Source organism: Adiantum capillus-veneris, chromosome 14 (assembly GCF_014529385.1).
Source record: "Adiantum capillus-veneris isolate H3 chromosome 14, ASM1452938v2, whole genome shotgun sequence".
Lineage (NCBI taxonomy): Eukaryota > Viridiplantae > Streptophyta > Polypodiopsida > Polypodiales > Pteridaceae > Adiantum > Adiantum capillus-veneris.
Window position 1 is genome coordinate 39738905 of NC_140944.1, and position 72089 is coordinate 39810993.

Genomic DNA, 72089 nt, shown 5'->3' on the forward strand with positions numbered 1-72089 from the left:
ATTTAAAATCAAAAACTAAGTATAGGCGGGGTATTGGAGTATCATTGCTAAGAATTTAGATGCATTCTGGGTCAAAAACGACTATGTCAAAAACTCACTACTGTTAATAATCGTAATTTTTGCACTTGACCTAAAGTGAGATATGAAACCATAAGCATGTGTGCTCAGCTCTTAATAAACATGTCCTAGAAGTTTTGCAATGTTTGGATGTCATTTGATGCTATAACGAATGTGATTTGTTGCCGATGAGCGACTAGCTTTTGGTGATTTCTGTCATTTGAGTGTAGCTTGAGTTAGATGTGAGTTGTTTGTTGTTTTCCAAGAGATTGACAACCTTTTGTAGCCTCTATGCACTAGTTGAGTCAGCTTCGTCCCATGGATTGACAATTATATCCATGGTTCTCACTATGTCTGCAATAAGATAGGAGTGAGGTTAGACACCCGTCCCACATGGAGAAGTCAAAAAAGTATACCTTCCTACGCCGTGCCAAAAGGTATGTGCTACTTGGTGATGCCTTATGTATGAAGGGGGCTGATATTGTGATGAGAAAAGTTCCTTGGAAAGAGGAAATTTATAAAATTTTAGAGGAGAATCATGAGGGTTCTTGGGGTGGTCACTTTGCTTCAAAGATCACTTTGCATAAAGTCTTGCACGAGGGGTATGTGTGGCCAAGCATTCAACTTGATGTTCATCATTGGTGCAAGTCACTGTAAAGAGTGTCAAAGCATGGCAAAGCGTGTTCTAAAATCAGAAATTAGAGGTACCATTGTGCTTATGATGTGTTTGAGAAGTGGGGTATTGATGCAATAGGTCCTCTACCTATGACAGCTAGAGACAAATGTTACATACTTACTGCTGTTGACTATCTATCTAGGTGGGCCGAAGCCTGGGCCGAAGCCAAAGCTATTAAGCACATCACAAGTAAAGATGTTTCCTTATTTATATATGAAGATATTTGTTGCAAATATGGCATTCCATTGGAGTTACTTTTTGACAAGGGTCCAGGTTTTAGGGGAGAGCTAGTGGATTATCTATGTGAGAAGCTTCATGTGCATCGTAAGTTTAATACTCCATATTATCCCCAATGCAATGGCATGAATGAAAGGTTCAATAGAGAACTCATAAGGATGCTTATAAAGATGACAAAAAACAATGTAAAGACTGGGATTTAGAGCTACCTTGTGCTCTATGGGCTTACAGGACTACCATCAAATCAGGTACTGGTTTCTCTCCATTCCATCTAGTTTTTGGCAAAGAGGCTTTACTTCCTATTGAGGTGGAGATACCAGCTTTGAAGATGATTCTAAAGCTTGAATAAGAGCCCAATGATGCATTCAAGGAAAGGCTTCTATATTTGCAATGTGTACAGTTTGGATAGGTTGCTGGATTTTGAGCATTATGAGCAGGTCTTGAAGAATAATCAAGCAAAAGCAAATGAAAAAGTGAAGGACAAAGACATCAAGAAGGGTCACATGGTGCTTAGCAATCTTGATATAACTTTTCAAAAGAAATTTCAAATCAAGTGGCAAGGTATTTTTTTGGTCTTAAACAGGTTTCCAAATGGCAGATATCAACTTGCTGACTTGGATGGTACCCCACATAAAGCATGTGTGAATGGCTACAGGTTGAAGAAGTATATTGCAAGGTTGATGATTGTGATCATGTGGCTAAGGATGAAGATGAAGTGAAGACTCCCTCATGTGGTTTACAGGATCTCTTTTGTGCTGCTAATCATGATTGATCTAGCACGGTGGAGTGTGGCAAACTATGTTGGGTGCATTTCTGGCACCCCGTTTTTTGTAAACTTGTACATACGAACATGACACCCGTTGTAAAAAGTGTGTGCGGATTTCTTTTTGTGGGGTTTTTAGCTTGCTTTAGCAAGAACATGTACATGCAGGGCAAGTCACTAGTATAGTGCAAGCTGTTGGGCTATTGTAAGTGCCTGTGAGTGAGTTTTTTGAAGGGATACTTGTATATAACTTAAACTCATGTACAAACTTAAAAGCATTCAGACAAACTCTAGAAAAGTACAAGTTTTAGCTCGTTGTGCCTCCTTGATTGTTTTTGTTGCAGTTTTTGCCCTCGCCTTGCCTACTCTACGTGTAGTCGTGTTGAGAAAGCTCCCTATTCATGTCAATTTTTCATATAGCGGCGTGTAGAGTCAATTTTGGTCATCTTGAAATTTCTCGCCAGTCATTCTTCAAGATTTATCTCAAGCTTTAAAGTGCCGCAATTGGAGTTGTGCTCTTCAGGTTACGACTAGTTCTCTGCAGGGTTATGGCTATGGCAGCCTAGTGGCAAATTGTGTGTAGATAGACTGGAAGGGCATGTATCTATGAATTGTGGAATTGATGTTGAGATTGTGGATTTGTGATGTTAAATTGTGAAAGGAAAGGCCCTCGTCTTCATATGCATTGGTTGGCGTGTGTTGCAAATCCGTGCTTTGACAGGGTTTTGCTCCTATGTGACATCGTCTCTTGGGTGGGCGACAGCCAAGAAATTCCCAAGGGGACTACTCTTGCTGGATTCGTGGTGTTTCAAAGCCGTTTCCCAAAATTTTTGGTGTTCTTGTAGTGCTCTTTCAAAACTCCTGGGTGACATCGCTATAGAGGTGTTCCAGTTTGCTTGTTTCCCAACAAAGTCTCAACCTATAAGCCCTTACTTGCTGCAAACACTACAAGGTGATTCAGATTGATCAAGGCTTGTAATCACACTCGATGGTGACCTAAAGATACAAAAAAAACCATCAAAAACTCAAAAGGTCCAGCCGTAAAAGACCTCTCTCAAACCCTTGTAAAAGCTTCACCAAACTCCATTATGTTGGACTCTTTGGTGTAGCCTCAATCCTAATAGCACCAATATAGGGTCACATAGTCATGTAGAAAGTTGCAGCTTCTTCTCTCAATTCCTCACACACACACATCCGTGGAAACCTCAAAAATTCCATAGACTCTCCCAAGTGCAAAATTGAAGAGCAGATACTCTCATTCACTCCTCGATACACTCAAAAACAGGACGCGAACAAGATGGGATTGCATAGGACCGTCTCTAGAAACCGTGATCCCTTCTCCATAGAGAGAGGTGAAAGTGCTAATATGAACTCCATAAAAACGCCTCAAGCCTAGACACTCACGGCACCATGAGTGATGTGAGAAAAATCCATCTTTTCACACCATCTTTGACCCAGTTTTGATCCCCTCAATGGGAGATTTTCACGAGAAAAATACCAAACGGACTCCAAAAACCACCAAATCCCCCTTTTCACACCATCTACCAAACGGACTCCAAAAACCACCAAATTCTGTAGGCTTGATCCTTGACACCCAAATTCACGGCCACATGTTCAAAATCTATTTTTGACCACTTTCAAGGTGGTTTGGGCATCGCTCCATATCCGGTGTTGTATAATGTGTACAAGTTGCATCATGTTTGAATCCCAAAATCACATTGAGAAGCTTCTAGATGCATTTGCTCACATTTATTTGTACACTTGTTCATGCATATACACACTACTCTTTACACACCAAAAGTTTTTTATCAGTGGTAGAGGAAAAACATTTTGAAAGCTTAATAGTCAAAGGGCCCCTTGTGGGAGGGGAGAGCTTTACATCTTTCGTAAGCTTTTACTCATCGAGCGGACTCGTTTTATAAACCTTTGCATGGTATGCTCTTCCCTTTGGACGCTTGTGATGCCACTTGTTTACTCTCTCTCTCTCTCTCTCTCTCTCTCTCTCTCTCTCTCTCTCTCTCTCTCTCTCTCTCTCTCTCATGGGACTGCATCTTGAGGACTACATGGGAACACACCCTCCCTCCCTCCAAGTAGTAGCAAGGTTGCTATGAGGGGGGATGGGGTTTCTTTTTGGAAAGGGCCTTATAACCCCCCATCGTGTGAATTATTCCCATTTAAGGACCACATAGAATAACCACCGTTGCCCCAATGGGCTGCCAATGACAGGTAGAGTTTCCAAACATCAAGCATGCCACTGCCCATGTGTGAGAGCACCACCACACCAGTTCCCCACAGGCAAGGAAGGGGGAGGGAGCCATAGCTCCACCTCTTTGATACCTAGAATGAGGCCACACTCAATATATTTACCCCAAGTTGGTACGTCATGAACCCGTTTGTGGGTTATAATCAATGTACATGAATTGTAACCTCAAGGATTAAAAAAAAAAAACATGAAACTCAAACTTACAAAAAATCTCATTTCAATGCCCCTTTGAACTCCTACCATTTTTCTGCTAGAGTGTTGAAGGATCCACCTATAAAGCCCTAGTGGAATTCTATGTTGCCAGCTTTGAGAACCACAAGAAACCCATCATATTTTGGTTAACCAACAACGGTGAATGATTGGCCTCAAAATGCGGAAGTACCATCTCCAACCACCTTCCTGTTTGCTGGCAACTATCAACTTGCAGATTCAATATCTTTGGTGCTCGCAACTCTCTTTGACTAACCGTCGCTTCCAACTAGCTTCAAATGCTTCATACAACCTCTCATAATGTGGTGGGCTTGAAAACACATCCGATGGTATGCTTATCAAGACGGTCAAAATGGTGCAGGAGTGGCCCTTGACAAAACATCAACGGTCCATACTTTTTCCATTGAGGATCCGATTGCCGATCCAAAAAGACCATCATGGATAGCATATCAAGCACTACATTTTGGGTATATAGAACGACATTTTGGGAGTATCTTCATATCTAGGTATACAAACATCAGACCTTATTTAATAAGCCCAAAACCCATATTTAACATACATTTTAATCAACCTAACATCATAACACATTTTGGCATAAATCATATTTAGCTTGTGAAAACTTCAAAAAAGCATACAGATATTTATCTTTCATCCAATGTTTGCAAAGTGGCACCACATCGCTGAGCCTTGCCTTTGATTTGTTAATAAGGAGACTGCAAGTTTTGTGCACATGGCTTCAACATGTAGAGTTGGATCCACAATCCCAATGCTACCCTGGTCCCTGGGTCTTGCCACCCACTCCCATTTTCCTCACTGCGCGTGCCATGGAGTCGTGTCTTTTATGCTATTTTTCCATAGGATCTGTTTGATGGGTTTTAGAAAGTCTTTCCAACATTTTTTGAGTTGGCAAAACAATGGATATGTAGGTAATCATAATGACTCTGATGTGGAAGGGGAGGAGTATAAACTCCCATCTTCTCATCTTATTGGTTAATTTAGTTTAAGACCCAGATTGCTTGCCTTAGATTTCCACCCTTGAAGGTGCGTCAAGGTGTCTTAACCTTGTAAAGAATCCACTCAGCTGGTCAAGCAAGGTGTTTTTAGTGAGAGGTCTTAGAGGTAAATTGACTATAATTGAAGGTTTTTGCACTAAATTTTTTGTAATTCTTGAAAATTTTCTTGCCTTCAAATTTAACTATATAGACATAATTCTTGAATTTTGTAGCTGGGGGTACTGGGATTCCACTAAACCTAGGTTTTCTCGAAGCACTGCAACAATAGTTGCAAGAGGGACATCCTAGCATTTTAGCTTTAAAGCCCAAATCCCTACCAGTTTCCCTCCCAAAATCTCCCAATTGGTCTTTAATCCATTTCCAATTGGTGTGTGACATATATGTGTGTGTGTGTGTGTGAGAGAGAGAGAGAGAGAGAGAGAGAGTTTCCCTCCCAAAATCTCCCAACTGGTCTTTAATCCATTTCCAATTGGTGTGTGACATATATGTGTGTGTGTGTGTGTGTGTGTGTATGAGAGAGAGAGAGAGAGAGAGAGAGAGTGCAGCTCAACGACTGGCATGTAAGTTTGTCAACCACTCAATGACTCCAAAGTCTCCAGAGTCCAGAGTCCAGGCTATAAGAGCCGACGAGAGGCCTCCAGAGTCCAGGCTTCTATAGATAGTAGCTAGAGCGCTCAAAATTACATGGTGCGGGCCGCGGAACGTTGAATCTTGCACGGCTACTCCCAAATCCCGAGGCATAATCAGCTTTGTGAATCGTGATCCATCGTCTGTCGACTCTATTGAGCTCCATGATGGATCAGCTGCGTAGGTAGACCAACATCAGCCCACGTGCTGCAGCTCACCTGTAGCAGGCGCTCATGAGTGGCTTTTCCCAATGATCTCTCTCTCTCTCTCTCTCTCTCTCTCAGACACACAGTCTCCTTGCTGGTGGTTTAATCCAGCGCTCTCTCTCTCTCTCTCTCTCTCTCTCTGGTCAGTGCGCGGCAGCTTCGGCCTTTCCATCTCTGTGTGTAACTCACACGCCCAAATGTTTTGCATGGCGGCTGCTTATATTGAGTTCTGCTTGTGCCCAATCTAACTGACGCATTGGCCTGCAAGTCCAGTATTCAAACAAGACGATAAGGTACCTTCCATGTTTCTGTTGGAGTATTGTTTTGAGAGCTAGAGAATTGCTACATGAGAAACGCAAGTCTCATGTAACCTTGTCATTATAATCTATGCAGGCAATTAAGACTGCAACTAGGCGAGCCCAACCCAGAATGGTATCTCATCTCAAGAAGAAATCGGCTATGAAGAGCCACTAGGCAGGATCAAGCTCTCCTAAGAAGAAAATAGCTCTACTGCTTATTTTACTGTTTGAGGTATGCCCTTCATATCTCAAGACTTTACATTTTCTTAGTAAGGTACTTGAATTATTCTTGAACTATGTAGTGTAGTCTAACTATTTGCATCAATCTGCCTGCAGCACGTGAAGGCATCTCAACTTCAAGTGATCTTCTTTTTCTTTCAATCTCATTGTGTCATTGTTGAATCATGCAAGCTTGATGACTCTCTTTTTGATAACATTGTTTTCAACGCCCATTTTACACCGATTGTCATGATCAACAACGTTAGTATCTACCAGTGCTCGAAAAAACCTAGGTTTAGTGTAATCCCACCTACAAATTTTGAAATTTACCTCTAAATTTTATATTTGAAGGTGAGAAAACCTACGAATTTTTCAAAAAATTAGTGTAATTTGGTGTAAAAACCTTTACATTTAGTCAATTTACCTGTATTGTTTCTCATATGTAGGTTTGCCAAGTTTTTGGAAAAATATTTTTTTTCGAGCACTGGTATCTACTGCTTGTTTTTTTCCAAAACCATATGCTTTGGCATGACTGTCATGAACATTTCAAAAACATCCTCAAAGAAACCACACTATTGTTTTGAGTAGTGTTGGTATACCCTAGAAGATCTCTTATAATGTCAAGCTCCATTTTGAAGATCTTGTAAAGAAAGAATTTATTAATGAAGCACATATAACGAGCCCGTTAGAGCCGTGAGTTAGTGACACAGAGAGACGGAAACCCAATTCAGTACTTCGCTTATTGGTACTTTACTCGACTTGTATGCCAAGTGTGGTGATGTCCTTACCACAAATAGGATTTGCAGGTCATATCCAACAAGGCAGGGAATTGAAGCCCTTTGATCACTTATGCTTGGATCTTGATCGCCTTTGGCATTGCGTAGGGAGCCCACCTTCATATCGGTAGCTAGGCATGGAAAAGAGGAGTAAGGTATCGAGTGTGTGTAGAGGGTGAGAGGGAGGAGGGGGACAAGGAGACAAGAGGAAGAAGAGGGGGAGATCAATTCATAGTTTTGTGCTCTCCAATGGGTATTGAGAAATTATGTTGTGTGATCTCAATTCCTTTATATTGTTGCTTATTATGTTATGTAGGAATTTATAATTTTTAGAGAGTTATCAATGTACCTAAGAAGAGAATTTTAGTGGCATTGATCACTTATAGATGAATTTTCAATTCAAGGGAGATTAAGCACTCTTTTTTTGGTAATCACTCACCCACTTTAACCCTTTTTCAATTAGAAGAGTTTTTGTTGTGACTTAAATTATGTTGAATCTCTCTCTCTCTCTCTCATGTGTGTAAAAATGCCCATACACATTAATTAAACACTTAAGTTTCAATTATTGCAAAGCAAGAGATCATTTAGGCCTCAAAGGTTACATAACATAAAAGCTAGCATGCTTTGTCATGACATTTTCAAGAACTTTCTTGTTAATAAAGGAGCAATTGATTTTAATGGCTTGAAACAATGTCATAAAATCTAATATCTAACCAACCCAAACGATTTTCTCATATTAAATTGATCATTTAATGTGGGAGAATAAACGGGAACAAGGGTTACAATATAGACATGTGCTTATGGATCCATCTCAATACAGGACCAACGTTGAAGGGGTCCAAATGAGAGATGTTCTATCAAAGAGCAATGCTAGCTAATGGAGCTTAAAGACCTTAGGGTTAGCTTCATTAAAGACCTGCAAAGTTTAGTGTTAAAAATCCTTCAACCTTAGGAAAGATACTAGCGTTGTGCTTAAGGTGGAAATTGGGCCCAAGCTTGAGGTGCTTGTCGTGCTTGTTGACTAAGGTGCTTGAGGTGCTTAATGGATTAGGTGCTAAGGTGCTCCATGACTAAGGTGCTTGAGACGCTTAAAGGTGTTCAAAAAGTTAAACTACATCCCTACTCATGGAGGGGCGAGCCCTAATTGTAGAGACATGAGAGAGAACACACACCCTCACACAAGGCAAGCCTTGTCTAAAGAAGCAACAAGGACACATGTCAAGTTCTTCTCCATGTTGCCCTCATAAGGTGCTTAAAGCCTATTGCTTGGCCTCTCAAGGTGTCCAATGATATTTTAGCTAATTAATTTAATTGCTTATGCATTTATCAAGTTCTCTCTCTGAAAGACAAAAGGGGGACACTTGTCCTAAGTCTAACATGGTTCCTTGATATGTAATGGAATTGGCCTATTAGCTTGAGAGAAGTGGAAATTAATTAGAGTACTTTTGAGAAACTACTTTGTGAGCATAGAGGCTGAACAGAATTGAAGATAGCAACACAATCATAGCAATTAGTTAACTTGGCATGAACAATATTTTTGCAAGAGAGAGAATTTAGAGAACATGACAACAATTGAGGACCGGATTTATGTGGAGCCGATCCCCCCTCCAATAGGCATTTGTATTATGATTTCTCCCATTAAGAGAGACTTGTTACAATACAATCTTTGTGTTCCTTGTGACCTAGGTGATGTAATGAAAATAAGCTTCATGCATCACAAGCATAGCATAAACTTTTGAAGAAAGATTTAACTATCCCAAGCCTCAGTCCCAAGACCTCAAACCTTCGAAGGTAGAGAGAGCTAGCAGGCAATGAGTGTCATGCCAAGGGTAGGACTATAGGAGGGCACGGCCCTGGCCAAGAATGGCCGATGGATACATATGCGATACAGGGGCTATATATAGCTAAGAGCGAGAGGTCCAAGGGCCTATATATAGGTATGATTGGGTGGTTATTGGCATGTCTAGCTACCTATGCCCTTTCACTGGTATGAGAGCAAGGTGGGAGGAGGAAGAAGGGAGCTATGGAAGAGGGGAGATGGAGGTCTCGCATGGAGTTTGCATGCTCTCTCATTCGGGATTATTCGCATGGCGAAGTAGGCAAGCAAGGTGATCTGCAAAAAGTCTATGGGAAAGGCTTTGGTTGCGAGGAAGGCAAGGCCCGACAAGTAGACAGTGGAATCGGCCTCTTGACTGCTGTCGGGTATTGATTGAGTGTAGCCACGAGAAAGCACCCCGAGAGAGGCCCATGCAGATTTGGCGACCTGTACCAAATCAGGCATACATGGTCTCATGGGGTTCACCCTGGGCCAAGGTAACAAAGTCAACACAGGGCCGAAGCCCGGGAGGCATGGCTTGAGGTGCTCCATATCTACTTCTCTCTCGCTGCACCAATCGGCCACCATGGCTACTGATTTTTGTTAATTCCCTCTTCACACGATGGGAATCCCAAGGCCAAGGGCCTTAGGGTTTAAAAAAATTAAGGGAGGGTCCCCACTAGGCACACCCCCTTTTCCCTTCCGGCTTAGACAAGCAACACGAAGCGCATCCATTTTTTTTTTGGGGGGGGGGGGGGGGGGGGGGGTGAAGGTGATGTACAACCATTGTTGCAGTCGCAGTGCTGCAAATATTTTTTATTTTGGTATTTCCACCGCTTCTTTCCCTTTTCTACACGAAGTTTACGAGCCACGACTCGGGGATATACACTATTGCAAATTGACACGACCATGCTCTTGCCATCAAGGCTACATTCACTTGGTAGTTGGAAAAGAACTATTCAAAGACAAGCCTATGGTGAGGCAATGACAAGGTGCTTGCTACTCGTGATGGCAGTCCCTGGGTAGGCTACCATGCAAGTGTCGTCAGCAAGGGCATCACCCTAGGACGACAGGCAAGGCTTTTTGTCAAGTACTCCAACAAGGTTGAAAGTATCAGGTTTGCACTTTCACGTTCTTGCACTTTTCATAGTTTTATGTTTGCAATTGTATTGAAGAAACAAGTAATTATGCTAATCTTGGCTATGTTTCCCTGTGAAACTACCTATGGGTCAAGTATGACCATGGTCATTATGTCCACTTTTCTTGCGCATCAGGCAAGGCCCTTGATAGCAGGAGTAGATCATCTATTGCAACAAGCAAGAGTGTCTAGAAAAGCATGTCTCGTTTTTCTTACTGCTTCCAAATCATTCGATTTCTGGGTCGGCAAGATTGGTCGGTAGGTGTACTTAATGAGGTACGTAGTTGATTTTTGTTTACCGTCATCTTTATAACTGGTTACACAATTCTGGCTGTATCTCTACTTAAGGTAATGTATGAGACTGGCATGAGGCACTTAGCATACATCTTTTGATCATTTACCACAAATTAATGTTATAACAGCAGGGCTGTCAATTGCTTATGAAGCATTTGACCTAGATGGAGCTTGTATCACCTCTATCGCATATCTCTAACATGCATCAAAGGTGATTCACTTTCTCCACTCCAAGCAGAGGCACGGCTTTCTGACAGTTCACATAAGCACTCAAATTTTGTTGCATACATTAATGGCAAGGACCAATTTTTTAGTATCTCCAGGAGACATGCATGGTCTCTTACTAGACTTGTTGAAGGAAGCAAGTTGCTCGGCATGGTCAACTCCTTGTCACGGTTTCTACACGCTGATGGAGGATGCTTACCACACAGTACTGGTTAATTTCAATTGAAATTTCTCGACACGATCGATTCTTTTTGTCATGATATCTGCCACCACATCCGTTGGCTCTCAGTACAAACATATTTATGTGTAGCAAGGCTTCAATTTATGTTCTTACTTTCAGATTTTTCCCGTTTGGGGTATGCTATGAGCACACGCCTTTGGGGAATTTCTCCATATGCCTACAGGATATTTCAGGCCAACTTTCTCTCACACAACAGAGATGGTTATGATCTACATTTGAGCGAGCTTTTCTTACGACATCTCCAGACAACTGGTTACAGCAGGATGACCAGGTTAGACCATGTTCAGTATTGTTTATTTTTCCATGTTTATACATTTACATTGGAAACTAATGCTGTTGTGCAACGCAAAATTCTTTGAAAATTTTACATGAAGCAAGGCTTCTCCCTTGTGCCAAGGTAGTGCCCAACGACTTGGCATCACGGGCAGTGGCACACAAGTTTGGGGAACAGGAAAAATAGGGAATATCACTCCCTACCAGTACATCTGTGCAAGGCACTGATGGGGGCTTTTCACAAGCCAAGCTCCCATACCCCTCTTCTCTTGTCCCCACCCCATGAAAACCCCCTCTTATGGAGGAAGTGATAAAAGGCATTGGAAAAAAGTAAGAAAAAATAAAGTATGATTATGTAAATATATAAGAAAGGTAAAATAGGCCACCTCATGCCTGCGGGGTAGCCCATCCCCACCTTGCCTCCTTTTTCTTCACTGTTGTCCCGCCGGGTGTCCCTTTTCCTTTCCTCCACTCAAAAAGTCAACCGCCTCTCTCTTCCCCTTGTCCTTTCTCCTTTCTCTCTCCCCTCAAGCTACCCCACCTCTCACCAATAATGCATTATAACTCACCAATAATGCACCCTAACTCACATGCAACTTACCCTATCTTCTAAAATAGTATACCCCACCCCCCCTTTCTCTCCCTTATCATATCCCATGACCCAAATACCCCCCTCTCTCTCTCTAAAGGGCGCCATATCTCTTGTCTTGTAGCTAAATAACCTTCCCCACACTCACACACACTCAGTTTCACTGAAAAAGGTTCCCACAGACCCATCCCCACCCAGTGGTTACCTGATTTTTCTTGTGTTCACACACATCTGCACACAGATTCACCTCTGAACACACTCCCCCCTCTCCCCTCTTGTAATTACTTTATTCTACCATTGTCACCTCTCACTTTGTTTCATCAACCCATCTCTCTCTCTTAGTCTCTCTCTCATGAGACTGCTGTTCTGGCACATATACACACAGCCAGACAAGTGGGGCCCACAGTCACATGGCCTATGTAGATAATGATTTCTTCATTTCTAAATTCTAGAATTCCTCCCCCTTACTCCCCTATATAAAGAGGGGTCACCATCACACTAAACACACATAACATCCCCAAAGAGTACACTATGCACTGTGTGTGCCTAGTGCACACACACACACCCACACCCACACCATCCCCATCACCGCAATCACCATGCTCGTCTTGAGCATGACCTCTACACCCTTGGGCTATGGAAGATGAAGGGAAACTAAATGAAGGATGATGGCCATAACCCTCGTGCGAGTCTTCGCCATCAACTCTCACCTATCCGCCATGTGCTCTACCACGCTCTCCCTTCTCATTCCCCTACCCTATGCTCCCCATTTCATCGCCTAATTCTCTAAATAAAGCTTGAGGTTTTGTGAGTATGTTTTCTTGTAATGTTTTGCCCATGTGAGGTGTGCGGAATCGCCACCTAGTCTTGTGTTCTGGAGTGAGCTTGTGTATGTGTGAAGGGTGTGCGGATTCGCCATCCTTTTGTGATGCCTAAGTACTAAGCCACTATACCCCCTCCCTCACTCTCTCTCTCTCTCTCACTTGATCTCATTCCCTTTCCTTTTCATCATTACTCCCAAACATCCATCTCTCTTGGATGAAAACTTTGTTATGGTGGTGTGTTGTTTGCATCCTAGCCGCTGAAGCTAGGTGGTGCCCCCTGTTTGCTTTACCATGACAGGCTCAAGGCGCGCTATTCGGTCCCCGGTGTTTTAGAGGCCATCGGGGTTCGGGGTTCGCTTTGCTCCCGTCAGCACTTATGGTTTTGGATCTCACGTTTGAGGCAGTCACTTTTGCCAAGGGCTTAAATTTTTGTATGCACGGCATGCTAGCTAGGTAGATTCAACTCTACCGCCTTATGCAATATGCTTCCGCTATAATACTAGACACTTTGTCACGGAGAAGATAAGTTATGGATTGTTTGACATGATTTTTGGTTGTTGTCAACGCACAACACCACTAAAAAGAACCTAAAACTTGGACTTTATTCACCGGCAAAGTGCCCTATTCAAGTCATCCATGTACAGTCACGACCCATATACTGTAGATAGTCAAGATTTGAATTGTGTTTTCTGTTGCCTCTCTCGATGAGAGCTTCATACAGAAAGATTGTTGTATGCTTATAGAACAAGCTGCAACCCAAGCATAAGATGCACACGAGCACATGGATTGGGTATGCACTACATTAGGTTAAGAAACCTTCCTCAACCCACATGCTCTCTTTCTCTCTCTTTTTTATTTCTCTCAAAGAATAATGAAAACTTTCTAAGAAGATATTGAGCATGTTTGTCTGGGAATCAGCATGAGCCAAGGTGCTCTAGCTCTCAGCTAGAAATAGGGCAAGATTCCATCTACATTAGTCTTCGTTGGTTCGTTAATTGAACACTAATGGCTATAAGGGCTATGAGCCACCCACGCTAGCTAAGAGTCATTGTCAGATCTCGGGTAAGACCCAACAACTCGCATTCCTTGGGTGATTGTTCTTAAGATCAAACAGATCTGCCCGGTGGAGTACACATCGAACACATCGATGTTAATGGACAAGCACGAGTCTTGTCATTACAAATGTTTAGGGTGTCAGTGTTGCACTACATGTTTTTTGCGCGACGCTCAAGTTGAATTTTTGATAATCTTAAACTCACATCAGCTAATCTATACCACGGAATCTAGAGATAGCATGGCTGCTCATACGAGCTAGGCATCTCACTTGTGTGGATTTATTGCTCTCTCTATAGCACTACGAGTGTCTATGGCATCACAATTTTGGGGTATGACCCAACGGGTGTTTACTAAATCACCCCATAGGCATTCACGATCACAGTTTGATCTATCCCAGTTGTACTTTCAAGGAAAGAAGTCCGCAATCTACCAGGCGGTAGTGGACAACTTCAACTTTTCAAGTTGATTCTCATCATTCTATACACACTTGACTATGTTGGTTACCATTACCTGCTAGTTGAGCAATTTCTACAAAGGGTCTTAGCAAGGGGTTTGGCTACGTAGATTCTACCCAACGAGCTTGGATTGCGAAGGCAACACCCAAGGTTTCCAGTGCAATGTTACTTGATTTTTTCACAGGTGGGAGACGTACTCTTGTGCATTTGAATACGGGTAACTGAACTTTCAGTTCAATACCCAGGGCCATGCCAAGGGCAGGTTGGAACAAGTAACTTGGGCCGTAGTGTCCAATGTACATTATGTTGTTATGCACCCACTTGTCGGATTCGATTTGGCACATGTTGTCACATGGGATACAACATGGTCTAGGGACTCAAGGAGTTCGGTTTAGCCAGTGTGGAGCAAGGCTAATGAGTGTCCCTCTCACTCCTGTCGTAGAGTGTTTGTAGTTACCTCCACACACAAGTACATCTTGTACTTGTAGGATGTTCTTTTTTCAGACATCCTTAGTTGATACATATTCCACATGTGGTGAATATGAGTCTCTGGGACTGACACTCGCACCCACTATTTCAAATATGTGTCACGACAAAGTCCTTAGGTGCTGGTCACATTTGTTTTCTAGACCATTTTCAACACAACGTATTAGGAGAAATTTCGGTGACCAAAACTTGTCGGATACTTAGAATGACTTGTTCAGGTACAAGTACTGCTAAACAACATTACATATGGTTGTTTATACATATAGAAAGGCTCTAAGTTGTTAATGAAAAAGTTTCATTGTTTGTCCCTAGAAGTGATTAATGTTTCACCTTCTATTATGGTTCAAACGTTTTCGCAAGTCTTGCAAATGATTGCAGCAAAAAGTATTTAGTTTCTTTTCGGAACTATTTAGATTCCTCTTTACTGTGTGCTACGCACATCACATTCACCATAAGTATTGGCAAGGATGATCATGGATATATAGGTTCGGATCAACACTCTAGGTGTTATGGGCCCTAGTGTTTAGCAAAGGCTGATTTGGAATGGCATGCATATTCATCAAGTTGTTGCTTATGAAGGATTTTGCACTCTATAGGTAGTATCTCTCTGAGCTTACTTTTGGATCTACCAATCACCAATAGAGGTCATGGCTCGGTTTGGGTGCTTGTGGATTTTTCACGTTAACCAAGATGGTTATTCATCAAGACATTGTGATTTGGTCCACAATGTTGTATGATATTGTGATCCCCGTTTATGGGCCATCTGGGAAGACTGTCTGTTGTCGTGCAGCTCCGCTGCCATGATGGGAAAAAGAGTAGAGAAATGTAAGCTAAGCTTCTTTGAAGCCTACTTGATTAATGGTCAGTGATGAGGGCTTGTTAACAGGCCAAGCTTAATGATTAATGTATGCCAGATGCGGCTTAGAAGGGCCAACAGATGCCTCAATGATTCCAAAATTGAGTATGCTTGAAGTGATCTCCGATGGGAGTTTATGATCTAGAACTCTAGTGCTTGAAGTGCTCTACCAGCCTGGCGGCTCGTCGATTGGAGCTACGGTGAAGAAGTTATGGCAGTTCAAAGGTTAAGTCGATTGTAGATCTGTACCGAATTGGGCAACTGCAGCTGAGTTGACAGAATTGAAATGAATGCACGGGCCTAAAGTGCTCACTTTGTGGAGAACGTCGGTCTTTTCAGATCAGTAATCGGAGTTCCGGTCGCCAAGATATTGGCCGATAAAGATTCACCGGGGGCCGGTTCCGTACCACTCCGGTCGGCTCGTACGGAGTGCCATCTGGGAATTTTTGAGCTTTATTTGGGTTATGGAATGCGGGAGCAGTAATAGCTTGATGAGTCTCATATCCGAGATGCCATTTCATGCAGTGCTTGGCCGACAGTGGTCGTGATTGGCAATGCCCGGCTAGCAAGAATAAAACTCTGACACTTTAATCGGATGTGATGGGAAGGCCTTACTACAAATGCAATCACTTATATTTCCATCTTGGGAGCATGTGGCACTATTCTCAGGACTTTGTTACGGGTAAGTAAATTCACGATGATATTGTTAGCTGAGAGTTGCAGAGAGAAAACATTGTGCTTAGCAGCACTGAGTTGGCCGGAATGTATACAAGATGTTGAGCTTGGCAGTGCTTTGGCCGGCATGTATGCAATGTGGTGCCCACTAGGGCCGTCCGCCCAATATATTCAATGGTGTCCAAAGAAAACAAAAGCTATGGCCGCCCAACATAGCCATGGCATGGCCGCCCACTCAAACTTAAAGCAAGGCCGCCCATGGGATGCCGCCCACAAGGGCTTAAAATTAATTGAGTGTGAAAGAAAAAGAAAAAGGAAGGCCATGGTGTTGAGAAAACGGGCAGCAGCGCAGGCAGGGAAGGAGGGGCTCGCAGCGGCCACGAGGGAGCTCGGTTGAGCGCGGATAAGGAGGGAAAGACGCCCAGCATGCCAAGGCGAATCTTTTTGGACCCTGTCCCACCGAATTTCGCGCTGCTCCGGAATCCGACCTCCACGTCATGGAGGCAATTCATGTGCCACGTCAGTAGCGGCGGCGCTACTGCTAAGGGAGGGCACACGGTATTAATAGAGGGAGGCTCTTTTGCATGCGAGAGGGGAAGGAAACAAGCAAGAAGAGGGAGGAAGAGGGAAGCTAAGCAAGGAGGGGATCTCCATCGAAGCAGGACTAAGCAAGAGCTTCTTGTCGATCTCCTCAATCTCCATCAAAGCAAGAGCTTCTTCTTCTTCTCTCTCTCTCTCTCTCTCTCTCTCTCTCTCTCTCTCTCTCTCTCTCTCTCTCTCTCTCTCTCTCTCTCTCTCTCTCTCTCTCTCGCATGAACGAAGGAAAGGACCATAGATATTTCTCTTTCTCTCTCTCGGCCCTTGAGAAGAAAACAAGCAACGAGCAAGGAGATAACAAGCATCAACGAAGAAAAAGGAGAGTTGTTCGAAGAAGAAGAAGAAGACGAGCTTGGGCAAGAGAATCCCTCGAGGCTTGAGCAGGTAAAGGCAAGAAGAAGGGATTACAAGCAAAGGGGAAAGAGTTAAGGTTTGGCAAGAGCAGATAAGCAGATTCGGAAGATAAGGTACTCAAGAAAAAGAGAGTCGGAGGACCAAAGGCGATTAGAGAAAATGGATTAGAGGAGACGTAAAAATTCATAAATGGCCGCACAAAGCTGGATACTTAATAACTACTGAAGCTTGATGATTGAGGCAGTGAATTGAATTGAAGCTTGCAGAATTTAATGGGACTTGGAGCAGATAAAGCGACAAGAGATAATTTCCATAACCGTCATCCGTTAAAGATTACATTAGAATTTTGTTAAGTCCGGTGTCGTTAACAGCTCGGCTAATCCTGTAAACGAGAGCTTAAACTCCTAATTAGCAGATGATCCAAGTGACGCTGCTGTTAGCAGCCCGCCTTGGCCAAAGATTAAGTTGTACTCAAGCGTTAATCAATTAACTGATGATTACAGTGATTTCCAGATTCAGTTGCATCTATTGTTCTTGTTCTCTCTCTTTCACACCTCCCACAGCCAGAGGCCCGGCGCCTGCCCGGCTCACGTAGCGAACACATATCTCCCGACACTGTAAATCGTGGGGAAAACACCTCAATATTGTAAGTTATCCAACGGGATATGCAGATTACAAAGTGTAATCTTGTGCTAAAGGATATGCAAAGTGCGTATATTAGCACCAAGCAGTCCAATTAATAAGTATTTATTGCTCTACTTGGGGTTTTCTTACCATCAGCTAAAGCATGTTTGCGACTAGGTTTAGTCTCTTCATGTATAAGTCAGCTTCTCAACCTTGAATACTAGTTATGGTGGGGTTGTTTACTGATGAAATTTGAGAACAAGTTAAGAACTTACACTTGACTGATGAGTTAGGTCATCAAGTTACTTTCACGGAAAGTGAAAAGCGGTACTCTTTCAGATACATCTTGGCTGTGATAACTCGTTTAGCATGCTGATGTGCGTTCTAAATGGAGTTACACACTAGATGGTTGCAAATGGACAACAATGTGCAAAATCAAGATGTTATTCTTGATTTCATTGAACCTCCTATTGCACCGTGTTTTGGTCAAACAAATAGCTGGATCCATGAAGGATACCACTCTGGAAAACATTAGTGTTCTTATGAAGATCCTACCACTTTTATTTTCGCGAACGAAAATGCTTCTCCAAGGGGGGAGTAATGTCATGCCAAGGGTAGGACTATAGGAGGGCACGGCCTTGGCCAAGGGATGATGGATACACATGCGGTACAGGGTCTATATATAGCTAATATCTAGAGGGCAAAGGGACTATATATAGGTATGGTTGGGTGGTTATTGGCATGTCTATCTCCCTATGCCCTTTCAATGAGGGTAGGGAAGAGGAAGAAGAAACATTTCATAGCAGAACGAATTAGCTCCTCACTTATCATAACCCTCCTTGCTAGCATAGTAATGAAGATGGAGAAGATGGCAAGCTTAAGCATTGAAGAATGGCTCTTGGTTACGTTGGATTTGTACTCCATAGCCAAAAGTGTTGGTGTAGGCTCTCAACCTCTACTTACTTGGAGAAGGAGAGGGAGCTCTTCCACTTTGCACAATGCACAATGAGAGTGTGTGTGAGTGTGTGTGGGAGAGTATACCCCACAAGCAACCCCCTAGGTTGCTTTGGTCATCCCTCTCTTGTAGCTTATGCTTGAAGCTCATTGGACCCCTCCAGGCCTAGCCAATCATAAGCAGGAGTCATACCAATCAACAAGGGTAGTCTTGGGACAAGTGTCCCCCTTTCCCCTTTGAGAGAGAGGACTTGATCAATGCAAAAGCAATTAATTAAATCTCCTAAATTACCATCGGACCCCTAGGGTGGCCAATGAATAGTAGGCTTCAGGCACACCATGAGGGTAACATGAGGAGGACCTTGACAAGTGTCCCTTTTGCTTTCTTTGTACTAGGCATGCCTTGTGAGTGTGTGTGTGTGTGTGTGTGTTCTCTCTCATCCCCCCTCATGTAGGGCTCATCCCCTCCTCCTAGAGATTGGCATTGAAAATTTTCACACCTCAATCCAAATTTTCACACCTCAATCCACTCAACCTTGGGCTTGGTTCCCACCACAAGCTTGGCCCTTAAGCCCCTCAAGCTTGGGATGCGGGTTCCCACCTACCCTAGCATCTCAATCATGACAAGCACCTCAAGAATCTTAATCATCAAGCACCTAAATCACCTTAGTCATCAAGCACGACAAGCATCTCAAGCACCTCAAGCTTGGGCCAGGTTCTCACCTCAAGCATAGCCCTAGCTTACCTAAGGTCAAAGGACTTTTACACTCATTATTGGAGGTCTTCAATGAAGCTAAGCCTAAGGTCTTATGCTCCATTGGTTAGCCTTGCTCTTTGATGGACCATCTCTCATTTGGGCCGTTATACCATTGGCCCCGTGTTGAGATGAATCTATAAGCACATGTCTATATCTTAACCCTTGTTCCCGTTTATTCTCCCACATTAAGTGATCAATTTAATATGAGAAAATCATTTGGGTTGGTTAGATATTATATTTTATGACATGATATGCACTATGCATGTGATTGGCTAAGCTTGTAGGGGTCCAATCAAATTGAAGCTTGAGCTACAAAGAGGGGTCGACCAAAGAAGCTAGGGGCTTTCTTACAAGGTATACTCACACACACACACACACACACACACACACACACACTCATGGTGTGAACTGCAAAGTTTAAGAGCTCCATCTTTCTCCAATAGTTTTGAGAAGTTGGGAGCTTACACCAACACTCTTGGCTATGGAATGCAAATCCAACCAAGAGCCATGTTTCAATGCTTAAGCTTTCCATCTTCTTTATCATCATTATTATGCTATTATGCTATGCTATGCAAGAAGAGTGATGATAAGTGAGTAACTATCTCTTTCTGGTATGTTACTTCTTCTTTCTCTTCCATTCCCTCATTCCCCACTAGCTCTCTTCACCTTCGGAGGTGTTTGAGGCCTTGGGGCTGAGGCCGGGGATGGTTAATGCTTTTATAAATTTTTTGTTATGCTTGTGATGCATGAAGCTTTCCATCTTCATTGCATCACCTAGGTCACAAGGAGCACAAATATTGTATTGTACCAAGTCTCTCTTTATGGGAGAATCTAAAGTACAAAAGCCTATTAGAGGGGGACCGGCTCCTCATAAATCCGATCCTCAACTGTTTCATGTTCTCTAATTCTCTCTCTTGCAAAAGTATTATTCATGCCAAGTTAATTGAGTATAATGGCTTTGTTGCTATTTCTAATTAAGTTCACCCTCTATGTTCTCAAAGTAGTCTCATAAAAATGCTCCCTCTAGTTTTCTTTATTCCACTATTCGCAAAGTTCATAGGCCATTTTGATTACATTGATATCAGAGCTATTGGTTTTTGTCTTCTTGCTTAAGAAGAGAGGTCCTTAAGTTGTCCATAAAATGTTGGACATGTTCATTGCAATAGGGTAAGTGGGACATGGATCTATTATCTTGGTTGAAAAGGACTTAGTTTGATGTACACCGTTGGGAACTATAGTCTTAATAATGGAGTCTTTTAGGGATTGCCTTTGGCTTAACCATTATTGAGCGACTAGCAAGCTCAACATGAACCATAATCAACCGAGAAATGTTAGACCCTCTCCACTAGTCTTTGCGGTCAATAGTATCTAAACCACGGGTGTGGCTGCTTGAGAACTAATTTTCAAAGGTAAAGAAGAGTAGCGACTAAGGTTTTTGAGGGTACCAAAACACAAAGTAATTTATACATAATTTTAATTAGCATGGATGAGAATAACCAATAGAGTAGAATGAATATTGACAACTTTGATTTTGCAGATGAAGGAGCTTATAATGATGTCCCCATGTTTGTTAATTATCTAGTTATTAGGTTGCAACAATCTATGTTGGGCAACCATGCTTTGCAATCCAAAGCTACTCAACAAGTTCGTGCTTATGGGATTTTCCTTCTTCTCCAAGACGAGAGGGAGCTTAGGAGTCCTCTTGATGCGACTCCCAAAAGAAGACTCTCTCCCATAAGAGAGCAGAAATCCAAAGAACGAGAAAGAAGTAAATCATTAAGTTCCTCTGAAGATGTGGCTCCACGAAGATGGAAGATGGCCAACTCCGCCCAAGAGGAAACGGTCAACCCATAGTCCTTCTTTGAAAGGGAAGAGAGGAAACAAAAGTAGAAAAAGGCAAGAAAGAGATCACCCTCTTCTCCATCTTCTTCACCTTCCTCCTCTTCCGACAAAACCAATATCTATTATCTTACAGAATACAAGAGGATAGGATATTGCAAATCTAAAGCTAAAGAAATTTAAAGAGAGAGGAAAGAGTATATCTTTTCTTACCTATGATGGCACCTTTGGTGCTACTGATAAAGTATTGGCCTTCATCCAATAATTCAATGTGGCCTTTGGAGATGAGGGCTTCATAGAGTCCTCCAAGCTACATCATGTAGCTATGCACTTCCAAAAATCTGCTCGTCATCTACCATGTAGGGATTCAAGGCCTCTTGGAGGCCCCTCCATCTGTCGGTTCATCCTCGAGATCGCTAGAAGGAACCACCACTCGGGATTCCATCCCTGAGGTAGAGATTACCCGCTTCTCCTCCATTGTGGTGGGTGGGGAGGAGTTTGTGTTTATGCACGATCTGGAGAAATCCTTTGAGCTCCGCATGTATGAGTGTTTCTCCATTCTCGATGTCCATGGCAAGTTTGAGGTTGATACCACCACCTCCCATGACGATGATCTCCTACTGCCCATGGGGAATACTTTGGCGGACACAGTGGCGATCGCACAAGCCGAGGTGCCAGCGGTCGAGCAGGCCAAGGTCTCTGAGGAGGAGTTTGCGGCCATGCAAGCCATGTGTTTGGCTAAACGCGCAAGAGTGGATTCACCATCACCTGCTGCAACACCTGTTTTTCTTGATCCAAAGGGGAAGTCAAGTGTGGATCTTTACTTGCACCCGGATGCTGATGAGGAGGATCGAAGACAAGAGGTATAGATGCTCACTTACATTTGATTGTTACAAATGATTTTGTTAATGTTATATCATAATTCTCTGCCATATTTCTCACAAAACCTATGTTTTGCAGGATGTTTTGGAGGTTGATGCCTGGGCGCAACGGTAAGGGGGGAGGAGGACGCCGTTCGGACCTCAAGCAGCACTTGCTCACTACCTTGGGACACTTCCAACTGGTGTCGTGGTGTTTGTGCATGCCGACTACTCTCCCAATGGTCGCTACAACATTTTTTTTCTCCGTTCACTCTCCAAGGCGTTGTGCTTAACAACCCTTGCCCAATCGGCCAACCTTGTAGTGCTTGTAAAGAAAGATTTTGCAATATCCACTTTCGGCATTAACTTTCGCGGGCACCTTATTGCCCATGTTGGCATGAACCAAGCTGTAGGGGTTAATGACACCCAAGAAATGACAACCACTTTACTTAACAGGGAGCCACCCCAAAAGGCGAAGCGCCAGAAAATTGTAATTCGAAAGATCCTAAAGCAAAAGCCGGATATCATGTAAAGCATTGATTTCTTTGATGAAACTACTTTTTGGTGTCTACGACTCTCTTACCTGCAAGTTTTTGAATCTGTTATATGTTTGGCTTCCATTGTGTATGAGAAGGACCATAATTTTTGATATGACTACTAAAGGGTTTGGCAGGCCTTAAAATTATTAATATGCATACTTTGTTATATGTTAGGCTTCCAAAGTTATTGATTTGCCTATTGAAGGGCTTGGAAGGCCCCAAAATGGGCTCCCACAAGGACGCGCATTTGGGCCTTCCATTAGCAAATGAAAGGGGCAAATGCGCGCCCTTGTGGCAGCTCATTTTGGAGCATGTAAAGCCCATTTAGGAGCATACCCAGGTACATTACATGTGCAAAACCCAAAGACAAGAGATAAATATGTTTTGGCAGCTCATTTGGGGTAATCTCAAGCCCATCTTGGACTAGACCCAGATACTTAAAGTTGTAATACCAAATCACAAGAGGAAACCATGTGGCAGCTCATTTTGGAGCATCTTTAGCCCATTTTGGAGTATAGGGCCAGATCCTTTACAGTTGCAATAACCATCCTTCAAAATTTCTATGCTACATGGACTAAGGGGGGATGATTTCTAGATGCATCTATGCTAATTGAAGCATTGAAGAAAATGAAATATCCTTATTGCTTGTTAAAATTTTCTGGAAACCATTGAAAAGGGCTTGGAATGCCCTAGAAAAGGCTGCCACAAGGGCGTGCGTTTTGTCCATCCATATGCTTCCGAAAGCCCCAAATGCGCGCCCTTGTGGCAGCCACTTTGGGGTCATTCCAAGCCATTTTCAAGACTTTCTAGATGCTTTTTCCATGCAGTAGTGAGTTTTCCCTTGCTTCAATGCTTCACATAGCATGGATGCATCAGGAAGTGCATGCCCCACTTAGCCAAGGTGCTTTAGTAGGCAAGTTTTCACAATAACAAGCTAATGGCTACATACATACAAAAGAAGGTAGACAAAACATGGACCAGTGCTACATCGCATGGTACAAAATTAAAGCAATACAATGCGCAGTGGGGTATACAATCAAAGACGCTTATATTCAAATTCTTCCCAATACAATGCACAGAGTGGGGTATACAATCAAAAGACGCTTATATTCAAATTCTTCTGAATCTTGGAATCGAGCAAGCTGAATATCCTTGGGCATAATGGTTACACGCTTTGCATGGATGGCACATAGGTTCAAATCCTCGAATATGCTAGTTAGATATTGCTCTACTGCCTCTTGGACTGCCTTTATGGCCACGACACCTATCCAAAACTGAGTGTTGTACAATTGCAAAACCTCCCTGCATAGCCTTGCAAAAGGGGCCCTCCGAATCAAGATCTCGGTGCTCTTCTGATAGTGGTAAATCTCTGCAAAAGCACAGCTGCGCTTTTGCACCTACTGAGGTCGACGTGGAGGTGCATTTGTTGCACGAGTTGGGGCAGCTTGCTTCCTCTTCTTGTAGACAATGCTCTTTCTCTTTTTTTTCCGCACAGGCACTTCCAACACCTCATAATCTGATTCCACCCACTCTCCATCTAATTCGTGCTCTTCACTATTGAGCGGATGTGATGGTGTAGGTCCACTCCCTTTAGGGAGTGTCTTACCCCCAATAGACATGTGAGCCTCATAAGTTTGTATTTTGACGCCAACCCATGGGGCATCTTCATCCATTTGTGTCTCTTTAGAGCCTTCTGACGGTTGCTTTTGGCTGTTTGTTTCTTTGCCTTGGTCGCTCTCATCCTCCTTGTTGTCATTAGAATCGTTGGAGTCCGATGAATAGACAACAAGGCGATGCTTCCTTCTCTCTTTTGCTGCTGTAGAGGACTGGCCATGCTGATTTGAAACGCCAATTTCTTCTGTGTGGACCTCACCTTGAGCTTATGAAGTTCCAGCTTCTGTTACTGTACCTTTGAGTCGTTGGCCATCCGGCCCCTCTGGATATGCAATCCTTGACGTTCGTTTTTTTCTTGCCATGGTAGCACCTAGTAGGGAAAATGACAAAATGAGCGCCTTCAACCATTAATTAGGTCTTTTTGAGATTTGGGCCCTTTCACACTATGCGGCCAATTAAGTGAAACTCAAATAAACCAATTGAATTTAACAAGTAAACCTGGATCATGCGGACGGCTGACATGACGCCCAAACGCTGCCTTTTCGATACTTAGTTTCACGCCAAGCTTCATGGCCCAGGGACGCTCGCTAGTGTTTCCACTTCTCGGATGCTGTAGTACGGGAGGCGTTGCGTAACTGCTTTGCTAGCATCAACTCTCTTGATTTCTCAATAGTGTGAGTTGTCCCAAAGGCGTGCCTAAAAAACCAGTTAAACATCTCTTGGAGGTAGTTGGAGTGTGAACCACCACCACCACCATGCCGAGTATTCTTGAAGTAGACTCCTTTTGCTCGCTAGTGGGACTTCTCCATGCCTTGTGTGCTCCATATATCAAGCGAACCATAGCGGTCTATGAAGTATGCACCATGCGCATAGAGAATGTGCTAAAACAACCAAAAAGGAGATAAGCCAATAGAAAAGTTGCATTTTCAAACATTGCATATGTATTAAGTCCATTAAAACAAACCATGTAGTGTGTAATCTTGCTTTCAAACCATCCATCCTTAGTGGCCTTTGTGAATTCATAAAGCACCTTCTTGAACTCATCTCGCTGCTCAATGGTGGTGCTTGAAAGATTCATCAATTGCACAACCTTTTGAAAGGATGACCATACTAGCTTGCGTTGGTTAGCAACCTCCACATTGGGATCTTTGTCCGTCGTGCATGAACACAAATCTTTCCACAACTCCCACCGCTTTTCACTTGCTAGATCGACACTTTCCTTGGATACCTGCATTGGAGACTTTGAAATCTTCTTGAAAAATCGATGTGCCTTGGCTCCATTCATGGAAACCTTCTGTGCCACCTCATATGTCTTCTCCCTACAAGTCTCTGCTACAATGTTCACCCTTGATCGGTGACATCCAATCTCATTAAGGAGCGTCTCCACCCCCTGCAAGGAGTTTTTTGACCGTTGAAGGGGCTTCATTGTGAAAGCATAATCAATGTGATGCTTTAGGATCCTATCAAATATTTGCATAAACGCATGCAATGTACAAAAGTGAACATTGTTGAGGGAGCAGGGAATTATGGGGTTCCACCCAGGATCTTTGCTATCCCTATTGGGCACCTCTAGCATATCACATGAAAGAACCGAAGTTTGCCACTCCCTATTTATATGGTCATCATTATCTACGTCCTGACCTTCAACTTGAGTTGCTCGACTTGTCTTGTGCCCTTTCACACAGAATGGGCAAGGAAGTAAAGAATTGCACCTTGTTTGCATCCAAGTAAGCACTTTATGGTCTTTAGATCACCACCTAAATGCCATTCAACATCAAACTCCCCACGTCCTAGAACCATGAGCTTCTCCTCATTTATTTGAGCTTTAATGACCTCTGTGACCCATGGGATTCTACTGAAAATCCATGCAAGGACTTCATGTGTCTCTTTCAGAACTTCAATTGCACCAAGCCACCATATATCCTTCTCTGATTGCACACTAAAAGAGGGCTTTGTCGCTTCACTCGAACTGCAAGATTGCTTGGCATAAGCTAGGGCTTCATTCATAAGCGTGATGCTCATTCTCTCCAACTTTCTCCCTTTTACAATTACACACTCATCCAACTTCAGCACAAACACAAGCTTGCCTTCAAGAACTGCCAACAATATAAAGCCTCAGAATGCATGTTATGACACATCATAGAGCATGTAGGCAACCCTAAACTAACCTGCATGACTCAAATTGTAGAAAACAACCATGGACTGCTGCAATCGTATCAAGTCCACAAAGATATTGTTGAATTTGGTGTAAACAAACCCTTCGGTCCACAACACACTGTTAGAAACAGCACCGCTTCCCTTCCCGCGGCCCTTCCTTCCTTGTGATTTGCTACAGAGCGTTTGCTACGGAGCGGCTGAAGAGGCATCGTGTCTTCAATATACAAGTAGTCCCCTAATCGGTGAACAACATCTTCATTTGACACCCTCTTGGCAATTGCCACTCTGTGAGGAAGTGGGAATAGGTTTTCTGTGACCTCGACTTTCAATAATGCATCTTTTAACACTTGATGTATTGCTTGATAGCCCTTCGTACTCATCCCAATAGCATCACAAATATCCTGAACATCTAGATCAGTGACAATATTAGAAAAATCACTAAGAACTCTCTTAGTGATTGCGTGTTTCAAGTGTTTTGCCTCTGGAGCATCAAGCATCCCAATAAAGTCCTCTTTGTTGAAACAAGAACGAAGTAAAGAAGCCCGAGCTGACGCATTATCACCGTCACACGTTTCTTGAACAAAGTTCCTACTACCCAAAACAACAATGATGAGCAGTATTAGACTGAAACAACATGAGGGACAGAACATCTTAACTCATAGCTGTCACCCTTCGTTTTCTTGCACCACCATGTGGTGCAAGAGTCTGAATTTCTGACAACTCTTGTTTCCTCACCCTACCTCCCATGGCAGTACTCTTCATGTGTGAAAGAGTATCCTCAAGCTTTTTAATTACATTTTCCTTGGTTGCGATGGTGCTCTTTGCCTCCTCAAGCGCACTAGTATCTGTTTGCATCTGATCTTGAAGATTGTGGAAACTCCCATTCAACAACTGCCAATGACGCAAGTAGATCTCGGACCGCGCAATCTCGTGTCTGTTGAGTCTCTTGCAATAGCCCAACAAACCTTGCTCTCCATTTCCAACATATTGCAACAGTGATGGAATGTTTGTAAAAGGCGGATGGACATTGAGAGAAGGATCCTTCGGGTACAAGCATCCGTCTGTCCAGAGATCCACATTCTTCTCCCCTTGAGCGCGACGTTTTTTGGCTGAAGGTAATGTACCCAAGCATGTCTTCTTTGTCGGAACATACTCTTGAGGTAGGCGTAAGGAAAGCCCTGGAGACCTACCGCGTGAAAAGCTTGCTGGGACATTGGTCACGTCGTTAAGAGGCATTGTAAGATGGAGACATGGAGCTTGAAGGATGGAGAGATAGAGCTTGTAGGATGGAGAGATGGAGCTTGAAGGATGGAGAGATGGGTGTGTAGGTGCAGCAACAGGTGCAGGTGTAAGGGGGATGGGTGTAGGAGAGGAGCTTAGATTAGGAGGGAAAGTGGTCAATTTTGGGGGGAATTTTCTAAAAGTTTTGGAGGGAGTCAAAAAATGTTGAATTATGAGTAATTTAGCTGAAAAATATGTTTTTTAATATGTATATATGTTGGGGGTACTTTTTAGGGGGGAATAGAGTTTTTTTGAAAGTTTTTGAAAAAAGTCATTTTTTTGACCTCTTTGACACACGGATTTGATTAGGTGGCATGGGAGAGTTAAGAGGCCACTTACAAGTTGGCCAAAAATCTAGAGAGAGAAGACCCCCTACTTTTCAAATGGTTTACCTGCCCCCCCCTTCCCTACTTTTTAAATGGTTACCCCCTCCCTTCCCACTACCTTTTTAGGGGTCAAAGGTGGAGGAGACCATACCAAAACAGCCCCATTCAAAGCCTTTGTCCCCCTTAATATTGGCAGGCTTCCTTGAAATTAGGGATTCTTACAAGGCCCATGGTGAGTCCATATTTTTCCTAATAGTGATGATTTGGTGTAGCCTCACTACCAATTACACAATTGCAGTGCTCTTTCGCCCTGATAAAAACCCTATACAAACGCTTCAATTCTCCGTCATATCCATTTCATGGAAGATTCAGAACTTATTCCCAAGTAGTTATTTGAAGAGGGGAAACCCTAATTAGTGGCCTCACAGCTTCGAATATAGGGTTATGACAGCACGGGACTGCACTAGCATACCTTTGGTACCGGCTTTGTATCCCTTCACAAAGAACCGTATAGTGCTGATATTGCTCTTTTAAAATGTTCCCTGATTCCTCATAATCATTGAACCGTGAGTGATGTGGCATTTTGAGCCATTTTTGACAATTTTTTGACAATTTTTTAAATCATTTTTAGCCCAAAAATATCCTTTTTTGCTGGTAAAAATCCCAAGCGAGCTGGGAAAAATCCCTAAAACTGTGGAGAAATCCCATTGGGCTTAAATTTCATATTGAACCTCATTTTACCACTTGCCAAACACTCAGGATGCATCTCTTTTGCCCACGCATGAAACCTGCTATTGTTGGTTGAGATCGCCCGCATTGAACTTCCTAGGCAAAACGAGCATGCCACTTCGATACACTTGACATTTGTAAATTTATAAAGTAAAATAGGAATATATTTATGTGAAAAGGCATGCCACAGTGCCACGTCTAGGGCCTCGCTATCCCCGCAAGGTATATACATGACTGCAATCGTGGCATCTATGTTCGCATATATCACACTGTACATCATAGCATTTGGTCCTACATAAAAAAAGCATCAAGAGTGAGGTAGAGATTTTAGTTTCACATTATACACGTGTCACGGCACAACAATGCTCTAGTGGTGGCGGCGGCGGTTACTGTGGGGATGCCGCCACTGATGCCTCGACACCGCCTCATGTTCCACGAGGCTCCTTACCTTCCCCTTCTTTGCCCGGCCTCATACCATCTACGCCATCATCATCTACATCATATTTTTTATAGCTATTGGCCATTTCTGGCTACACACCTCTAGCTACTGCTCTGGGAGTCACCCCATCAACACTCCTCGCTTCAGGGCCCAGACTCCAGTGGAGACACCTGACGTCCGTACCCCCCATGGAGACGCCACTAGAGATACCACTCGAGACCCCTGCCAAGACACCCAGGTTCACACGTCACAGGCAAGAGGACTTACCGTACTCGGTCGACATCAACGGCGGCATCATCTTGGATGAGGAAGGCAAGAAGGTGACCTCGCGCATGCGCGGCCTTTGCTCTTTAGTATGTTTCGACACTACATACTAAACACCTAGAGTGAAGTGCCAAATAAATTAAAAGACATAGTTATCATCATGCTCCATTACAAGTTTCTCGTGTCAAATCAAGATGAGCGCTTCAATGAAGACGTGATGAAGGTTCAAATGCACAAATACTGCAAGCACAAGCGTTCTGAAGTACAAAAAGCAATAAAGCATGGGTGGAATAGACCGGATTGGCTGGCCAAAGAAGATTGGAAGAATGCGAAGCGAGCAGCGCGCGAGAATCCTGACAAGTGGAATCAACAAAAGGAGGCAGCCAAAGTGCGAGTAGAGGTAGGGGCTTGCACCACTTGGGGAGCGGTGGATGGGCATCATTTGAGACCGATTTTGTAAGTGTTTTTGCATTGCTTTTTAGGTTTGTTAGTTACGTCGATTTGTACTTTTAAATTATAACATAGTGTATTCTTTGTATGTTTTGAACAGTGGTCGATGATAGGACGTGACTCCACACCTACGAGCACGAGTACGCGGACAGAAAGGGCTTAACCGTCCTGAGGGACAATATTCTTAGTTATCGCGGTGGCATGGTTAGTATTTCAATTTACTCTTTTATATTTGTTGTATTTTAATAATAAGTTAAGAAAATAGATTTTTTTGTAATTATATGTTTATACTTACAAAAAGCCTTATTGTTTTTTTTTTGCAAAATCCGACAGATACGTCGCTTGGACGCGATGAGACGTATGATCACGTCCAAGCGGCATATTTGTCAGATTTTGCAAAAAAAAGAAGAATTTTTGTAAGTATAAACATAATTACAAAAAAAATCTATTTTCTTAGCTCATCATTAAAATATAACAAATATAAAAGAGTAAAGTGAAATACTAACCATGCCACCACGAGAACTGAGTATGTCCATCAACGCATTTAAGCCCTTTCTGCCCGCGTACTTGCACTCGTTTGGTGTGGGGTCACGTCCTATCATCGACCAATGTTCAAAACATAAAAAGTATACATTATGTTAGAAATTTAAAGTACAAATAGACGTAACTACCAAATCCAAAGAGCAATACAAAAACACTTCCAAAATTGGCCTCAAATGATGCCAACCCGCCGCTCCCCAAGTGGTGCAAGCTCCCTGCCTCTACTCGCGCTTTGGTTGCCTCCTTTTGTTGCTTCCACTTGTCAAGATTCTCATGAGCTGTTCGCTTTGCATTCTTTCAATCTTCTTTGGCTAGACAACTTGATCTGTTCCACCCATGATTTATTGCTTTTTGTACTTCAGAACGCTTGTGCTTGCAGTATTTGCATATTTGAATCTTCATCAGGTCTTCATTGAAGCGTTCATCCTGACTGGACACGGGAAACTCGTCATGTAGCATGCTGATGACTCTGTCTTTTAATTCATTTGGCACTTGACTCCAGGTGTTCTTCCAGGCTACCCTTCGGACGTGCCTTTTGATGCACATATCCCTTGAGCGTTTTCATGAAATGTTCTAAACCGAACATCCATCTAGAATATATTGTGCGAGCTATTTCCACCTCACCAACTATGTGAACAAGAAGATGCACTTGAATGGTTAGCATGGTAGTAGGAAAGTGTTTCTCAAACATACACACAACCTCCACAACATTTAGTTTGGGGAATGGTATGGAGTCTACATGGATCTCCTTTTGTGAGATCCATTGCACCAACTTCGCAAATTTGTAGATTGTGGTACGGACATCAGGAGACAAACATCGCTCAATGGCCACCGATAAAATAAACTACAAAACATGTCTAGCAATGATATTAAAGTCCACACACAAATTTGTGACACAATTCCCACTATGATATACTCCACTTCCAACATACCTGACACATTTTATGCTAGTCGCGTGACTTCAAACCAGTAAGCTTCCCTTTTTTCAGTGAAACACGTTCGGAGCGAGTGCATTATGCCAGCAGGGGTCCGCATAGATCGAATGGTCTCTTTTACTTTGCCTTCTTGATCCATCGTGTGCTGTCTGCGACCAATATTGCTCCATACGATCCACATTTATAAGGTCAACTTTGGCTCCCAAAGTATCTTTCTTGCCAATCAGATGGTCCCACAGCAGATTACCCACATTCTTGAATATGTGCATTGGATCGAGCAAGTGATTGATCATGAGTCTGTGCCAATATGGTAACTGGTACCATAGAGAGAGTCTCTTCATCCCTAGGGGCAAACCGTCATCACACATCTCTTTCTGCTCTAACCATTCTTGTGCAGACATCCTTGGTGGCTCTCTTCCCAAAATTCTGTTGTGTAACTCATGATTCTCTAGAAGATGCACTTGAGGACCTTCATAGGTTTGCTTCTTCAGTGAGAGCGCCCGACGTGCATTAAGTCTCCACATGTGACACATGCTCTGTATCCGCTTGTTTGAAGCCCTGCATACACATTAGATAAGCTTGAGAAAAACCAAGGTTTATAGTGTTTGAGTTTGAGTATAAATCACATGAGCATTCTGTTAGTCCGGGATAGTCATGCATGGTCCACATTAGAATTCCTCTGATCAAAGCATTCCGTTGACCTGTGTGTCGGCTCATATCCACCACTTCTATGCCAATCCACAATTGTTGTAGCTCTTCCAATAGTGGACGAAGATACACATCCATATTCTTCACTTTATATCACCCCGACACAATCAAGCTTAGAAACAGGTGCCCCTTCTTGGTAGTCAACCATGAGGGAATGTTGTAGTTGATGATGACAACGGGCCATACACTGTAAGATGTTGACCTCTAAGCAAATGGATTTACGCCATCCATAGCCAGGTCTATGCGCAAATTTTGAGCATCTGACCATGTGTCGTCTATATGTTTCCAGGCTGCGCAATCTGTAGGAATCCGTAACACACCATCCAAAGATCTATTCTCCTCTTGCCATGATGCTAGGGTGGCCATGGACTTACATTTGAATAAATGCTTGATGCGAGGAAGCAGAGAAAATGTCGCAAAACCTTTTGTGGATTTTTTTGTCCGTGGAGATCTACTCGATCCTCTTGGAATCACATTTCAAACACTTCTCCATGTCTATGTATTCCCCTCTGAAAAGAATGCAGTCGTCAGGACAAGCGTGAATCAAATTGTAATCTATCCCCAAGTTTCACAAGATCTTTCTTGCTTCCTCTCTTGAATCTGGCATCACATAATCAATTGGCAGTATGTGCTCTTTGAGCAATCTACAGTACATCGAAAAAAATGCGATACACTTGTGTAAGTAATCTATCAGATCATTATACATCTAGAGTTTTTTATTGAAGTAAACACATTGTAAAAGATCATCTGAAAAGCGTTGTGACACTAGTGTCACTCCATCCAAAATTTGCCTGCATGTTGAGAAGAACCAGGAGCGCCTTCAATCTAAACACACGTGCTCCATTATACAATGGTGTATGGGCTTCCTTTTTCATATCATCATAGATAAGCCTTTCTGAATCCATGATCGTCTCGATCATTTCATTGATCTTGGGCTCAAACATATCCTCATTGGGAATGTGGTCTGCATGATCATCCTTCGAGCTCTCAAAGGCTACATCTTGTGGCCTCACGTATGCTGCTTGACCAAAGCGCCTGTGAATACGTCTATTGGGTTGCAAGATTGCTAGCTGTTGGCCAGTGGTAGAGTCCAACAAGTTATAATTGGCAACCACTCAATCTATAATAGATAGATCAAACTCGCCTAATTTGCGAACGTGCTGCAAAGAAACACCTTTGTCCGTCGCACAGCATGTTTGCATTGCTTACAAGGATATAAGATCCTTGTTAAGAGATAGGTGTTTCGGTTGGACGTTCCCACATTGTCGTCACTACTCATAATGAATGTACAAAACTTATAACATGGACATAAATTTAATCTTCTATTGACATCCTGAGTCTCTCTCTCTCTCTCTCTCTCTCTCTCTCTCTCTCTCTCTCTCTCTCTCTCTCTCTCTCTTTGATCACACTATAAACTACCTCAGATTCTCTAGTCATGTCTGATCCCCGCACACCTCGGTCTAGAGGTGCACAAAGATCAGAATCACCGGGTTATAATATCGTCTTTATTGGTCAATACCTATATTTGTGGGTATGATAAATCTACACACCCATGTCTACATGACAATGCATGTAGTGGACAAAACCCCTTTGCCTCTTCTTTAGCTGTAGAAATTCATAGCATCTTAACATCTCTTCATAGAAGATCCTTATTCGAGGGATTACTTAGCACATTACATGTTGGCCTCCAATGTGAATATCATGTCATTGAAAGCTTTCCAACTTAAGATCGCATCTGTAGAGAGGAAGAGAGGGATCACCATTGGCCTAACTCTAATTTTTTCCCGTAATCATGAAGGTAGACTTTATTATAAAAACTAAATCCAAAATCTAATCTTAAATCTAACCAAATTGAACATATGGTTATTCTGAGCTAATTGAACATGGTTAGTGGGTGAGTTAATAGGTGTCAGATTATGATGGGAATATACATATTGTTGTGTACCTAGTGTTTGGTCTTTGGGCAAAGCCTTGCCCTTAGCTGGAACTCCCCCTTCACTGACATGCCCTAAAATCTAACCTAAATCTAAATCTAATCTAATCTTAAATCTACCCTACCTAATCTTAAATCTTGTCATAATCTTAAATCTAACATAAATCTAAATCTAATTTAATCTTAAGCTCAACGTTTTTTATCTCTTTTTGTTTTCTCCCCTTACCTCTCTCTTTTCGTCTTCTCCCTCCCCCTCCCTCTCTCTCTTTGTTCTCTCTCTCTCTCTCTCTCTCTCTCTCTCTGAATGTGTGTGTATATGCATTCGTTTTTTATGTATGTGTGTGTAATTTTTTGTACATTCAATGTGTGTGTATGTGTTTTATGTTTATGAATGTGTGTACATTCTCTCTCTCTCTCTCTCTCTCTCTCTCTCTCTCTCACAAAGACACAATGTGTGTGTGTGTGTGTGTGTGTATGTGATAGAGAGAGATTGAGAGTGAGAGAGAGAAAGAGGGAAAGGGAACATGAGAGGAATGAGAGTGAAGGAGCATATCTGGCTCTCTTTCCTCTCCTCGTGTGTGTGTGTGGGAGGGGGAAAGAGAGAGAGAGAGAGAGAGAGAGAGAGGGAAGGAGAATATTTGGATCTCTTTCCTCTCCTCGTGTGTGTGTGTGGGAGGGGGAAAAAGAGAGAGAGAGAGAGAGAGAGAGAGAGGGAGAGGTGCGGGTTTACCTGTTTCGCTAGAGCGTCAAAACTCAAGTCTGAGATTTGAGTTTTTGGCGCTCTCGATTTATTTTTTACCCCTGTCGGCGTTGCTATAAGCGTCGCTATGAGTGTCGCTATGCAACAAATAGTATAACGACACTTATAGCGGCGATCATAGCGACACCGTGGATTTTAACATTTGATCGTCACAGTGCTAGTGTCGCTAATATGAAGAACCTCTTGTAGTGATATACAATACCTTGAAAATTTGTTTGAACATTCCCATTACCAATATCATAATTAAATATTCAAAAAACATTCTAACTTTCTATTTTAACAAGTCATACACGACTTATAACACTACAAGAGAAAATATCCAGAATCGCCAACATTCTCGCGGATTAACAAATGAAAATGGAGAGAGAAAACTTTGCATCTGCGGCGGTAATAAAAGTGGCAATTGCATATATATTCATGTGTTAGTGTGCAGCAAAACTTGAGGTAAATCAAGAAATATCATTCTTATAAGCTGCATTACACTATAAGAGAAAACCTTTAGAACCATCAACATTGCCACGAATTAACAAATGGAAATGGAGAGGGAAAAGTTTATGTCTATGATAATAAAAGCACCAATTTTCATGGCAATGGTTTGACAACAATAAACGCGCACTACAGCATAACATCAAGATATCGATGCAGTATATATCGATGCTATATATATCGACGGCCGTACCTTTCCACGCGGTTATCGACGTACTTGCAACCCGTCGATATATGCATCTGAATATCCGTCGATATGCACGTGGAAATACACGTGGTAGGGCATACTTTTCCACGCATATATCGACGGATATTACCACAAGTATATCGACGCAGATTTCGACGCAAAAAATTGAGAGAAAAAAAAGGGAAACCCGCACATAAGTGGCCATTTTCGCCTGCGACGCGCTCAGATCTCTTGGTCGAAACCTTCTGCGCAGGTATTATGAAACGGATATATCGACGGATATTACCACAAGTATATCGACGCAGATTTCGACGCAAAAAATTGAGAGAAAAAAAAAGGGAAACTCGCACATAAGTGGCCATTTTTGCCTGCGACGCGCTCAGATCTCTTGGTCGAAACCTTCTGCGCAGGTATTATGAAACTCCCCCCCCCCTGAACCCTCTCTCTCTCTCTCTACATCGTGTGTGTGTGTGTATGTAGGGGGGGGAGAGAGAGAGAGAGAGAGAGAGAGAGAGAGAGAGAGAGAGAGAGAGAGAGAGAGAAATGTGTGTGTGTGTGTGTGTGTAGGTAATCAAAGAGAGAGAGAGAGAGAGAGAGAGAGAGAGAGAGAGAGAGAGAATGTGTGTGTGTGTGTGTAAGAAACTAAAGAGAGAGAGAGAGAGAGAGAGAGAGAGAAAAGTTTGTGTGTGTAGAAAATAAAAGAGAGAAAGAGAGAGAAATGTGTGTGTGTGTAAATAAGAAATTAAAAAGCTAGAGAGAGAGAGAATGTATGCGTAGAAAATTAAAATTAAAGAAATAGAAATTAAAGAGAAATGAAAATGAAATGTTATATTAACGTCTCCAAAAGGCCAAAGTGACCTATGAGAACAGAAAGTTACAATGTGGTGGATCTGATACAAAGTCAGAGTAACAAGATGACAAAATAAAATATTATCGAATCCTGAACTGCTGGGTGTGGACTAAGCAGGTAAAACGGCTAGCTGGGATAGGTAGATCATAGGAGATCCAACATCGGTCCGCTTCAATCTTCTCCATGGTGAGTAGTCTAACCGGGCGTTGTGCATGTCGAGCCAAAGTGACATGGATGCTTTGATGCAGCCTTTGTCGATGTTGTGTAGTCCTCCACAGTCGTGGGCGTCTGGATGTCCCCCCGCAGCTCAGTCGCTCATTCGATTAGTATGCCTCTGGTGTAAAGCGACGAGCTCTGCTGTGGTAGAGAGGGAGAGAGAGAGAGAGAGATGTTCGTATAAATTAAAGAGAGAGAGAGAGAGAGAGAGAGAGAGAGAGAAATAAAGAGTGATATATATATATATATATATATATATATATATATATATATATTGTAACATTTAATGGTCTAAAAACTTTTGTGTAGTGGAAATTAGCATGAACATAGTGGGCATTTCATTAGAATAGATTCCTATGAGAATTACAAGAGTGCTTGGGTGGAGAGAGCAACAAAACGCATAACACCTAGTTAGATAGCATCGACAATACTTTCAAAAGAGAGAGAAATTAAGCTATTGACAACAATTGAGGATCGGATTTGCATGGAGCCGGTCCCCCCTCCAAAAGGCTTTGTATTATGGTTTCTCCCATCAAGAGAGACATTGTACAATACAATTCTTTGTGTTCCTTCAAGACTAGCTAATGCAATGAAGATGAAAGCTTCATGCACTAAGCAAAACACTTAGCAAACATAACTTGAATTATCCCCGTTCTCAGACCCAAGACCTCACACACCTTCGAAGATGGTGAGAGCTAACATGGTATGAGAGTAGATTGAGAGGAGGAAGGAGTATCTTACGAGAAAGATGTACATCTCCTCACATAATCACTCATATTAGCATAGCTTTAGCTTAGTAATTAGCTTGGTAGAGGAGATGAGAATGCATTGAAGCTTGGCTCTTGGTTGGATTCGCATCCACAAACCAAGAGTATGTTGATGTAGGCTTCTATCTCACCAGCTTGGAGTAGGTGATGAGTTCTCCATTAAAGCTTGGGAAGATATAGTCTTCTCTTTCTTCACACATGAGATTGTGTGAGTGTGTGTGTGATAATGCCTTGCAAAAATCAGCCCCCTCTCTCTCTTGGGCGAGCCCCCTTGCTATTTGCTCTTGCCATCTCCCTATTGGACAATTAGGGAGTTGACATGTGTCCCTAATTCTCTTTGTGTAAAGGGAGCCTGTGTGTGTGTGTGTGACTTTCTCTCCCATCCCCTAGAAGAAGGGCTCGCCCCCTCCCATGTAGGGATATGCATTGACTTTGGAGAGCACACAAAGCATCCAATTCCCCCTAAGCTTTAACCCTTTGGACACAACCTTTGAATTTTGGAACCTTAGCATTCTGGAAGTCTTACTGGGCTGAACCTTAGGGTCTTTTTAGCTCATTGTTGCACATGGCTCTTTTGCAGATGCCCCCCCCCCCTTTGGATCCCTATTTTCCCTCCTTTGGATCCCTACTGTGGCCGGTCTGCTAGCTTAACCAATATTCTAGCTTTTTCTCCCCTGGCACTTTCCCACATTAAATGATCAGTTTAATATGAGAACATCATTTAGGAGAAATAGATATTGATTATTATGACATTACCTCTCTCTTGAAATCATAGTCGTCTCCGACTATGGTGTAGAGAAGATAAAGCATATTCATGAGTCCTTTTCTTAGTGGGTAGAGGATCCCTATGTTACCCTACGACATCATTCCACAATGGATGACTAGTCCATTTGGCGCTTGAGAGCTTGAGGCTGCCGCAAGCATGTCTGCACATTAGTCCTATCAGTCTTCCATAGTAGAGTGACAAGCTCTACTTGGTGTTTGGGAGACGTCGTCTCCGCAAACTTGATCTAAGCATGCATACTACTTCATTTTTGTGCACAATAAAGAAAAAGAGAGTCTTATAAGACAAAAATTTTGTTCATTTTTAACATTTTGTACATTTGCTTACTCTTGGGAAGCATTGTAAGCATTGACAAGGTTTAGGTTATCCTTTAATTGTATGCCCTGCATCCATCTAGCATCTTCAAAAGGATAATTCTTAAACATAATAAGATATCGTCGAATAGTCTTACCGCCTCTTAGTACCTTGTCTTCATGTCGGAGAATGGACTCGGGCTGCAGCACCTCCTCTTGGTCCTCGATCTCCGGTGGGTCTTCAATAGTTGGTTCTTGAGGTGGATCTTCTTTGTAAGGCTTTGATAGGCTCACATGGAAAGCATTGTGTATGAGCCAATGATTTGGCAACTTGAGTTGATAGGCCATCTCATTGATTGGCCTAAGAATCTGGAAGGGACCATAGTACCTTTTTGCTAGTTTAGCATACTACTTTTGGTGGCCCGTAGGATTCTTGCCCGTCGTGTGCCTTAATCGAGCCTTGGGAATTTTAAACAAGACCCAATCGTTTTCTTTAAAGACTTGGGCTCTTCTGTGCTTGTCAGTAGTCTTTTGCCTTTGCTGTGAGATAGAGATAGCATCCTTAATCTTTTGAAAAGATTCTTGTAGGTCTCGACTATACTCATCTGCAGCGTAGATCTTCCCATGTACCTTAAGTAGCAAGGGACTTTTTGATCTTCCCTCAATTACCTCGAAATGTGCTTTTCCCGTTACATAGGCTTTTAGTAGATCGAGAATGGTTAGGTTAGCTATTTCACTTTGGCCATCCGTTTGTGGATGATAGGCCGAAGAGAAGTTTAGCCTTGTCCCTAAATTCTCAAAGAGACCCTTCCAGAAATTATTGGTCATTCTAGGATCTCTATCCAACACTATGGACATTGGCAAGCCATGGTACTTGAAAATTTGTGAAATGAAGAGGGTTGCCATTTGATGGGCTTTGATAGTCTTTTTGACAGGTATAAAATGAGCTTGTTTACTGAACCTGTCTACTATCGTCCATATTCCCGTATTCCCATGGATATAGACTTAGGCAATCCAAAGATAAAATCCATGGATATGCTCTCCCATGGTGAATTATGGATTGGCAAGGGTTGAAGCAGTCCAAGTTGCTTCCCTCTATCATATTTTGTCTTTTGGCATACCACACATTTAGAAACATACTCTTGTATGTTCACTTTCATGGTAGGCCAATAGAAATATGTTTCAATTCCCTTTAAGGTAGTCTGAATCCCTCTATGCCCCACATAAGGTAGAGCATGAGATTCATACATTACTTTCTCACATAGTGAGTTAGTAACGCATAGTCTATTGCCATAGAGAAGATAACCATCTTGTAAGGTAAATGGTTCTTCTTTCTTTCCTAATGCAAGGGCTGAAATCACATCTCTAAAATCGGGATCAATAGCATACTCATCTATCATTGAAGATAGATCATTGTGAGTTGCTATGGAAACTGCATTCACTCTCGGCCGTGTTGAGAGTGCATCAGCTACTTGATTATGCTTGCCAGAAATGTGAGCAATATGAAAATGAAATTGCGAAAGGAAATTTGCCCACCTCATTTGTTTGTCGGAGAGCTTGGTCTGCGTCATGAAGTACTTAAGACTTTGGTGATCCGTTCGCAGAATGAAAGGAGTCCCCAATAAATAGTGCTTCCATGAGTTTAAGGCATGTAGAACTGCAAGGAGTTCCTTTTCATATATGCTTAGATCTTGCTTAACAGGGTCGAGCCTTCGACTCGCATAGCCTATGGCATACCCTTCTTGGAGTAAAACAGCTCCAAGGCAATCACCACAAGCATCACATTGGACCTCAAATGGTTTTGAGAGATTCGGTAGTGTAAGCACAGGTTGAGAGATAAGCTTTTCTTTAAGCTTTTCGAAAGCATTGTTCTCCTTAGCAGACCATGTATACCTTACGCTTTTCTTTGTTAGGTCATGTAATGGTCCCGCAATTTGTGAGAACTTTTCTTGAGGACCATTTGTAGCTAGCTTGAGGACCTCCCTTCTTGAGCAAGAAAAGAGAAACCTTGTGCTCTCATACGAATGTAACATTTAATGGTCTAAACACTTATGTGTAGCAGAAATTAGCATGAACATAGTGGGCATTTCATTAGAATAGATTCCTAATGAGAATTACAAGAGTGATTGGGTGGAGAGAGCAACAAAACGCATAACACCTAGTTAGATAGCATCAACAATACTTTCAAAAGAGAGAGAAATTAAGCTATTGACAACAGTTGAGGACCGGATTTGCATGAAGCCGGTCCCCCCTCCAAAAGGCTTTGTATTATGGTTTCTCCCATCAAGAGAGACATTGTACAATGCAATTCTTTGGGTTCCTTCAAGACTAGCTAGTGCAATGAAGATGAAAGCTTCATGCACTAAGCAAAACACTTAGCAAACACAACGTGAATTATCCCCGTTCTCAGACCCAAGACCTCACACACCTTCGAAGATGGTGAGAGCTAGCAGGGTATGAGAGTAGATTGAGAGGAAGAAGGAGTATCTTACGAGAAAGATGTACATCTCCTCACATAATCACTCATATTAGCATAGCTTTAGCTTAGTGATTAGATTGGTAGAGGAGATGAGCATGCATTGAATCTTGGCTCTTGGTTGGATTTGCATCCACAAGCCAAGAGTATGTTGATGTAGGCTTCTATCTCACAAGCTTGGAGTAGGTGATGAGCTCTCCATTAAAGCTTGGGAAGAGATAGTCTTCTCTTTCTTCACACATGAGATTGTGTGAGTGTGTGTGTGATAATGCCTTGCAAAAATCAGCCCTCTCTCTCTCTTGGGCGAGCCCCCTTGCTATTTGCTCTTGCAAGCTCCCTATTGGACAATGCCAACCTCAACCAATGGCTAATAAGCAGCATAAGTGATAGCCTTCTGGCATGTGTCCCCCTTTCCCCTTTTGTGAGAGCTTAATCAATTAAACTTAATTGATTAAATGAATTAAATCCCCATTGGACCTTTCCCCATTCTGACCAATAGCAATTAAGTAGCCCATTGGGCTGCTCAATTCCTATTGGACCCCTTCTCAGGCTGTCCAATAATCATCCAGGAGACTTAATTTTCATTGGTTCTTTTTATTAAGTGTTTTCAAATTAATTAGGCTAAATTTACTCTAGCCTAATTCTCATTGGTCCACTTCAAGGGTCATCCTATAGGAATTGGGCACACCTTGTGGGCATCTGGGCTAGGGAGCTGACATGTGTCCCTAATTCCCTTTGTGTAAAGGGAGCCTGTGTGTGTGTGTGTGTGTGTGTGTGTGTGTGTGTGTGTGACTTTCTCTCCCATCCCCTAGAAGAAGGGCTCGCCCCCTCCCATGTAGGGATATGCATTGACTTTGGAGAGCACACAAAGCATCTAATTCCCCCTAAGCTTTAACCCTTTGCACACAACCTTTGAATTTTGGAACCTTAGCATTTTGGAAGTCTTAATGGGCTGAACCTTAGGGTCTTTTTAGCCCATTGTTGCACATGGCTCTTTTGCAGGTGTCCCCCCCTTTGGATCCCTATTTTCCCTCCTTTGGATCCCTACTGTGGCTGGTCTGCTAGCTTAACACTAGGTTGGTAATGGGACACTTTTATATCCTGTTAAGTGACCATTTTCCTTGAATTATGTCAAGAGTTTCAAAATGGATTTTGAGGTGCTATCTATCTAGAAAGTTGTCTCATGAGCTGGAAAAAACTCGACATTTTTTAGGAATATCAATTCGATCTTTAACCTTGTCCTTGCACAACATTTCACAACCTAAACTGTGTGAAAAAACCGGTCCTGTTTTTTGCTTTTTTCAACTTTTTGCAACTATACTACTCTAGAGTTCATGTTTGTGAGGTCTATAATGTTAGGAAATAAGACGTAGCTAAATAGATAATTGAGTAGATTACTTAATGGAGAGAGACAGATTTATATACACGAGATTATAGAGTAGAGAGAGAGAGAGAGAGAGAGAGAGAGAGAGAGAGAGAGAGTACACACGATATACGTGGTTCACCCAATGTGGGCTATGTCCACGGGAAAGCAGCCACTCAATGGCTTTAGTACTTCAAAACAAGAAGTAGTTTACAAAGGGATTATATCCTTAATGGAGCTCCCTCCTTGCTTCACTCTCACCACCTCACACTCACCTTGTTGCATCAACTTCACACTATGAAATGTGTGTAGAAATGGCCTCCTTTTATAGGCCAGAAGGGCTGCCCTCTCTTATGAGAGACAGCCATGTGTAGCCGCCCTTGTGCGAATAAGTCCAAATCGGACTCTCCAACCCACCCATGTGTGGCCGCCCTTGAGAAGACAAGTCCGCTTTTGAATTCGGCCACCGGCCATTGAATTCGGCCACCGGCCACCGGCCATTGACTTCCGACCACCGGCCATCGGCTATTGACTACCGGCCACCGGCCAACCGACCGGTTGTTTTCCGACCACTTTCCGGCCGCCGTCCGGCCATAATATTCCGACGAAAAAGAATATTCCGGCGAAAAAAAGTCTCGGGGGCCTCCGCCCCCGAGGCCTTTAAAATTGCCCCTGATTCTTGTCCATGAAAATTTTGGTTTCCGGTGAGTGATTTTCCTTCACGCACGATGGATTCTCCTCATAATGGGGGCCTTACAAATGTGCGTTTTTACCACAGAAAATTACAAGGGTAAATCAGGCTCCATACTTAACATATAATGCTAGAGAACTATGTTTAGTAGTCCTCAACATGTCATGATGCTTCTAGGGAGAAATAAATGTTAAAGTTGTAAGTTATGACCAAATTACAAAAATTGTCAAATCCTGTTTTTTAGCCAATTTTAGCTCTTCTATGTTTTTTTTGGTGGCTTTCATGATATCCAAATGCAATTTTGATTTTCTATGTCACATATTGTAACATAAAGCTAATATTCCTTGAGTTTTGGGGCACCCAATACCCTATTTTTCTTAGTAGACAACAATGGTTGATTTTTTCAATTATAGAAGAAAACAAAACATTCTAGTATATGAAGTATAGCTTTTTAAACATTGTTAGTTTCTTTTGACAACTACATGCATTTTGTAGGTAGTAACCATATATAGTCATAAGGATCAAATTTGGCTAGATATTGAATAGTTTCAATGGGATTCTGCAACTCATAATGTTGAACCCAGTTTTTTCATGTTTGCTGTATTTAGCACTTCATGTTTGTCCCCAAGATTCCCCTTGGTAGAGATGTATTATTCTTTTGACATGCTCCATGGCTCCTTATGAACCTAAAGGACAATAGGGAACTAAGAAAACATGCATATATTATTTGTATTGAGCGTGGCGATATAAAGTTTGATGACAGGTTTGCAGAATGGTATAAATTCAACTTTTTTGTACCTATTTCTTTTGGCAAAACAAAAAATAGTGAGTGAGGAGCAATCATATATATGAGTTTTTTAATTCTAACATAATGAAATCTTTGTATGTTTTGACAATGGTCGATGATAGGACGTGATCCCACACCGTACGAGCGCGAGTACGCAGGCAGGAAGGGCTTAAACGCCCTGATGAACATTCTCAGTTCTCTTGGCGGCATGGTTAGTATTAGGGTTTACTCTTTTCTATTTTTTGTATTGTTTTATAAATGTCGTTATATGTTTATACTTACTGAAAGCTGTCTTATCGTCTTTTTTTGCAGAATCCGACAGATACGCCACTTGGACGCGATGAGACGTCTGACTAGACGACGTCAGTTTAGCCGTAGCTAGATAGCATTAGTTTAGGGTTTCTCATAGCTTATGTATCATGAGACGGATTTTATACGTCTTTTTGAACCATGTATATTATTAAATTTGTCACCACAGTTCCTTTTGCCAATCAATTCTTTATGTCTATGATGTTGTACAATTGTCATTATTACATTTGCCAATCAATTCATTTTGCCTATGATATGTACAATTGTCAATTTTACGCTTGTCAATTTTGCAAACAATGCGTCTTGTGGGTGACTATTTTGGGTCTATTATCTACCCTTACACTTTTTTTAAAAAGTGAATCAAGTACAATATGGTTGATGGGTGGCAGGGCATTCAATGCCCTGTCACCAAAAAAAAATTCTCTCTGGCGTCACTATAACCGTCGCTATTTATGGCTCTGTAGCGTCGATATAGTCTTCTGTGTAAACGTCGCTATAACCGTCGCTATGAGCGTCTCTATATAGCGATGCTTATAGCGACGCATTTAGCGACGCCTATAGCGACACATATAGCGACGCTCCCGTAGCGACGGTTTTAGCGACGCCGGGGGTTATAAAAACCCAGTGTATTTCCGTCGCTAACAGCGTCACAAGAGCACACAACCTCTTGTAGTGTATGTTCTGATCACCAACCCATTGAAGTTAACTAGGGAATTTATCTCAAGTCCTACAAAAATCCCTAATCTTATTTTAGTGTAACAAAACGTAAGAAATGACTGTTTTGATGAAAATGTATTGGTCCATCAACTTTGGAGGCTTGGTGTAACCAAAAGATGAGAAATTTTACAAGTTTCTTATTTTTTCCATGTGTAGTAGGCCTTGAACTATAACCTCATGAAAGGATTTTACAAAATGAGTGGATCTACTATGGTTTTGGAGGTTTTTTTCAAAACCCTGAAAGGACACTTTTATGTCCTGTTAAGTTACCAACCTAGTGTTAACCAATATTCTAGCTTTTTCTCCCTTGGGACTTCCCCACATTAAATGATCAGTTTAATATGAGAAAATCATTTAGGAGAATTAGATATTGATTATTATGACATATATATATATATATATATATATATATATATATATATATATATATATATATATATATATATATATAGAGAGAGAGAGAGAGAGAGAGAGAGAGAGAGAGAGGAAAATAGAGAGCGAGAGCGAGAGTGAGAGAAAGAGAGATAGCGAGAGCGAGATCGAGAGATAGGGTACATAGAGAGAGAGAGAGAGAGAGAGAGAGAGAGAGAGAGAGAGAGAGAGAGAGAGAGAGAGAGAGAGACACACACACACAGAGGAAATTAAATAGAGAGAGTGAGAGAGAAAGAGAAAGAGAGATAGCGAGAGCGAGATCAAGAGAGAAAGAACGAGAGATAGGGTACGTAGAGCGAGAAAGAGAGAGAGAGAGAGAGAGAGAGAGAGAGAGAGAGAGAGAGAGAGAGAGAGAGAGAAACAGAGAGTTAGAGAGTGATATATATATAGAGAGAGAATTAACTAGAGATAGCTACAGAGGTAGAGAGAGAGAGAGATAGATAGTAGATAGAGAAAGTCGGCGTGAAAGAGTTAGGTTGGCTGACCAAGTGTGTGAAAAGGACAGAAACTCTCTCTACCTCTCTCTCTCTCTCCCTCTAGAAGAAACTATGGAACTAAAAGAGGCAAAGGGGTTTTTCTCGCTACATGCATTGCCATGTACACTTGGGAGTGTACGTATGTGTCTACCCATATAGGATTTGACCAATAAAGACAAGATTTTGATCCGGTGGTCCTGATCTCCGTACACCTCTGGACCGAGGTATATGGAGATCGGGCAAGACTAGAGACTGCGAGGTAGTTTACATTGTGAGGAGTATATATATTAAAACAACATTCATAATCATTGTAGATGGCAACGTCATCAACTAACATGGAGGAAAATATTGCATGCTCGTGCACGCTCTGCAAGTATCAAATCCTACGCATGCGTAGGATATGTAATGAGCATGTGCACAAGTACGGAGAGTTTGCTAGAGAAATAGTACAGAATCTACGATACGACTCCTACGGAACGGGCATTGATTTTCGCGACCATAACACCTACATCTGAGAGAGAGAGAGAGAGAAAGGATTATGCGTGAAGGTCCGACCAATATAGAACCAAGGATGGAAGCAGAAAAGGGCTTACAGACGATGACGGCATGGAGAAATTGCTAGATGCCTTCTTCCAAAAAAGCGAGGAGAACGCTAACGAAGCAGCACCAGAAGCCGTGCGCCTATCTCCTGAAGACATGTTGAGGAAGTAGGCACGTCAACCAATCTATGAAGGCGCCAAAATATATGTGCTTCGTACTTGTCTGGCGTTTTTGAATCTTCAGTCAGTGTACGGGTGGTCAGATGCAAGCGTCACTGCCTTGTTTAGGTACGTAATTTACAAAAGAGATTTTCCGATTGCAACAGTCATGCTTGGGGATATTTTTAATTTAATGTGGCTTATATAGGCTGTTGCGAGAGAAAGTTCTCCCGGCTCGCAATGAAATGTCCCCCTCTAGGCCAGACGCAAAGCAACTATAGACCTTAGTTGGCTTGGACTACAACAAGATTCATGCATGTCCAAATGATTGCATTCTTTTTCGCAATGAATTTCCAGATTGTCTGTCGTGTCCTAAGTGCGGAGCAATGAGCTACAAACAAGATGCGGTTGGAGAAACAGTGTCAAAAGCTAAAGTGTTGCGGCATTTTCCTATTATTCCTAGGATAAAAAGCATGTTTCGTTGTGGTTCCATTGTAAATTTGATGCGATGGCATTCTACGAATAGATCCACTGATGCAACATTTAGGGTGCCCGCTGATTCAAAGGCTTGGAGGCACATTGAAGATACCTAGCCACATTTTAAGAGTGAACCACGCAATTTGCATTTGGGCATGGCAATAAATGGACTCAATCCATTTGGCTTGAGAAGCTCGTCATGGAGCACTTGGCCTGTGCGCCTTATCAATTAGAACCTCCCGCCGTGGCTTGCCATCAAGAAGGGTCATTCAATATTAAGCTTGATTGTGACTGGTAAGTGCAAGGCAAACAACATGGATGTTTATCTAGCTCCACGAGTTGACGAGCTCCAGGAGTTGTGGCATGGGATCAACATAGCAAATGCGGTTGAACCAATAGGACAACAGCATGCAAGGATCCATGGACTTCTTATGTGGACTATGCATGATTGGCCAGGATATAGAGAAGCTTCTGATAATGGTTCTTGATTTACAAAATTCTCGCTATTCGCAAGCACTTTGCCTTGTCCTGGATCATGCTTTAATATATGTAGGACTTCAGGAGATGATTTGCAGTCAGTTGGAAAGATGCCAGAGCTGTGGCCTTTCACCAATGCAGCTGGCCAAACAAAGCTTCCAAGAGCGCCATGGGTATTGCTAAAAAGCGAGGAGCGACAAGTTAAAAGGGTGATTTCAGAGTTTGACGGTGGGGTAATGGTTAGTTTTATGCAAAAGAGCAGGGCTAGTGCTAGAGACATGAATGAGAGCACTAGCAACCTGGGTTACTGTGGTCTGGTGTCAGATATCCTGAAAGTCAGCTTCAGGCAGTTTGAGATGTTTTGTTGGATGTGAAGTGGTTCAAGGTGATTACTTCTGGTCGCAATGCAACGGTACGCAGAGATGTTAACAAGCTTGTGCAAATAGATTCTACAAAGGTTTGGACAGATGCGAGCGACACATTTGCTCTCCCCGAACATTGCAAGCAAGTGGTCTTTGTATCGAACCCTCGAGAGCGACAATGGTGGTTTGTGGTTCAGGTTGCTCCAAGAAATAAACAAGTATTTGAAGGGAAAGAGCTCCTAGAGGAAAGTCGGTTAGATGATGCAGATAGTACTGTGACAATAGATGAGATGGACAAAGGTATGGCAGAGGAAGCTTACAGATATACGAGGGATGACGTAGACAAGGCAGATATGACACTTGTAGATGAAGATGCAATGGATGAAGACAATCTTCCATAATGAGTTGGGGTAGAGTTATGTCCGCAATTAGAGATAGACGATGATACGGTGTAAGATCTTATCGATGAGTCCTCACTCGTTGAGACCTAGGCCTGTAAGTGTTTGTGTGAAGACGTTGATTTAAAATTAAGCTTAAAGTTAATTTAAATAAAGGTGGTTTGAAGCTTTCTTTTACTTTCTTTGTGTGCAGAACTTTAGTATGGCAGACCAGTTTCCAGATCCCGCTTCTATGAGTGCAGATGCATTTATGGGCTTCGTCACACGGATGACGCCCAGTCAAATGGTAGATGCGTCTCAGTACTGGGTAGCCAGAGGCACGGATACTACGCCTCTGAGCTTCACACCCAAGGGTCCGATGCCTATGGGGGCACACCTATAGGTGGGACGCCTATGGGGGGAGGATGCCTACGGGTACGACGACTGCGAGGTCTCCCATCACACCGCTTCAAAAAATAGGGGTGTGGTAGAGGCGGGTACGTTCTCATCTCCGTAGCACATGCGCACTCGCCGATCTCAGTGATCGTTAAGTGGAGGTGGTGGTTGCGATGGAGGAGGATCCACAGATGCTTTGACCCCTCCTCGCTCACGATCCCCGTCCTACCCAGGCACACCTCTTGACACACTTGTTAGCACACCTCGGACACCTTGGGGGACACACGATCCTAGTGCCTGCAAGCTCTATACTATACGGGCAGATGGTTCTGTTGACATGGATAGAGTTGGGACTGAGATGAGACAGCGGATACGCCAGCTCGCGGAGCTGTAATTTTTGATCCGCATTCTGACGCCTTCGCCTAAGCACAATCGCGACAAAATCAATTATATAGTGGAGACCATCATGAGAGAGTATTAGCCTGCTCCGGGTTCAAAGGATCCTCTAAGAAGGTGGATCAAGTGTGTTGCACGGGACATCGTGAAACATCGACGAGATGTAGCTTGGCAGGCTTTGAGGACCGGCTCGCCGAAGGCTTCGAACATCCCACACGAGACGTGACAACAGATCAGGGAGGATGAAGCGGACACGCGGTTCAGACAACAGCATCAGGCTGCGCAGATATGACAAATGATTAGGGGGACATCTTATCTTGGCAACGGAGGCTTCGACACCTTTCGCTATGAGTTTGTGAGTTTTCAATCTAAACCTATCTATGGCGTTTTTTTAAACGTGATGAATCATGTATTCTTATTACTTTGATTTTTGTATAAATGCAAAATCTTGCAATGCATCGAGCCCCGACACGCTAGGAGGAGACAAATGGATATCGCAGAGGTATCTATGGAGTATTGAATGATCTTGATGTTTCAAGAGAGCTTGTAGATTGGGAGACCTTAGAGTTTCGCTGATCGATTGAGGTGAGACGTTAATATGTGTGAGTTAAGTTAATTAAATAAGTATATGTGAAGTAATATCAATACTAATTTTGTGACTTGTCCTATGTGCAGGTTGTGACGTCTAGTCATCAGTGGATTTCATATATATGTTTTGTGAGACACAGACACGTTTCTGCGTCTCTTTTTTGTATAAACATATATGGTTATTGTTCAGACATGGTTATGGTTATTGTCATTGTATAGACATGGTTATGGTTATTGTTCTTGTATAGACATGGTTATTGTTTTGTTTATGGTTATGTTTAACTTTATGGTTATGGTTATGGTTATGGTTATTGTTTTGTTTATAGTTATGGTTATCTGCATTATGATTTTGATCAATATAGTTATGGACGGTTATGGTTTTAATTTGTTTATGGTTTTTCACAAAGTTTGTTATGGTTATGGTTTTAAGTTGGTTATGGTTTTGCACAAAGTTCATTTAATTCTTTCATTTGCCTTAATCTCATGTGAGATCCTACATGGATAGCATGTAGGAGGCGTATACATATGGTTTTTTTTAAAATTTTATGTTAAAACAAAGGGAACTCTGTTGAAATTTCTGCGGGAGCACGGTTGATTTTGGTGCTGCTCGCTTTCTTGGGCAGACTACCTGTCCTCTGTCCAAGAAAACGAGCAACACCAAAATCAACCGTGCTCCGCAAAAATTTCGGCAGAGTTCCCTTTGTTTTAACATAAACTTTTTAAAAAAAACTACATGCTATCCATGTAGGATCTCACATGAGATTTAAGGCAAATGAAATGAACTTTGTGCAAAACCATAACCATAACGAACTTTGTGCAAAACCATAACCAAATTAAAACCATAAGCGGCCATAACCATATTGATCAAAACCATAATGCAGATAACCATAACCATAAACAAAACAATAACCATAACCATAACCATAAAGTTAAACATAACCATAAACAAAACAATAACCATAACCATGTCCATACAAGAACAATAACCATAACTATGTCTATACAATGACAATAACCATAACCATGTCTGAACAATAACCATAACCATATATGTCTATACAAAAAAGAGACACAGAAGCGTGTCTGTTTCACAAAACATATATATGAAATCCACTGATGACTAGGCATCACAACCTGCACATATGACAAGTCTCAAAATTAGTATTGATATTACTTCACATATACTTATTTAATTAAATCAACTCACACATATTAACGTCTCACCTCAATTGATCAGCGAGACTCTAAGGCTCCCAGTCTACAGGCTCTCCTGAAGCATCAAGATCATTCAATACTTCATAGATACATCTGCGATATCCATCTGTCTCCTCCTAGCGTGTCATGGATTGATGCATTGCAAGATTCTATGTTTATACAAAATCAAACTAATAAGAATAGATGATTCATCACGTTTAAAAAAATGCCATAGCTAGGATTGGATTGGAAACTCACAAACTCATAACGAAAGGTGTCAAAGCCTCCATTGCCAAGATGAGATGTCCCCTGGTCATCTGTCGTATTTGTGCAGCTTGACACTGCTGCCTGAACCACGTGTTCGCTCTCCGCTCATCCTCCCTGATCTGCTCCATGTCTCGTGTGGGATACCCGAAATCTTCGGCGAGACGGTTCTAAAAGCCTGCTGAACTGCATTTGTCGATGTTTCACGGTGTCCGGTGCAACACCCTTGATCCACCTCCTCGGAAGATCCTTTGAAGCCGGAGCAGGCTGATACTCTCTCATGATGGTCTCCACTATATAATTAATTTTGTCGTGATCCTTCTCAGGCCAAGGCGTCAGAATGCTGGTCAAAAATTGTAGCTCCGTGAGCTGGCGAATCCGTTGTCTCATCTTAGTCCCGACTCTATCCATGTCAACAGAACCATCTTCCCGTACAGTATAGAGCTTGGAGGCACTACGATCGTGTGCCTCCCAAGGTGTTCGAGGTGTTCTAAGAGGTGTGTCGAGAGGTGTGCCTGGGTAGGACGGAGGTCGTGAGCGAGGAGGGGTCGAAGCATTTGTGGACCCTCCTCCACAGCAATCACCACCTCCACCTGACGATCGCCGAGATCGGCGAGTGCGCCTGTGCTTCGGAGATGAGGACGTACCTGCCTCTGTCGCATCCCTAGGTGTCAAAGCGGCCATTGGGAGACCTCGCAGGCGTCATACCCATAGGCATCCCCCTCCCATAGGCGTCCCTCCCCCCCCTAGGCATCCCACCCATAGGTGTGAAGCTCGGAGGCGTAGTACCCGTGATCAGGCTACCTAGTACTGAGAGGCCTCTATCATCTCATTGGGCGTCATCCATGTGACGAAGCCCATAAATGCATCTGCACTCATAGAAGCGGGATCTGGAAACTGGTCTGCCATACTAAAGTCCTGCACAAAGAAATTTAAAGAAAGCATCAGAACACCTTTGTTTAAATTAACTTTAAGCTTAATTTTAAATCAACGTTTTCACACAAACACTTACAGGCCTAGGCCTCGACGAGTGAGGCATCATCGATAAGATCTTGCACCGTATCATCGTCTATCTCTAATTGCAGACATAACTCTGCCCTAACTCGTTATGGAAGATTATCTTCATCCATTGCATCTTCATCTACAAGTGTCATATCTGCCTCGTCTACGTCATCCCTCGTATATCTGTCAGCTTCCTCTACCATACCTTCGTCCATCTCATCTAATGTCACAGTAGTATCTGCGTCGTCTGACCGACTTTCCTTCAAGAGCTCTTTCTCTTCAAATACTTGTTAATTTCTTGGAGCAACCTGAACCACAAACCACCATTGTTGCTCTCGAGGTTCCGGTACAAAGACCACTTGCTTGCAATGTTCGGGGAGAGCAAATGTGTCGCTCGCATTTGTCCAAACCTTTGTAGAATCTATTTGCACAAGCTTGTTTCCATCGCTGCGTACCGTTGCATTTCGACCAGAAGTAATCACCTTGAATCACTTCACATGCAACAAAAACATCTCAAACCGCTTGAAGCTGACTTTCAGGATATCTGACACCAGACCACAGTAATCCAGGTTGCTAGTGCTCTCATTCGTGTCTCTGGCACTGGCCCTGCTCTTTTGCATGAAACTAACCATTACCCCATTGTCAAACGTGTTTCGTCTGCTGTCAATTTGTTGTGTTCTGAAATGCTTTCCATGCGACCACAGTGCCATGTATGTATGATACCTCCACACATCCAATAGCCAGCTCTTCCTCTTCTAGAGATATGGGTTCTCCGATCTGTCAAGCTGTTCTCACTGTCTTGTCCAACCATGCCATTGTAGGGAATTCGGGTAGAGAAGCAAGATAGTATGGCAAGGGTAAGCCTCTAGTCGTTCGGCTTTGCTTGAAATCGTGTCGCTCCCTATTGCGTCTCTCTTTATTTTCTTCGTACCTTTCAAGCCATTTTTGCATCGGCTCTGAATTTAGTATACAGAACTTCATGATGTTTTCTCGCATGGAATCCTTCATTTTCTTCGGCACCCCTTGCCCTTGCGGCTCCTCTCCCACCAGTCTTGCATCCTCCTCATCGCTCCACAGTCGAGGCATTTCTGGGTCAGAAACGAATAGAAATTAGGTCGTCAAGACAAGAGACTCTTACACCAGCCATCCTTCTGCCATGCTCCCCTTTGGACACGCTTTTTGGCGAACAAAACCCTTAAGTGTTTTTATGAACCGCTCTAGAAAGAAAATCGAACGGCTGTGGACTGTACCTGCCACTGCAAACTCATCTATTACATGGACGAGCAAGTGCATTTGGATAGTTAGGCAGCTCGTGGGTAGATACTTTTCAATCATGCAAACTGCCTCAATGGAGTTAGCCCTTGCAACTGCAATAGATTCCTCTCGAATCTCCTTGGAAGAGATCCACCGCACTAGCTCTGAAATCTTGTATATGCAGGTCCACACTTCCTCTGTTAAACACCCCTTGAACGCAATTGGAAGAATGAATTGCAAGAACTTATGCCAGTCGTGCGATCTCAATCTTGACAGTTGATCGTCATGGGTGAATGTTGTCTTGAGACATCGCATATATCCTGTTGGCGTTGTCAGCGGGATGGAAACACAGAGAATGCCTCTATAACGACCCGACACACAATCTTGGGAAGATACACACACACACTATGGGGCACCACTCCGCTTACACAACACACCTGGCCGAGACAGGGAACACACCTATGGAGTGAGAGGAGAGAGACGATCCGTTTACCCACTCCACACAGAGAGATACACACACACACACACACACCCAAAAAACTCAGCTCAAAAGAGGAGAATTTCTGATGTTTAGATACAATTGAGCTTGGGCCAACACCAATGGGGCAAATAGCTCACACAATATAGGTAAAATAAGCCAGATACAATCACAAACTAGAGTAGAAACTTCGCTCATAGGAGAAACTTACACAGAAAAACAGCAGGAAAAGAGTGAGGAATTTGACAAAATGGACAGCGCCATCACTTCCGGAACGGCCCAAAACCCCAGTCTACAATGTCAAAGTGCTCAAATCCGACCTCGGATAAGCAGTTTACGGCCAAAATAGGCTCCAAAATGAGCAAAAACACAGTTGCGGCTGCTCCTCCTCTCTTCTCCACGTTTTCTCTGGTCTTCTCTCAGTTTTTTCAGTTCCCACACTTAGCTTTATTAGTTGGGCACCCTTGGCCTTTTAGATGACCTCAAATGGACCCTGAACAGGCCAAAAACTGACCTCGCAGTGCATAGTTGTCACCCTGCTGCATCCATGCGCACACCTGGCACTCATTTCTTTTCAATAATGCGTCTCGCAACCACGTGAAGTGGCCCCAAAAAGTGGTCCTAATGATGACCTTTCTGCATAACTCTCACAAGAAAACACCACTTTGTGTCCGTATTCATCCACGTGCAAATATTGACCCCGTTCGCCCTCCTGACGCCACTAGATGCCATCTGACGCACCTGCTTACCTCATGTCATCGGCCCGCAGATAGCTTCCTCGAGAAGTTTTACGCGCTATAAACTCCTCATTATTGTAAAAAAAACATACTGGTACTAGTGATAGTGAAAATCGATGCACTATGTACATGCTGTCCTACCTGTACACATGTGGGCCCCACGTAACCACCTGGCTATGGAAATTGGGCAATCCTTTATTCGATGCACCATGAATGTGTATGTACATATGTGCAATACCTTGCTCCAAAAAACTCCTGACATAATTTGCCCATCCCCTAGCCTGCTAGATCATTCATGATCAGCAGCAGCAAAAAGAGATATGAGACTCGCCGCATCACAGGTCTCCTCATCCCTCACCAACACTCCTTGATCCACATACAGCTCATCCTGCTCGACCATCGTCAACCTGGCATGATAAAATTTAAGACGCAATCCATTTACCCTTGACTTATGTAGAAACCCATCCAGGTTAGCCAACTCATATGTACCATTCGGGAAACACTCCACTACCTTGAAAGGGCCTTCCCACTTAATTTGAAACTTCTTTTGGAAGGTGTTATCCAGCTTACTGTTGTAGCGCAAAACCAAGTCATGTTTCTTGATACCCTTACTTTTGACCTTTTCATTTATCTTTGCCAAAACCTTATCGTGCATCTGCCCATAATGCTCCAATGCGCTCATCCTATCCAGTTGGACCTCTTGTAACTGCAAGAGCCTCTCTTTGAATGCATCACTAGGCGGCCCAAGCAACTCCTCTAACATCTTGACCGCAGGCAACTCTACCTCCACAGGCAATAGTGCTTCCTTTCCATACACCAAATTAAATGGAGTAAACCCTGTACCTGTCTTCACCGAAGTACGGTAAGCCCATAATGCACTAGGCAATTCCAAATCCCAATTCTTTCCTTGGTGCTCTGTCACTGTAGAAAGAATTTGTACCAACTCACCATTGAATCTTTCATTTAAGCCATTACACTGCGGGTAATAAGGAGTGGTATGCTGGTGCCTAATCTTCATCTTTGTGCATAAGAAGTCTAGCAGTTTAGCTCTAAATCCTGGCCCCTTATCTGAAAGTAGCTCTAATGGCACCCCAAACTTGCAACATATTTCATCATACACAAATTTTGCCACATCCTTTGCAGTGATCTGTTTTACTACTACAGCCTCTGCCCATCTAGAGAGATAGTCCACTGCCGTCAAGATATAGCTTTTGCCCTTGCTTGTGATAGGTAACGGGCCTATTGCATCAATCCCCCACTTTTCAAACACATCAAACGCCCGAATGGTTTTTTGTAGCTCTGGCTTCAACACTCTCTTCCCAAATGCTTGACACCTATTGCAAGACCTACACCAATGGTGAGCATCCTTGTGCAAACTAGGCCATACATACCCCTCTTGAAAAATCTTATGCAAGGTGATATTTAGAGCAAAATGGCCACCACATGCGCCTTCATGATTCTCTTCCAACACTCTGTAAAGCTCCTCCCGCCAAGGTACACGTCTCAACACGAGATCAGCCCCTTTCATGTATAAGACATCACCAATCAATTTGTACCTGTATGCTCTACGCACAAAGCCATACTTCTTAGACTTCTGAACCTCCTTTGGAATGATTCCTGTTAGCAAAAACTCCTCTTCTTGAGCCAAACTTTCCCGACCATGGTAAAGAGGTAAGTTGGTCCTCAACACAAATAGCTCCCCAATCATGCCTTGAGCTGCTTCATGTGCCTCCCCATTTAGAGCACGTTCAATGTTTTTGATGCTCCATGATTCAAAATTTTTTAATAGACCTTTAATTCTGAAACACATTTCCTTCAATGAGCTGTTCTTGCTCTTCCACACACCCAGCACTTGCTTCACCACTAACAAGGCATCACCTTTTATGCTCAACCTTCGAATCCCATGCTTCAAACAAATGTGTAATCCGGCTTCCAGAGTAGCATATTCAACCTCATTGTTAATATGAGCATCCAATTTGAACCCTCTCTCACATACTAGCTTCCCCTCTGGATCATAAAGTGCTATACCCCCTAAAGTTGCATCATGGCTCTTTCTGTATGAACCATCAAAGAACAACACATGTGCATTGCTGATCTGTGGCACTTCTTCAACTACCTTTCTCACCACCTCTTCCTTAACAATAAGGGGATTCTCCTTGTAGGTCAACAAATCAGCTAGGGTAGCCCTTGTACTATCTTCCACTAGAAAAGAGAACTCAAACTCTTGCAGCTCAATTACCCATTTCTTCACCACATTTGACATGTTAGTACCATTAATTAACTGTGGCAAAAAGGCATAACTCGTCAAGAAAACAAAAGGCCGTGGTAGCAAGTAATGACGAAATCGTCGACAAGCAAATATTACACTGGCCATCACTAGCTCTACTTCCGAGAACTTTCTCTCGGCTACCAACTTCACTCGGCTTGCACAATACATTGGCCTCATATAATGGCTGCCCTTCCCCTTTTGCAATAGCATGGCTCCAATTGCATCATCCCCTACTGATGGATTTACATAAAACACTTTCTCCCAATCAGGAGCCTGCATGGCTGACAACCCCCCTAACACCTCTTTCACCTCTTGAAACACTTCTTCACACTTGTCATCCCATTGCAATGGATCATGCTTTGCCACTTGTTGTAATGGATAAAGAATCTGAGAAGACAATGGAATAAACCTTTCCATGTACTTCACTTTGTGATGGAAGAAGAATAATAGACTTAACCTTGTTTGGATCAGCCTCAATGCCATTTTCTGACACCATGTGGCCCAATAAATTCACCCTTGGCTGTGCTAGATGACATTTCTTTGGATTTAGTTGTCCTCCACATTCATCATATCGAGCCAATACCATCTGCAGCTTCTCATGGTGTTCAACCCTACTGCTATAAACACAGAAGTCATCCATAAAAGCTTTAACACAACTACCAATGAATGGTTCCAACACCCAATTTGCTCTCTCTTGATAGAAGGAAGGTCCATTTGACAACCCAAATGGCAATACTGTGTAGCAATAGCAGCCCCATGGCGTAATAAAAGTGGTCTTTGTGCGGTCTTTAAGAGCAATCTTCAATTGAAAATAGCCTGAAAAACCATCACACACACTGTACCTCTCATAATCTGCCACTGAATCCAAGATCTGATCGATGAATGGAAGAGGATATGGGTTCTTCTTAGTGGCTGCGTTTAAGGGCTTAAAATCTACACAAATCCTCCACTTCCCATCCTTCTTTGGAGTGACTACTACTGGACTCACCCATTCTGTGGTCTCCATAGGGACTATGAAGCCTGCCTTCAACAACTTGTCCACCTCTTTTCGCAAGGTTTCCATTTGCTCTTGACCCATCCTTCTTAGCCTTTTCCACACTGGCTTAGCACCTTCTTTCAGCTCTATATTCATCTCTTCGCCCTTGAACCCTCTGATCTCTTCATATGAAGTAATGAACAAATCAGCAAAACTAGCCAGCATGTGCAAATATATATCCTTCTCCATAGATGAGAGGTCTCCACTGATCATTTGTGTCATCAATTCCTGCTTCTTTCACAACTCAACCTTGGTTTGCATCAGCCCTTCAATCACTTCATAAGGCCCTTCACTTTCATCTTCAACCTCATTCGCAAATGCAACTAAACCAAACTCCTGTATTTCTTTGTCCATCAAAAGAAATGCAACATCAGCATCCTCATCACTGCTGGTAGTGCTATCACTATCCTCATCTGTCACCGTGGAAGAGTCTTCATCACTAGACTCATCCTCATCTTCATAAATCTCCTCTAATTGTTTCCTTGTGTCCATATTATAAAGCTTCTTGGTACCTATCTTTCCATAGAGGCTAATCGTACCATGTCGCCAATCTTGAACAGCTCCCACTGCACGTAACCATGGTCTGCCCAGTATAATAGGATATGCTCCCAACCCTGCTGACATCACATGAAAATCAACCACTGCCTTTGCATCATATGCCTCCACTTCTAAGCTCTTTACAACACCCAAGCATTTTACTTTTTTATGGTTTGCCAATCTAATCCAAAAACCTGACACCCCGGCCACTGTGAGACCCATCTTCTCAACGCATGAGTGTGTTATGACACATATTTGGGCTCTTCCATCCACATAACCTTGTCCCAAATTTTTCCTTTTATGCCACACATCTACTATTGGACAAATGTCTGGTAGCTCATCCATTGCCAACACCTTCACTGAACCTCTCTCTGGCTCTTTCTCCATTGGGTTAACCATCCTCTTCCACTGTCGCTTTAGCTTAGGCACCATCTCTATAAGTTGCCCAAAAGTAGCATCTACCTTCCTGCTCGTCAGATCCTCCTTCAAGTCATAGCTTAATTGCCCATCCCCTAGTGGAAAATCTGAAACATGAAAATTTCGACGAGCTCTCCTTTTCCTCTTGGCCTTGACATCCTCGCCTTCATGGATCTTTCCTTTCTTCTTACTAGGACCTGGGGCACTTCTTCCTTCCTTATCCTCTGTGGTCCTCTTCCCAATAGGCATCACTAATGTATCCTCTAGCTTTGATTCCTTCTCCAAGGTGACTACACTTAGCACTTTTGTCTTTCCCTTTTCCTCCTGGGTCAGTCCACTGGTTCCTTCGTCTCCCTTAATTTCGATGCCATAATCATTTGACCTAGTTAGCACCTGTCTTGGCAATGGATACATGTCTCCCCCCATCCTTGGTGGCTTATCACATTGCGGGCTGATGTGACCCAACTCTCCACAATTATAACATGTGGGCGTCTGCCTCCAAAACCTACCATTGCTTTGTCCAACACCATTCCTAGGCCTTTCTTCACCTCCTGGCTGATTTGCAAACCTCCTTCGACCTCGATTATTTCCCACTTGACCTAGCATGTTTAGGCTGAGATTCTTCATCAAATCTACCATTTGCCTCATGTCTTGCCTTAGCCCATCATCTTGCACCGATGTAGTGACCACTGCTGGCATAAACTGAGTAGTAATAGGAACCACTGGTTCATGATGAACCCCTGACATGCGACCTTGTAAAGACTCTAGAGGCTGAAATTCAGACCTCATGGGCAAAGACTCCACCCCTAACTCGCTCATTTTTTTCAGCTTCCACTCTTTGTTCCTTGATACCTCTAGTGCATCTTCATATGTCCTAGGCTTCTTTAGCTCCACTCTCCAACGTATATTCTCCCAAAGACCAGCCAAGAACCTGTCCTTCTTCATCATGTCAGGCGGGGGTACCTGTGGTGCTAAGGCCTTGCACATTTGCTCCCATGCCAATGAAAACTTATGTATGTACGCATCTACTGGCTCACCTTCCTTTTGCACCAAAGCTTGTACTTCTTGCCACACTTTGTCAGGATCTTCTATCTTCACAAACTCCACTTCCAACCCATGTCGTAGATTGTCCAAACTCAACCTTACAGGTGGATCCGCTACACACAACTCCTCTTCAAATTCTTTGGACCAAACTCGTGCATCACTCTTCAAACAAATTTGGAGAACACGTAACATCTGCGCAGGGTCATGAATCTGGTTGCTAATGCAGGCAACCTCCATCTTTTCCAGAAAGTCTTCCACATCTTCATCACTTCTTCCATGAAACTCCGGATAAGAGAAAGCCATGGCTACCCAAGTTTCAATGCTTTGAGAACCCCTTTGAACACACGTGCAAGAACCCAAAACTTTTACTGACTCAATTCCCAAAAACATCAATGGAGCTCAACTTTAGATAAGGACAAACACATGCACATCAAATGAGTTTTCATAGTTGATCATCGGAATTACAATAGGCAAAGGACATTCCAAGATCTCTCGTAATCTTCTTGGCCCGAACATAAAGACTATGCGCTGCTGGAAAAAAATCTTCCTAGACACATGAACATTTATCTGGATTCTTTGAGTTAAATGAAATGGAGTGAATATAGGGCCATTTTGATCATCCATTAAAGCCAACCATGAAGCTCCCAAGAAGGCACACTTGACTTATCCTCTGATTTTGCCAAAATTTCAGCAGCATAACAGCATAAATGGTTCAAAAGACCAAAAAACCAGCCATCATAACTTGGGAAAATTTCGACAGAGTTTCCCCAGAAGTAGAGCAGTAGGAACCCAAAATATAGACTGTATATATATGCATAAATTGTCAACAATAGAACTCGAACATCAAATATGACTCACTAGTACATAGCCTATGGCGAGGTCACAAAAAGGGTGCTCCAGCTACCTGTATCACCGAAAGGATCTCTACATTTGAGAATCCCCCAGCTCAATAAAAACCTCACGCTATCGACCCTCACACGAAGGCTAATGCAAATCGCATATAGTCAAGTCTCAGAAATGACTATCTTCAAGACCAAGTCTCAGAAATGGCTGGGACTGCCAAATACAACCAAGTATGGCTCCACAAATGCGTACAATGGCAGTTTCCACAAGTAACGTACAATCCAGCAAACAATGCGCTCAAATAGGCGCCAAGTGATGCATACCCACAACAACTGTAAGTGACATCACTGCTACTATATCACTGTACTCCAGCTACCTGTACTTGTGTGAATCACCTGTACCTGTACCTGTCCCTGTAACTTGTAACCTGTAACCTGTAATCTGCAACCTGCAACCTGTAATCGCGAAGCTCGAAACTCGAAGCAGAAGGTACTCGAAGAAGATCCTCCGTGGGGGCGCCAAAAGAATGTGAGCGGGATGAAAACACACAGAACGCCTCTATAATGACCTGACACACACTCTTGGGAAGATACACACACACACACTATGGGGCACCACTCAGCTTACACAACACACCTGGCCGAGACAGGGAACACACCTATGGAGTGAGAGGAGAGAGACGATCCGTTTACCCACTCCACACAGAGAGATACACACACATACACACCCAAAAAACTCAGCTCAAAAGAGGAGAATTTCTGATGTTTAGATACAATTGAGCTTGGGCCAACACCAATGGGGAAAATAGCTCACACAATATAGGTAAAATAAGCCAGATACAATCACAAACTAGAGCAGAAACTTCGCTCATAGGAGAAACTTACACAAAAAAACAGCAGGAAAAGAGTGAGGAATTTGGCAAAATGGACAGCGCCATCACGTCCGGAACGGCCCAAAACCCCAGTCTACAATGTCAAAGTGCTCAAATCCGACCTCGGATGAGCAGTTTACGGCCAAAATAGGCTCCAAAATGAGCAAAAACACAGTTGCGGCTGCTCCTCCTCTCTTCTCCACGTTTTTTCTGATCTTCTCTCAGTTTTTTCAGTTCCCACACTTAGCTTTATTACTTGGGCACCCTTGGCCTTTTAGATGACCTCAAATGGACCCTGAACAGGCCAAAAACTGACCTCGCAGTGCATAGTTGTCACCCTGCTGCATCCATGCGCACACCTGGCACTCATTTCTTTTCAATAATGCGTCTCGCAACCACGTGAAGTGGCCCCAAAAAGTGGTCCTAATGATGACCTTTCTGCATAACTCTCACAAGAAAACACCACTTTGTGTCCGTATTCATCCACGTGCAAGTATTGACCCATTCGCCCTCCTGACGCCACTAGATGCCATCTGACGCATCTGCTTACCTCATGTCGTCGTCCCGCGGATAGCTTCCTCGAGAAGTTTTACGCACTATAAACTCCTCATTATTGTAGAAAAAACATATTGGTACTGGTGATAGTGAAAATCGATGCACTATGTACATGCTGTCCTACCTGTACACATGTGGGCCCCACGTAACCACCTGGCTATGGAAATTGGGCAATCCTTTATTCGATGCACCATGCATGTGTATGTACATATGCGCAATCCCTTGCTCCAAAAAACTCCTGACAGCGTCCTAAACTCTGAAATCACCCTTTTAACTTGTCGCTCCTTGCTTTTTAGCAATACCCATGGCGCTCTTGGAAGCTTTGTTTGGCCAGCTGCATTGGTGAAAGGCCACAGCTCTGGCATCTTTCCAACTGACTGCAAATCATCTCGTGAAGCTCGATTGTCTTTCATCAATTCATGCTTGTCACTTTGTATCTTTATTTTGCAAAATAAAGATACAAAGTGACAAGCGTGAATTGATGAAAGTAAATCAATGACAATTGTACACATAGGCAAAATCACTTGATTGTTAAACTTCGCAAATGTAATGGTTAGAAACCATTCTCATTATTTAAAAAATATACATGGTTTTTAAAAAGACGTATAAAAGTCGTCTCATGATACATAAGCTATGACAAAAGAAACTAATGCTGTCTAGCTTTAGCTAAACTAACATCGTCTAATCAAACATTTCATCGCATCCAAGCGGTAGATCTATCGGATTCTACAAGAAAAAACAATAAGATAGCTTTTTGTAAGTATAAACATATAGCGACGTTTATAAAACAATACAACAAATAGAAAACAATAAACCCTAATACTAACCATGCCGCCACGAGAACTCAGAATGTCTATAAGGGCGTTTAAGACCTTCCTGCCTGCATACTCAGGCTCGTATGATGTGGGATCACGTCCTGTCATCGACCACTGTCAAAACATACAAAGAATCCATTATGTTAGAATTTAAAAACCAATAAACCCTAAACTATCAAACATAGAGAGCAATGCAAAAATACTTACAAAATCGGCCTCAAATGATGCCCACCCGCCGCTCCCCAAGTGGTGCGAGCTCCTTGCCTCTACTCGCGCTTTGGCTACCTCCTTTTGTTGCTTCCACTTGTCGGGATTCTCGCGCGCTGCTTTCTTCGCATTCCTCCAATCTTCTTTGGCCAGCCAATCTGGTATGTTCCACCCATGCTTGATTGCTTTTTGCACTTCGGAACACTTGTGCTTGCAGTATTCTTGCATTCGAACCTTCATCACGTCTTCATTGAAGCGGTCATTCCGTGTTGGAATGGGAAACTTGTCATGAAGCATGCTGATGACTCTGTCTTTTAAATTATTCGGTACTTCACTCTAAGTGTTTAGTATGTAGTGTCTAAACACCTGAGAGCAAAGACCGCGCATGTGCAAAATCATCTTCTTGCCTTCATCATCCAAGATGATGCCGCCACTGAAGTCGATGGAGTAAGGCAAGTCCTCTTGCCGCTGGCGTGTGAACCTGGGTGTCTCGACAGGGGTCTCTAGTGGCGTGTCAACGGGGGTACAGACGACAGGTGTCTCCACTAGATTCTAAGCCGCAAAGCGAGGAGTGTCCACTGGAGTGACTCCTGGAGGAGTAGCTTCTAGGAACGGCAGTCAGCCACGCAAAACATGGTGTTGATGGCGATGCCATGGCTGGTGTTGGGATGGGCAAAGAAGGGGAGGGTAAAGAGCCTCGTTGAACATGAGGCGGTGTCGAAGCATCGGTGGCGGCATCCCCACAAAAACCGCCACCGCCAGCACTAGAGCGCCGATGCCTAGACGAGTGTGAAGATCGTCTCGTCGACACCGAAGCTTGGGAGCGCGTTGAATGCTCCAAAACAGAGGGAGATGCGGATGGAGTAGGAACGCACGATGATGCACCAGAGCGATGATGCTCCATCGTACCACTGTCTCTGCTGGGGTGACAAAGAAGGGGAGGGTAAAGAGCCTTGTTGAACACGAGGCGGTGTCGAAGCATCGGTGGCGGCATCCCCACAAAAACCGCCACTGCCAGCACTAGAGCGCCGGTGCCTAGACGAGTGTGAAGATCGTCTCGTCGACACCGAAGCTTCGGAGCACGCTGAATGCTCCAAAACAGAGGGAGATGCGGATGGAGTAGGAACGCACGATGATGCGCCAGAGCGATGATGCTCCATCGTACCACTGTCTCTGCTGGGGTGACAAAGAAGAAAGAAAATCCTCATCATGCATACCTGCATTAAACACACAAGCATTTAAACTTAATATTGAATGAATGGAGTAGAAAACATGGACAAGTAGATAGAGAGAGAGAGAGAGAGAGAGAGAGGAGGAGGTGCTCGTCGTCCCTGCTTGTGAGAACATACCTAGAGCATACGTACCTGGAGTGGACGCAAAGACCATTAAATACAATGACGCAATGACGCGTTCTTCTTCTATTCAACTTGAGCGATGGAAGAGGCAAGTCGATAACTTAGAATTTTCAATCAAAAGAGAGAGAGAGAGAGAGAGAGAGAGAGAGAGAGAGAGAGAGAGAGAGAGAGAGAGAGAGAGAGAGAGAGAGAGGTTGAGAGAGTACACACAATCAAATCTTGCAGTCGGAAAACCAGGTGGTGGAGCTGCATGTGGCCATGGATTGCCCAAGATGTGAGCGCAAAATCAAAAGAGAATTATACAACATGGAAGATAGTTAGAGAGCGAGAGTTTTTACAAAACGGAGCAAAATTGTTCAAAACGGAGAATCGTACAAGAATCCGAACTATCTCTTTCTTTTTTGACATAGAACTTGAAGGTGCTTGTAGCTTTGGAATGTTCAAAGGCTAGCAGCAACATAACGCGTTCTTCTTCTATTCAACTTGAGTGATGGAAGAGGCAAGTCGATAACTCAGAATTTTCAATCGAAAGAGAGAGAGAGAGAGAGAGAGAGAGAGAGAGAGAGAGAGAGAGAGAGAGAGAGAGAGTGCACACAATCAAATCTTGCAGTCGGAAAACCAGGTAGTGGAGCTGCATGTGGCCATGGATTGCCCAAGATGGGAGCGCAAAATCAATAGAGCATTATACAACATGGAAGGTACTTAGAGAGCCAGAGTTTTTACAAAATGGAGCAAAATTGTTCAAATACAATATTTATGGCTTTAAGAGATCTCTCTCTCAGCCTCGCATAGCTCAGCATAACTTCCTATATATATATATATATATAGAGCTCTCCGTTTAAACAGATGTCCTCCGTTTCATTTTGTAGATCCTCTGCATGCACCCCATAGAGAGTAGCAACTTGATGTTCGTCTGGCACCACCTCAATGGCTTATGACTAAGCATCTTCTCCGATCTCCTCCATTGATGCCATTGTGATTGGCACATGGTGAAGCATGCAAAATCGGTTGATTTGAGCCTCTAGATCTTCCATCATCTTCTTCTCAACATCGAGATTGCACATGACAATCCGAGATATGCGCTCATCATCTATGGTTCGTCATAGCGTGTCCCGAGCTTTATAGAATCCGTCTAGCCACTCTCCAATGTACACTAGAGACTCTGATACCAGCCAACCTTTTGCCATGCTACCCTCCGGACGTGCCTTCTGACGCACATATCCCTTGAGCATTTTCATGAAACGTTCTAAAAAGAACATCCATCTAGAATGGACTCTGATACCAGCCAACCTTCTGCCATGCTACCCTCCGGACATGCCTTTCTGAATCCATGATCGTCTCGATCATTTCATCAATCTCGGGCTCAAACATTGCCTCGTTGGAAATGTGGTCTGCATGATCATCCCCCGAGCTGTCAGAGGCTACATCTTGTGGCCTCACATATGCTGCTTGACCAAAGCGCCTGCGAACATGTCTCTTGGGTTGCAAGATTGCTGCCTGTTGGCCAGCGTCAGAGTCCAACGAGTAATAATTGGCAACAAATCGATCTATAATAGATGGATCGAACTCGCCAAATTCGCACACGTGTTGCAAAGAAACACGTCTTGTCCATCACACAGCATACTTGCAATGATTACAAGGACATAAGATCCTCGTTGAGAGATAGGTGTTTCGATTGGAGGGCCCCACATCCTCGTCACTACTCATAATGAGGATAAAAATCTTATAACCTACACAACAAATTTAATCTTCTATTGGCATTCTTCGTCTTTTATCTCTCTCTCTCTCTCTCTCTCTCTCTCTCTCTCTCTCTCTCTCTCTCTCTCTCTCTGTTCACACTGTAAACTACCTCACATTCTCTAGTCATGTCCAATCCCCACACCTCGGTCTAGAGGTGCACGAAGATCAGAACCACCGTGTTATAATCTCGTCTTTATTGGTCAATGCCTATATTTGTGGGTACAAGAAATCTACACACCCACGTCTACATGATACTGCATGTAGTGGACAAAACCCCTTTGCCTCTTCTCTAGCTGTAGCATTTCACAGCATCTAACATCTTTTCACAGTAGATCTTTTCACCGTTCGTCTAACTCTAATTTTTTTACCGTAATCTCGAAGTTACTCTAATATAAAAACTCAATCCAAAATCTTATCTTAAATCTAACCTAATTGAACATGTGGTGATTCGCTCCTTTGAAGGGTAAAAGACATACCAAACTCTTCTTCTCAGCTTTTAGAGCTACAATGCGAGATCTAGAGTGCTCCTCCTCTGACAATCTGCAAGCTTTCTCTAGTTTGCCCATCAGGGAGGTGGTATCTCCCAACAGAATTAATCTAAGAACAAAGCGTCGGCGGCTCTCTAAGTTGCACCTACACGAAAATCTAAATCTAACTTTATCTTAAACGATTAAAAATAATAAAATGGTATAACATTTCTATCACCCAAGTGTGGTAGATTGGTTATGCCATTTCCCTCTTCAATAACAGGTAAATAACGTAAATAAACCTAAATCTAATCTAATATAACGTAAATCTAAATCTAACATAAATAAACCTAAATCTAATCAAACGTAAATCTAACTAAAAATAAACCTAAATCTAATCTAATTTAACTTAAATAAACCTAAATCTAATTTAATGTAAGTCTACATATAACCTAATCTTTAACGTCTTTTGGGATAGTTTCCTACGGCGTTAAAACTCTCTTCTTCTTGTGTGTGTGGGTGTGTGTGTGTCAATAAAAAGAGAAAAATGGTATAACCTTTCTATCACCCAAGTGTGGTAGAAATTGGTTATGCCATTTCCCTCTTGAATAACAGGTCTTGAGTTCAACTCCTCCTCGGCTAGATCTTTAGGTCTTTTTAATTAGTTTCCTACGACATTAAATTAAACTCTCTTCTTCTCGGGTGTGTGTGTGTGGGTGTGTGTGCACGCCAATGAAAAAGGACAAAATTGGTATAAATTTTCTATCACCGAAGTGCGATAGATTGGTTATGCCATTTCCCTCATGAATAATAGGTCTTGAGTTCAACTCCTGTCGACTAGATCTTTAAGGTCTCTTGGGATAGTTTCCTACGATGTTAAGACTCTCTTCTTCTTCTTCTTCTCCTCTCTCTCTCTCTCTCTCTCTCTCTCTCTCTCTCCCTTTCTCAATGTGTGTGTGCATTCTTTGTTTATGCATGTGTGTGTGTGCGTTTTTGGTTTATGCATGCTCTCTCTCTCTTTTCCTCTCTCAATGTGTGTGTGCATTCTTTGTTTACGCATGTGTGTGTGCGTTTTTTGTTATGCTTGTGCTCTCTCTCTCTCTCTCTCTCTCTCTCTCTCTCTCTCTCTCTCTCACAAAAACACAATGTCTGTGTGTGTGTGAGAGAGAGGGAGAGAGAAAGAGGGGAAGGGAACATGAGAGTGAGGAGAGGGAAGGAGTATACCTGGCTCTCCTTCCTCTCCTCGTGTGTGTGTGTGTGTGTGTGTGTGTGTGTGTGTGTGTGTGTGTGTGTGGAGAAGAAAGAGAGAGAGAGAGGGAGGGCGTGTTACCTTGCTTGCTTGAGCACGCGCCGAAAACTCAGATCTGAGATTTGAGTTTTCGGACGCTCTTGGTTATTTTTTTTAGCCCCGACGGCGTCTCTATGAGCGTCGCTAAGTTACTTGTAATTTAGCGACGCTGTGGTTTTTCCCATTGGAGCGTCGCACTCCGAGCGTTGCTACTATTAAGTACCTCTTGTAGTGAAATTAATAACCCAAAATTATTAATACAATGTTATTTGCCCACACTTACCGCCTGTAGAGAGTCTTACCAACCACTGAGTAAACTTTACCGAGTGAACAAAAAAATTAAGCGAAATTGAGGAAAATCAAGGCAAAGAGAGAGAGAGAGAGAGAGAGAGAGAGAGAGAGAGAGAGAGAACTATTTGTTGCCATATCCAAGTTTTATTTTTGACATTTTCTTGAAGACTCTAGAGAACACTAACTAACATCATTTTCTAACAACAAAATAATTCTCACATTTGATTTCATCAAGTACACAACATGATACTTTACCATGAATCATACTTGTCATTGATGAAAGCATGTCTTTTAGGAAAAAAAAATGAGAAGAGAGAGAGAGAATATAGGAGACAAAATTATTTATTGTCATCTACAAGTCAAGAGTAACACTTTAGTGAACAATAACTATCATCATTTTTTAACAACAAAGTATTCTCACATTTGGTTTCATCGCATGAATCACACTCATTATTGATAAAGGAATATCTTTGACGTGGTTTTTGAATATTATAACGTGAATTGTATACCATCCTTTTTGCCTCTAGTATGGCCTCTCTAGTTGGCATGATGATAGAAGCTACTCATATCTTTAAAGTTTAAAGCCACAAATTCAATTCTTCATGATCAGTAGTGACAAGAAATATGGGTCCGTTAAATAAAAGCCCCAATTGACAAAGGTTTTGTATGCCCTAGAGCTCGTTCTTCTTGTACGTACAAGCGTGGCCTCTCTAGTTGACATGATGATCGGAGATACTTATCTTAGAATTTCTAAGCCACAAATTCAATCAATCCTCCAATAGTGATAAGAAATATGGACCCATTAAATAAAAGTGTCATTACCTTCAGGCGCTAGAGTTTTCAGTCCTCTATAGATTGACCATTCTGTTGGACTGCCTGCATTTGACATTATGGAAGGGCTTAACAGAAAAAGAAGAAATTTGTGTACAATTCCCTTTACTTTCGCTCGAAAATATGACACGCTTGTTTTTTTTGCTCGGTGTATAGATTTTGTCGCCTGTAGTGATCCGACTATTGAGTCAAATTGCTTGCGAGAGATGTGATGGTTATCCAACAACCATTGCCGAGTTTCAACTTATGTGTGCTGCTCTGGATACTTGAGCATCTCTCTAAGTTATCAATAAGAAAATAAACTCATTAAGTAAAATATTTTTTGAACCGATCCAATTTTTAAAAATTTACACATTTGTCCTTCCAAGCTGCTTTGTCTCTTGAAACATAGTGTGTGGGAGTTTGTCTGGCCCGATCATCACGCTATTGATTGTAGGATGAGCTCGCTGCATCTTCTTTGCGCTTTTCTTGCATTGCCCACTCCCACTCCGCATCTGCCATATTGTCCCCACGATGGTTCATGTTTGGATTTTCCACTTGGTTGGTTGCTATGCACTATACACTTAATTGCTTGTTTTTCAAAAATAAGCTGATATATCCCTCCAACCATTGTGATTAAAAATTCTCATGACGTGGTCTCAACTACTGATGCTGCTATTGCTTCGTCGGGCATGTTCAATCTCCTTTTTGGCCTAAAGTCATAGCACGCATGTAGATTTTGTCCCATCCACAACGTAATGTATGACATCCCCTTGTGTGTCAGTGCCTTGGGTGTGTGTGTGGCTTTGTGTGTGAGCATTGCTAACATTGGATTTAATCTCCCTCCATTTTCTAAGGAGACTACCAGCAAGTATCGTTGGATAAGCTTGCGGCACACAAAGATTAATGATGCGGAACATGACCTGGATGGTCGCACCTTTTGATAGGAACCATTGATCCCCATTGGGGAGGTCTTTGTCAATTAGCCGAGCGCCCCCCCCACCTCCCCCCCAAAAAAAAAACTTTACAACGCGCGTCTCATGACTCATGACGTGGCCTCAACAATTGATGCTCTTGCTACACCGTCGGGCATGTTTAGCCTCCTTTATGGCCCAACATCATAGCGCACATGTAGATTTTGTCCGATCATCAACGTAATGTATGAACTCCCCTTGTGTGTTAGTGTCTTGGGTGTAGGTGCACGTGCGAGCATCGGTAATAGTGGATTTAATCTCTCTCCATTTTTGCCAAGGAGACTTGCAACTACCATCATTGGATAAGGCTGTGGCACACAGACCTTAATGATGCGGAACATAACCTTAATGCTTGCGCCTTTTGTCAGGGACCATCGATCCAAACTGGGGAGGTCTTTGTCAATTAGCCAAGCCCCCCCTCCCCCCCCCCCCAAAAAAAAAAAAAAAGGATGCACGCCTCGTGACTCATGACATGGCCTCAACTATTAGTGTTCCTGTTGCACAGTAGGGCATGTTCAACCTTCTTTTTGGCCCAACGTGGTAGCGTGCATCTAGGTTTGTTTCCGTCATCAATGGAATGTATGACCTCCCCTTGTGTGTTAGTGTCTTGGGTGTGGGTGCATGTGCAAGCATCACTAACAATGGAATTAACCTCTCTCCATTTGCCAGGGAGACCGGCAACAACCATCATTGGATAAGCTTGCAACACACAGATCTTAATGATGCGGAACATGACCAGGATGCTCGCACCTTTTCATAGGGACCATTGATCCCCATTGAGGAGGTCAGTCAATTAGCAAAGCGCTTCCCCTTCCCCTTTTTCAGAAAGCGTCCACTAGCTTCCTAGCACACCTCTCTTTCTTTTCACAATGTCCGACGATCTTGAGAGTCATGGAAGCCATTCCCAATGGAGAGGCATTGTATGGAGCCGACTGGTTTAGGGAGGCTCTAAAGGCAACCATCAATGAGTATTGCTCTATCGATGCCGCAAGGAGCTCAATATGCATAGCTTAATCAATTTGAACGAGACGAGACAATTTGCTTTCTCTTGTTGGAAGAAGATTGGGCTCATCACAGAGGAGGATGAGGAGGAAATGACACGGCAGCTAGGGAACGTGGTGAATCTTAATTTTCCACTCGAAGGGAGCACATCAACTCCTAAAACCGGGCCTTCAAGAAAATGAACACTTCTTGCCTATGTAATGCAAGTTTAATAAAATGTAACTTTTTTATTATTAATGGGTGTTCTTGTTTTAAGTACCCTTGTCTCTATTGTTTTTGAAACAATTTGTTTAGCTTCCATATCTTTGACTATGTCTCAACTCTCTCTTTCTCTCTCTTAGAGAAAGAGATAGAGATATGAAAAAGACGAAAGAGTCGACAAGGAGGAAGAGAGAATCTTTTTAGGAATCTTCTCACCTAATTCCTAAAAAGCGCTCACCAAAAACTGCTCGCCTGGAAATATCCCCCGGTCGTCAATGTTGCTTTGTGGTAATTCTCATGCTCTTTAAAAGTCATGGTTGGTTCATTAAATGGGTCTCTACTAAGACATGGGTCAATACCAAGCGAGACAGTGGCTTATGGAATTGGATAGTGGTACTACTCGCTCGGTATTGACCAATCTCTTCGCGGCATCCTCCATCAAGTTTCTCTTTATAAGTCACGCTTGATTCATTAAATGGCTCACTACCGTTAAGACATGGGTCAATACCAAGCGAGTCAGTGGCTTATGGAATTTGATAGCTGCCCCACTTGCTCGGTATTGACTCATGGGTTTGTGGCAGTGACAGCCCGCTGAAATACCTCAAGTCTAATCTCTGCCACTGATTCATGTTAGGCACGTTGTCTCGCTTATGCCCCTTGAGGTTCAAGACAAAGTATACGTAATAGATCCGCTGATATCGCCTTTGCTGCAGAACAACTCAGTTTCCTTTTTGAGTCTGATGAACTGGTTTAGTAGACTCAACTTTGATCTATCGCGCTTTCTCGTCACTGCATACAATCAATCGTGAGTTTTTTCTTGACTTGTAAAAACCATGTTGCATTTAGAATCTTTCTCCTCATCTTTGATGGTGTCTTTGTAGTGATCATTGGAATCTGAT

The 72089-nt window shown here is 42.8% G+C and overlaps 1 long non-coding RNA gene and 1 pseudogene across 1 annotated transcript; both read left to right on the forward strand.

Annotated features, from left to right (window-relative positions):
• Window positions 1-6154: 6154 nt before the first annotated feature.
• Window positions 6155-22828, forward strand: LOC147442239 (uncharacterized). Its single transcript, XR_015190284.1, has 3 exons — window positions 6155-6345; window positions 6446-6583; window positions 22360-22828. It is a non-coding gene; the product is annotated as an uncharacterized LOC147442239 (long non-coding RNA).
• A 6704-nt stretch (window positions 22829-29532) lies between these two features.
• On the forward strand, window positions 29533-47431 carry LOC147442240 (uncharacterized; annotated as a pseudogene).
• Window positions 47432-72089: the final 24658 nt, after the last annotated feature.